The 71009-nt window shown below is 45.7% G+C and overlaps 5 protein-coding genes across 7 annotated transcripts; all 5 read right to left on the minus strand.

Annotated features, from left to right (window-relative positions):
• LOC8059844 (glutathione reductase, chloroplastic) lies at positions 11700-16480 on the minus strand. Its single transcript, XM_002468412.2, has 11 exons — positions 16007-16480; positions 14765-14990; positions 14378-14656; positions 14105-14281; positions 13961-14014; positions 13729-13877; positions 13141-13204; positions 12898-13068; positions 12684-12821; positions 12461-12516; positions 11700-12047 (listed from the first exon to the last, which is right to left on the minus strand). The coding sequence occupies exons 1-10, from the start codon at positions 16363-16365 to the stop codon at positions 12481-12483; spliced, it is 1653 nt and encodes a 550-aa protein (XP_002468457.1). The 5' UTR covers positions 16366-16480; the 3' UTR covers positions 11700-12047; positions 12461-12480.
• On the minus strand, positions 18226-27413 carry LOC8059845 (putative ion channel POLLUX-like 2). 2 transcript variants are annotated; one of them, XM_021450889.1, is made up of 24 exons: positions 26996-27413; positions 26790-26890; positions 26570-26691; positions 25726-25991; positions 25508-25579; positions 25308-25383; positions 25064-25162; positions 24820-24974; positions 24589-24693; positions 24318-24404; positions 23740-23824; positions 23515-23662; positions 21981-22057; positions 21815-21895; positions 20722-20916; positions 20526-20639; positions 20304-20396; positions 20094-20217; positions 19901-19980; positions 19335-19382; positions 19178-19247; positions 19039-19112; positions 18839-18949; positions 18226-18649 (listed from the first exon to the last, which is right to left on the minus strand). In XM_021450889.1, the coding sequence occupies exons 1-24, from the start codon at positions 27103-27105 to the stop codon at positions 18509-18511; spliced, it is 2634 nt and encodes an 877-aa protein (XP_021306564.1). In that variant the 5' UTR covers positions 27106-27413; the 3' UTR covers positions 18226-18508. The 2 variants fall into 2 exon arrangements, with proteins under 2 accessions (XP_021306564.1, XP_021306565.1); XM_021450890.1 differs by having other exon boundaries at positions 19901-19977; positions 26996-27408.
• Positions 27581-39247, minus strand: LOC8059846 (pentatricopeptide repeat-containing protein At3g23020). Of its 2 annotated transcripts, none has more exons than XM_021450891.1 (4): positions 38776-39247; positions 36907-38378; positions 31240-33351; positions 27581-28159 (listed from the first exon to the last, which is right to left on the minus strand). In XM_021450891.1, exons 2-3 carry the CDS (start codon positions 38355-38357, stop codon positions 33201-33203), a joined length of 1602 nt encoding a protein of 533 aa, XP_021306566.1. In that variant the 5' UTR covers positions 38358-38378; positions 38776-39247; the 3' UTR covers positions 27581-28159; positions 31240-33200. The 2 variants fall into 2 exon arrangements, with proteins under 2 accessions (XP_021306566.1, XP_002468459.1); XM_002468414.2 differs by having other exon boundaries at positions 35720-38378.
• LOC8059847 (3-ketoacyl-CoA synthase 20) lies at positions 39533-44412 on the minus strand. Its single transcript, XM_002468415.2, has 2 exons — positions 43299-44412; positions 39533-40593 (listed from the first exon to the last, which is right to left on the minus strand). The coding sequence occupies exons 1-2, from the start codon at positions 44055-44057 to the stop codon at positions 39763-39765; spliced, it is 1590 nt and encodes a 529-aa protein (XP_002468460.1). The 5' UTR covers positions 44058-44412; the 3' UTR covers positions 39533-39762.
• LOC8059848 lies at positions 66874-68524 on the minus strand. The gene is made up of 2 exons (XM_002468416.2): positions 67948-68524; positions 66874-67834 (listed from the first exon to the last, which is right to left on the minus strand). Exons 1-2 carry the CDS (start codon positions 68278-68280, stop codon positions 67268-67270), a joined length of 900 nt encoding a protein of 299 aa, XP_002468461.1. The 5' UTR covers positions 68281-68524; the 3' UTR covers positions 66874-67267.

The following is a 71009-nucleotide window of genomic DNA, read 5'->3' on the forward strand; positions in this document are numbered from 1 at the left end:
TCCGAAGGATTGCAGACCTCGCCTTGGCCGACAACCTACAAACCTATCACGCTCCCTAAATTCAGCGGAAAGGCCGATCCGCGCCAATTCCTGATGAGTTTCGAGGCAGCCGTGGCCTCAGCTGGAGGGAACGAGACTGTGATGGCAAAATCCTTCGTGATCGCAGCCGAGGGAGATGCCTTGGCATGGTATTCGATGCTGAGACCCGGGTCGATCTATTCATGGGAGAACCTTCGAGACAAGATTTTAGCGAATTTCCAGGGATTCGCAGTTGAATCACTAACCTCCACGGACCTGTTCCAGTGTCGCCAGAGTCAGGGAGAGGCACTGCGGGAGTACTTCCAAAGGTTCGTGCAGATTAAGGCGAGAGCACCCGGTGTGTCGGAGGAGGTTGCCATTGAAGCGGCCATCAAGGGTCTTCGCATAGGGCCCTTCGCGGCTCATTTGGCCAGAGAAAAGCCAGCATCCATGCACGAGCTGTACCACGAGTTTGAGAAGTATTGCAGGTCAGACAACGACTACCGCAAAAGGTTGGAAGACCAAAACTCTCAGAAGAGGCAGAGCAATGATAGAAACTCACAGAAGAAGAACCTCAGCCAGGATGGACGCCGGCCACAGCAAGAGGCTGGTGGACAGATGATGAATATCGAGCAACCGAAAAATGACAGGCCGGAAAATAACCGTCCACCAGCGGAAGCGCGAAGCTCGGAACGCATACCCAATCAAGCCGGAAGAGGGGGTCGAAATGCGGGATGGCGAAAAAATCAAAGTCAGCGACCACGGAAACAGTATTGTTTCTTCCATGGAGAGGAGAAGGGTCACTCCACCAGAGATTGCCCAGATGTAAAAGAAACCCAGGAGAGGATCAAGAGCAGGTCAGCTCCGCAACCTCCGATACCAGTTGCTCAACCTCGGGAAGTAAATCACACATTCCCTCAAACCTTCTACCATTCATATGTCGGAGGTTCAAGCCAGCAGCACCCAGCTCCACTTCAGCCCAGCGCGCTAGCCTCCGCTTACTATCCCAGCTTCCTACCAGCTTGGCGCCCAGCCCAGCAAACCGCGGACCACAACCTTCCACCAAACTATGTTCCTCCACGACCTCCACATATCACGTACATCGAAACCCCGCAACCCCACCAGCAGTCACTACCTCCTCCCCCAAACCAGCTACAGCTACTCCAAGCCCCACCACCACCAAAAACCGAACCCCACCCTGATAATCAGATCGGCCCTCATACACCCCTGCCCACGATTGGAATGATCTTACCAATAGCTGGGGGGTCCTCAATGGAGTTCCAGACAAAGAAAGAGAAGAAGGATCACCTCCGGCTCGTCAACAACGTTGCAGTTCAAGGGCCAGTGAGATGCACTGATTGGTCCAGAACCCCAATAACCTTCACCGAGGAAGATCTAAGATTGGAAAGCTACCCTCACACAGACGCCTTGGTCATAACAACAAATGTTGCGGGTTGGGGAGTAAGCAGGATCTTAGTGGATTCAGGGAGTTCCGCAGACATAATATTTGCTGGAACCTTTGACCAAATGAAGCTCAGTAGAAGCCAACTCCAACCTTCGGAGTCACCTTTGATCGGGTTCGGAGGAAAGCAGATACATGCTCTGGGGAAGGTCGCCTTGCCCGTATCCTTCGGCACAACGGAGAACGCAAGAACAGAGTACGTGGGTCCGGAACAATCAGAGGCCTTCAGGCAGCTCAAGAATTACATTGCAACCAACCTGGTGGTAACAGTGCCCGAGCCAGACACTCCACTACTACTGTATGTGGCTGCCTCCGAGCACGCTGTCAGTGGTGTTCTAGTGCACGAGACAAGCGACACTAAGGGAACGGTGCAAAGACCCGTTTACTACGTATCCGAAGCTCTGTCAGGAGCAAAGTTGAACTACACAGAGATAGAAAAAATCACGTACGCGGTCTTATGTGCATCGAGGAAGCTCAAGCATTACTTCCAAAGCCATGAGATCAAAGTACCCACTTCACAGCCATTGGGTGATATCCTCAGGAACAAAGAGGCTTCCGGACGCATAGGAAAGTGGGCGGCCGAACTGTCACAATTTGACATCTCCTATGTCCCCAGAACCTCCATCAAATCTCAAGCCCTGGCTGACTTCATGGCAGATTGGACACCTTCGAACAAAGAAGAGGAGAAGGTAGTCGATCAGCCGTGGACGCTTTATACAGATGGCGCCTGGGGTCAAGCGGGAGCAGGAGCAGCAGCCGTTCTAATCGCACCATCTGGACTCAAACTAAAGTTTGCTGTACGACTCGAATTCAAAGCAACAAACAACATAGCTGAGTATGAAGGTCTCATCCTCGGGCTGAACAAAGCTAAGGCTTCGGGAGCAAAAACCCTACTCATCAAAACAGACTCCCAGGTGGTGGCAGGGCAAGTGGAGAAGGAATACCTAGCACACAACCCGGAGCTGGCAAGATATCTGGCCGTCGTAAGAGGCCTGGAGAGAAGGTTCAAGGGATTCACTCTGCAGTACATTCCAAGAGCCGAAAACTACGAGGCAGACGAGCTAGCGAAAGCGGCAGCCAACAACACCCCCTTGCCAGAAGGAACCTTCCACCAGATTGTTGCAACACCCGCAACCGAATCGTTGCCAAAAGCCTTTCGCTCAGTCCTGCTGACAGAAAGCGAAGATTGGAGGCAGGCAATAGCTGATTGCCTCAAAGGCGAGACAGCTGTAGATGACGAAGCTACAGCCAAGAGGATGGAGGCAAGAGCAAGGAATTACACCTCCATTGACGGGATCCTGTACAAGAAAGGCGTAGTCCAACCTTTGCTGAGATGCATATCGCAAAACGAGGGCAGAGAACTCCTGCAAGAGATACACTCTGGGATGTGCGGGTCTCACATTGGACCTCGCGCGTTGTCTGCTAAAGCATTAAGACAAGGCTTCTACTGGCCAACTCACATTAAAGATGCTGAAGAAATAGTGAAGACATGCAAAGCCTGCCAAACCTTCTCACCAATTCAGTCAGGACCTTCAGCACTAACTCAGCTCATACCAGCATCATGGCCGTTGCAGAGATGGGGAATGGACCTGGTAGGACCAATGCCAACTGCCCAGGGGGGAAACAAATTCGCCGTCGTGGCCATCGAATACTTCACAAGATGGATCGAAGCTAAGCCACTGGCAACCATAACCTCTGAAACAATCAGGAAATTTTTCTGGCAGAACATAGTCTGCAGATTCGGAGTTCCACGCTTGCTCACAGTTGACAACGGGAAGCAGTTTGATTCAGACAGTTTCAAGGAATTCTGCCATCACATAGGAACCAAAATTGCTTTCGCGTCTGTTTATCACCCAGAGTCAAACGGGGCCGTGGAGAGAGCAAACAGAACAATATTCTCCGCAATCTCCAAGACCTTACTCAACCTACGTAAGGGGAAATGGGTTGAAGAACTACCAAGAGTTGTATGGTCACATAACACAACAGTTTCCAGAACAACTGGGTTCACTCCATTCAAGCTCTTGTACGGGGAAGAGGCAATGTTGCCCGAAGAAATCAAACACCAAAGCCTGCGTTCCATGAAGCAGCAGTTGGCTGAAGATGAAGAGTACTGCAAAGAAACCTTAGAATCAATAAGACTTGAGGCAGTGGAGAACATTACCAGGTATCAACAAGAAACCAAAAATTGGAGAGACCGCAAGGTAGTACGAAAAGACATACAAAATGGGGACCTGGTGCTCAGGAAAAAAGGAGATCACCCAAACGCTGGTAAATTGCAACCCAAGTGGGAAGGACCTTATACAACAATACAAGCGGGAAGGTCGGGATCCTTCTACCTAAAAGACCTCGAAGGTAGAACCTCCACCCACACGTGGAACGTCGACAATCTACGTAGATTTTACATTTGAATGTAAGGATGACCCCTGCAAAATAAGCGGCGGCATCCACATCCCTAAATACGCTTGTTTTCTTTTTCTCTACTTTTTCGCATTCCAAGGTCTGCACTCTTTTCCTCACAGGGGTACTCCTACCAGGAGGTGAGGTTTTTAACGAGGCAGAACCTATGTAAAAACCTCTGAAATATAAAGAGGAATCCACCCCAGAACCAAAGCCCAAAAAGTCGAAAAACAGCCAGCAACGAGGCTGTAGCATTCGACAAAACATCACGTGATCACAAGGACCCTCCGCAGCTTTCATCCAAAAGCTAAGAAAGCTCGGAACGTCCTCAAAGGTGAAAAAACACCAAATCCTTAGCAAAAGACCTAGCCAAGAGCCGGGCAGCAAGGATAACATGGCCAAAAAGTGAAAAAGTCCTGTCCTCCTCAGGCATCACAACATGGCCAGAAGGAACAAAACCTTCAAACCTGACAAAGACCTGAGGAGAATCAGGCATCAGGAACTATATTATTTTTGCCAAAAGGCAGCGGAGGTTTAACATTCACAAGACAGACCTCAACAAAATTCACATAACCTTCACCAAAATAAGGTCGAAGGTATCCTGCTACTCTAAGCAGACCCCCAACAAACAAAGTGTGAAATTAAAACGAAACTACAATAACCCTCAGTCAGGTACAGCAAAACCAACTACCACAACAACCATCAATAACCCGACAATAAATTTTAACCTAACTAAGTACATAAAATAAATGCATGAAAGCCTATAAAACCAGGCTCACCCTGCCCCCACCCTCAATCAGGATCAGTATACAAAGACCCGAGCATCGAGTGCAAACCTAGCAGTCAAAAAGCAAAAATCCTAGGCCACCATGGAAGCAGGAGTTAGCCTCACAACAGCAACAAAAGTTTGTATCGCACGAAGCTTCGTAATACGAGAACTGCGGTGTTGTGATGAACATCGACCACAAAGTCGTGTTCAGCCACAACAGAAACAATGGAAGTCAGACTCAGAGGTCTCTGAAGGGTATCGCACGAAGTCTCGTAACGTCCCTTCAGAACCTCCGACTCAGATACCCGAAGGTTATCCTCGACAACACTCCACGGGAGTCGAGCAAAGGAAAAAATAGCACAATTCAGCGGAGGCTCCTTCGCACCAATAAAGTCGAAGGTTCTAAGGCCAAGAAGCGGCGATCCTCCGCACAAGGAAAAATCAACAACACCTTCGCAACATCGAGCATCAAGCACAAGCAGGCCACAGCAACACAAAGATCCTTAGGATCAACACCACCGTGACGTTGCAATGTATAAATGCTGTAGCGCGAAGGTTGTAATAAAAATGAGATCGAAGGTTGCAGCAAACTTAAAAACTTTATTATTGATGAAGAAATCATTACAAAAGAAAAGTTACAAGGAAAGAATAAAATTATCCTTCGACCCATAAAAAGTCGAAGGTTATAGGTAGCTTGTACAAATCCAACATACAAATCCTCCGTCGACTAAACAACCGAAGGATCTATGAGTCACGTACAAATCTCACGCACGAGTCACCAAAAACCCTAAAATCACTACAATAATCCCGTGCGAGATAATCAACCAAATCGTCAACATTAAGCGAAGGACGCGCAGCTCTCCACCAGTCTATCAACCAACCACTTGCATACAAGTCGCCACGCTTGAACGTCAATGGCGTCGCATAGCTTCCTTCGACAAAACGCGGAGAAAGAACACATCCAGGAGTGGAACGAACAACCTGCGCAGAAAATCCAAGTCAAAAAACACTGAACCAAGCGAAGGACGCAAACTTGTCAAAAAACCAAAGTCTCGAACCTCCACACGCCCAGGCAGGTAACGCTCATACACATCAGGCCCCTCCAGCCAAAAAGATTCCTCAATCTCCTCTCCAAATATGCGAAGGATAGGATACTTCAACTGCATAAACACATCAAACCAAGTCATAAAAAAAAAGAGAAAAACACAAATAGCCTACGGCAAGATAGAAACAAAACAAAAACCACCACCTAAGCCGGAGGCCATAAACCTCGGCGCGCAAGCGACTGGATAAATCCAGATCCTTCGCCATCAATATCATATCCAACAAACTCGAACATATCCACCAATCTCATGTTAGGAAAGGCAACTCGCCAGTACTCCCACAATTCGCCAGAAACATAAATCCCTTTGTAAAAAATCGAAAGGGGAGTAATGTAATGATCCTGCGCAGGTCCTCCGCCAGAGACCTGCGCAGGATCAAAGTGTAAAACAAAGGCTTATCTGAAAACAACTTAATATATTACATCCTCAACAGTCTGTACAAAATAGGCAAAACCTCCGGCCTTATTTACAAAAAGCGTCACATGCTTGGACGCAAAAAAGACTAAGAAAAACCTAAAAACTAAAAAGCCTCACACCTGAGGCGGAGGAGGAGCAGAAGTCTCGGGCAGCTCTGAAACCTTGGCACCAGATCCCTCCGGAGCTTTGGCACCAGCATCACGAGCCTCCGCTCCAGCCTGGGTCGGAGGACGCGCCTCGCTTGGTGGACGCGAAGGACCGGCCTTGTCAACCTTAGCCTTCTTCTTCGCAATCTCCTACAAAATACCCATCTTAAGTAACATTGCAAAGCAGCAAAGCAAAATACAAAAAGAAAAAACCAAATCAAGAATACCTCAGCGCGACGAGCCTCCGCCATCTTCTTCGCCTCAGCCCGCCCAAACCTAATCCAGAACGAACTGATAAAGTTCCGGACAGATTTGCGCAGGCCGGGGGTGCCCTCGCCAACGTCCTCCGCCGCGGCAAACTCCACCTTGTCAACCCCCTCGGCGTGGGAGCAACCTCCGCGCCGCAAAAGCCGAGCGAAGGAGCTAACCGCGGCCAAAGCCCCAAAATCAACAGCCCCCCCGACAAAGTCAGGGAGCATGCGGATATGGGACTTCATCCACGCTAGGCAAGCCCCAACGTCGCCGCTGGGCGGAAGAGCAGAGGTACTTCCCCCAAACTTCGCAAGCGATTCAGCATAGAGCTCAACAATAGCTGCAGCCTTCGCTTCCGCCTTCTGCATGCGCGTCTGCAACTCAGCCGCAGACAACCGCTCAGCATCAAGCTCCTTGCGAAGGCGTTCAGCAATGTCCTCCGCCTTCTCGACTCGCTGCATGGCCAAATCCCTAGCCACCTCCGCCTCAGCGACACTCGTGCGAAGGACAGCCGCTGAAGCTTCAGCATCTTCTTTTTCCTTCTTCAGAACCTCTGACCCAGTCTTGTAGTCATCCCTCTCCTTTCTTAGGGAATCAATCTCCCTCCTGACGGAGGAAAGCTCCTTAACCTCCTCCGACAGGCGAGCCTTCTCAGCTTCCAAGGTCTCGTTCTCCTTCTTCAGAGCACCAATCGCCTCATCACGGCAGATAACCTCCCGGGAGCAACGCTCCTCCAAGGCGGCAGCCATGTGATGACCCTGCTCAAAATTAAATAGTTACAACAAACCTCCGAGCGAAAAACCGTGAAGAAAGATATAACACATCGCAAACGTACAAGGCTATGGTGCTCATATTGCACGCGAAGGAGCGTGTCAAAGTCCATGCCGCGGAGCTTCTGACGAAAACGATCTGTAAAGCAAAAACAAGTAAGAAAAAACATCGTAAGAAACAAAAAACCTTTGGCGGAGGCCAGACAACGAACCTCCGACCAAGGAATGAACCTCGCGCAAGGCATCAGTCCAACCTGTGATCGAAGGATCAGAAGCACCTGCGCAAAACAAAAACAAACCTTAGAATAAAATGCCAAAAAACCAAACCAATTTGTTGAACAAAAAAGAAGAAACTCACCGGGACCAAGAACATCAGCAGGCGAAGGCCTACTTGCCAACGCAGAAGGCGCAGGCTCACGCCGCGGAGGAACAGCAAGTCCTTCCTGCGCAACGCTGGCGCCTTTGGCCAATTCCTCCGCAGTAGCCAACCCAGCAAAAACATCCTCTGAAAGAAATATAAACAACATGAGACCAAGTCAATAAAAAAAATTATATAAAGAAAAACAAGAATCAACAAAAACTTTACCCATGTACAACGAGTTTATACCATCTCCAGCCGGACGCGGGAGATCCTCCGCCCTCTTAATCCTCCGAACAGAGACAGACTCTGCCTCATCACTGGATTCCTCTTGCCCATCCTTCGGCGGAGATCCTCCTCCAGCCAAAGCCTCCCGCGCAGGACTCTCAGCCACCGCAGGATTTGCCTCACGCGCAGGACTCGCCTCAGGGGCCTCCGCGTCGGAAGACTCCTCCCCAAGAAGGGACGCGAAAGGCGCTCGTACAGAAGAAACCGCGCGTGAGTCTTCAACCTCAGGAACTCCACCAGCAGGAGCAGCCTCCGCAGGAACAGAAGCCACCGAGTTAGACTCGGCAGCAGAAGAGCGGGCAGAGGAAGACTCCAAAGGAGTCTCCCGCACAACCTCCGCCTTGCGCTTCTTCGCAAGTTGCTTAACAGCACCACAACCCTTTCTTTTCTTAGCCTCAGCCGCGGCAACGGCTTTGGATGAATCCTTCTTCTTCTCCAGGCCAAGCAGAACCTCCGGAGGAACGACATAATCCTCATACTCGACCCCCAACTCTTCAAAAACGCGATTGAAACGCGGCATAGTCCCAAGTGCGGACTTGCGCTGGAGGTATTCCTTCTCTGAGATCTTTCCAACGATCCTTCGAGCAGAAACTTCCACGCGGTCAAGGAAAGATTCCCGCGTCTCATCCTCAGGCAAACCCGCGCCAAAACGAGGAAACGGCAACCCCTCCGGAGGACCAAAGACTGGTACTTGCACCATTTCAATGGTGAACTCGTCAGTCCTACGGCCAAGGGGCCAGTAGTCGGCTGCAACCATCTCCTCAACTAGGTCCCGACCTCCGGAGTATCGGCAAGCCTGCGCAAATGCCTTGTCGCAAGCCAATCGCGCCTCAAGCTGTTCCTCCGACACCGGCTTCGAAGGATCAACCTTCGAAATAGGCTTCAACTCCTTCATCAACGATGCGTAAGGATAAACCTTATCAACGCTACCGTCATCCAAAGTCCTCGACGCAGCGGGGGTCCTCACGTAGAACCAGGCTCTCATCCAATCCTTCTCCCACTTGCCCTTTTGGCAGTAGGAGATCTCGCACCTTGGCCCAGGCATTGAGCGGCGCGGCATGAACGCGCAGCTTCCAAACTGCGCAATGCACTCAACACCTTCGGCGTCCTTCACCTTCTTAGGCTGGCGCTGAAGTTCGAAATATGAGCAAAAAGTGTCGATGTGGGGCATTGCTCCGTAGGATTCACACGCCCATGAAAACTTGCTAAGGGTCAGTATCCCATTGGGGCTGAAATGCTGTAGCTCAACGTTGAAGCTCTCCATCACCTCGCGAAGGAAATGATACGGAGGCATCCGAAGTCCGCAGGTAAAAAAGTCCCTGAATACAACAGCATAACCTTCTTCAGGCTCAGGCACCGTCTGACCCGCAGGCGGAGCCTTCGCGCGGCCATCCTTGAAAAACCGCGCTTCAACCATGTCAGCGATATCCTCCGTCCTCACTGTTGACTCCCCAAACTCAAAGGTAATTGCAGCCATCTCCTCAAACTCCTTCGCGCTGATCAGATCACCAACAGAAGCTTCGACGTCGGACAACGTCTCCTCCAGGTCTTGAGCTGCTGCCACCTCAAGCATCCAATCCTCAAACCTCCGCAACCAACCACCGGACCTCACACTAAGAAAATTACGCAAAGGACCAGAAAAATCTGACCTTGAAGGACGATGCGAAGGAAAATGAGCCACTTTATATCCTCCGCAAACACTTAAGAGCTATACGCAACTAGAGCGAATGCGAGTGGGCGAAGGAAGAAGCGCAAACAACAGGCAGCAAGGGTGAGACCCAAGAGCCTCCCCAATGCCCTTTTATAGGGGGGGGGGCTGCGGCAACGTGACCGTTGCGATTCCCCGCGCCCAACGGCTATAAGCGGAGGAATCAGCCTGACCGTTGCGCTTCGTCAATGCCAACGGCTAACTCCAACGGCTATAATATCCTCCGCAACCCTCCGCAATCTAACGCGCGTAGGATATCAGACTAACATAGCAACAATGATCGGAGGATCCCGGCAAAATAAAGAAACCAAGAAAATTTATGACTAAGTAAAAGAATCAATTATCCAACATTTGCTAACAAACACATCCTGCGCACCAGGGGGGAAGGCGGCAACCATGCTCATAGTCTCCGCAGCGTAGCATGTTTTTGAGCACATGGACCGCAGGAGTGCCATTAGCCCAAAAAAGGGGGGAACTGTTGGGGAACAGCTTCATCCTTCCCCCTGGTAGCGTCGGAGGTTATCCTTCACCTAAGGAACCTCCGACGCCTGAAGCGTCGGAGGATATCCTTCATCGGGAAATGCTAATGTTGACGACTCGTCTGGTCGTGCTAAGTGTGTGCAGGGACTGAGACACCGGCGGAGGTCCACGAGCGAAGAAAGGTGGGAACCTCCGACCCTCCCGGGTCCGAGGATGGCGGGAGGACGCGGCCAGGCCGAGGAACCTCCGACTGGACCGGGCTAAGGAGGAACTCCCGGGGTGGCCGGGTCGAGCAACCTCCGGCCCAGCCGGGCTGAGAAACCTCCGACACCAAAGCGTCGGAGGATCCGCAACTAGGCGGAGGATCCAAGCCTCCGACCAGCTGAGGCCCCAGACAGAGGATGAACGAAGGGCTTGCAATGTGAAATTACGCAGGTGTATTAGGGTCAGTAGACTGCGATGAAAGAATATGCTGGAATATTCCCCCACCGTCACGGGGCATTTATGTAAATGTCATTAGGTCGGTTTCCAGGCCCTATATAAGGGGCGCGATGCCGCCATTAAGAGAGAGAGCATTCACTGTATTCACCTACTGTTGAGCCTACTGCCCGTTGGAGCTCAGACCTCTCACGGCACCGAGTGAGAAGGTTCACTATTCACCGTACTGCTGGGGAGTGCGGAGAGCATCTTCCCAACATTCCATTACTCCAAATCCTATTCAAGGAACACTTAACCCTGGAAACTCTACGTACTGTTGCACAAGGAAAACTCTATGTAGTATTGCACAAGGAATAATAATTAGCCCTATTAATTACAAACATGTGCTTAGGTATGTATTCACGCCTCAAGAACACAAGACCTGATCGACCAGAACTTAAGCCACGAACCGTGTGGTATAACGTTACCTATGTCCGAGGGAACGTGAGTCAATTGTACAAACAAGACCCTGCGACTGCGACCGATTCAAGTTGACACTCCAAGCAGCGAAGACACGGACTTCAACGTCCAAAACTGTATGCATGTTTTTGTTTACGCGTAGTACTGAAATGCATGTCACGGTCACACTCACATAGTACTTGATTTTCACTGCATATAAGCCCATTTATAACACGAGAAACACGTTGTAAAGAAGCTACAATATTCGCACACTTAATACATGCTCCTTCTATCCTAAATTATAAGTTATTCTATTTTTTAAAAATCAAAACATCTCAAGTTAAACTAAATTTATATGATAAAATGATAACTTTATGATACTAAATAAATATCAATAGATTTTTCATTAATTATATTTTTATAATATACCTGGATTCTTTATTAATTATATTTTTATAATATACCTATCTGGTATCATAAATAAATCTTTATAATTCTCTATAATTTTGATCACACTCGAAATATTTTGAGTTTCAAGAAAGTTAGAATGACTTACAGTTTGGAACGGAGGGAGTACTTGTTACAGTACCAAGAATTTCAGAACATCAAAAGTGCAAGATGAAGCAATCTGTATTTTTAGTGTACAAGAAAAAAATATTCAAACGCAGAGATCATTAGCTCAATTCTTGAAAAGAAAAACAGGCAATTTTGTTTGTCAAATATCATAGCAAATGCTTAGGAAGGCGCATTTCCTTGTACTTATTACAAAATTTCCTGACCGTAAGGCAAGCATTTGCTGCATTTTATTCCAACGTACAAGACAAAGGAATAGGATAATAGCTCAGCGGACAGGTATGTACAGCCATACTACGATACAGAATCGCTGGTTCCCTAACATGAATTTCCAGAAATTCCTAGCAGTTATTTCTGCTACTCTGCACGTGTAATTCCAAAATTCCGTCCAGCTGTTGTCCTGCAACAGGAATAGTTCCCCCGAGAACACCTGCAGCATAAACTATATATAAAGACAATGCTGGCAAAATATTTCCTTGGTAGCCATGAAAGATATGTCAAAAAACCAATGGATGACAGGGGTTTTCTTCAGAAGGAAAACAATAGGAAGTTACGAATTTATGTTAATTACACTTTCACAAATCCACCATTCAAAGAAAAAAGAATGGAAGAAACCACCTATAATTGGGTGTCACTCAGGATGGTTTTCAAGTGGGTTTTGCTACTCAAACTAGTGGTGCAAAATATCAAAGAGCTCATAGCATTAGTCCATAAAGACTTGAAATCCCCATCACTTAAATAAAATTCAACAATCGATGTGATAAATTGTTTTAATAGAAACAAGTTTTAAGACAATGTACACTGCCTAAACATAAATGTGCAAGCCAAGAAGAAATTGCTTACCTCCTAGGAAAAATTGGTATCTACTGCTTACTTACAACCTCATCTTTAGATTCTACCTGAAATTGAAGGGGATAAAAGTGTAATCAAACACATAAAAGACAAGAAATAATAATTCTACAGTTCAAAGCAAATTATTCTCAGAACTTATATTTCCTAGTACTAGTAAATATGCCAGTAAGCCAAGGAAAGATGTCATTTCAGGAATCAGGATAGCATTGTGGACCTGATCTGCAGATTTTTTCCGAATTTTTCTAGTTGCACTCCTCATTGTGACGAATTCCTCAGCAGATGTTGGGTGAATGCCAATGGTGGCATCAAAATCTTGTTTTGTCAACCCAGCTTTAACAGCAATCGCAATTCCCTGAGAGAAAACACGTAAATTCAGGAACCAGTTAAGAATGAAACAGAAATGGGAGTAAAAATGAAGTCATGCAAACCTGAATTATCTCAGGTGCATCATCACCACACATGTGCACTCCTACAACTTTGTTTGATGTAGCGCACACAAGAATCTTCATTAGTACACGATCAGGTAGTCCAGACAGAGTGGCCTTGAGAGGCCTGAAGTTGGCAACAAAGACATCAACATCTCCATACTCTTCGATTGCCTGCAAAAATAAGCATCTATGAATTTCTGTCTGTTGCAAGTTATGACACTGATGCAGGCTATGTATCATCACCTGCTCCTCAGTAAGACCAACTTGTCCAATTGGTGGTTGGGAGAACACAGCAGAAGGTATAGTTCTGTCAAAAATTGAAATTCACAGTGAAAGAGTAGCCAGTTGATATCCATAAATATCATGGCCTCATGGCCAGCGTCCATGACGGGATAGACACCACCAGATGGAATCGGCTTGTTGGGGATGAGAACTAGATCATAGATTAGAGGGAGGAACACAAGAGGGGGATTATATTGATTTCTTGCTTGTCTATGTTTGGTGCATCTCTCCTTTCATAGAAAGGTTTATTTGACTCCTAACGAATAGATCTAATCTACTACTAACAAACCTAACATTATCTCTAACTAACCGTAAGCCTGAGGGAGAGGGTGCTACAGTAAGGGCCATGCTACTGTGCCAAACCAACCTAGGGAGCCCAGCTGGCTGCCCATAACAATAAAGTAGTGAGATTAATTATGGTTTTCAGTAGAAAGCTCAAGTCTGTTCTAGCTGGATAGGTAAGCCAAACGAACCATCAGGACAACCACCATGAATATGTGGTGCTCAAGATTGCTGGTGATGAACTGATGATATGATAAATATACATACCTGTAATCTGGTTTGGTAGGTTCATTGCCAAAGACAGTTTTCGCAAATGCCCCACCCTCCATCAGTGCAACTGGTGTCAGGTTGACCCTATTGGTAACATCTCCCACAGCCCAAATGGAATCAACTGAGGTACGAGAATACTCATCAACCTAGCACGAAATTGTTGCAAAAGCTCCAAAGATTACAGAGCGATAAACAAATAAACTTGGCACCAGTTATTGTAATAACCTACCACTATCGCACCATTCTTATCCATTTCGACCCCCACCTCTTCCAGTCCAAGGTTCTACAAGGATTGCAACTATGTCAGGAATTAGAATGAATGAATCAATATATGTGTAAAATCTCAAGAACTGCAAGTGCTCTTTGTTACTACCTTTGTATTTGGTCTGCGACCTGTTGCGAACATTACATGTGAGAACCCACCAAAAGTTTCTTTATTTGTCTTCAGAGATAACAGACCATCATTTGATTTAGTTATAGCTTGAGGGCTCTCTTCTGTATGAAATGTGATGCCCCTTAAAGACATTTGTTCAGCGACGAAATCTCTAACCTGTGCATCCAAAACAGAAGGACAAAAAATAAACAAAGAAGCAATACATTTTATCTGTTAGTAACGCTATCTTTGCTTTTCTAAATATACGCTCACCTCTTCATCAAATCCTCTTAAAACTTTCTTCTGCCGAATAAACACATGGACTTCACTTTTTAAGCCATTGAAAATGCCAGCAAACTCCAAAGCAATATACCCACCTCCCACTATTGCAATTTTCTCAGGTTTTGAAGGCAAATCCAGTGCTGCATCTGAATCTATAACATGCTCTATACCAGGGATATCTGGCATCGATGGTCGGCCACCAACACCAACTAGTATGTGCTTAGCAGTGTAGAGCTTACCATTCACACTGACAGTATGAGCATCAACTATCTGCACTAAGAAAAAGAATATATATAAGCAAACACACCTTTTTACGCAGTATTCATCTCAGAGACAGTCTTATCCAAAATATAACCTGATATACAAACATCACCCAACCTTTCCACGGCCTTCAATCAGAGTGACTCCTGCATTGTTTAAAATATTCCTGTAAATGCCAACTAGGCGCTGCAGCTCAGTATTTTTATTGGCTATGAGAGTGTTCCAATCATGCTTCGGGTCAGTCTCATATGTCCATCCAAAGCCACGAGACTCTTCAAACTCGTGAGAGTACTTGGATCCATACACCAGCAGTTTCTTTGGAACACATCCACGAAGCACACATCTGTGGTGTGAAAAAAAAGGTATTGTGTTATACATCAAAAGTCAACAAATAAAGCATTTTTTAAGGCTAAATATAGAACTGACTTCTAAGTACTAAGCAGATTTCATGAATACCAGTTTGGAATATAAATCAATCGCAAACACAGGATACACAGGCTAAAAGATATTCATAGAAAAATGCCTTATCCTAAAAGGTTTTTTTAACAACCTACCAGGAATAGACAGATAGATATTAGACAGAAAAAGGAATGTCGTAGTGACGTGGTAAATTCTGCAACTACAATTCCAGATTCATTTTGACTGTATCGCATAAGCATTTTGCATCTCCTCAACTAGTATTTAGTAATAAGCAGAGGGTCATTAAACATGAGGTCCAGTTCTGTCCAAAATTATTAAACTGCAAATGTTGGAGCAATGCTAAAACAGGTTACAGTGGCACAGGCGCAATGCAAAAGGGTTTGCAATTTCTGCAGGTGAGCCTAATGTATATCCAATGAAATTCATCAATTAACACTCTAGTAGAAACAGCAAAGCTTCAAGCATGTATCAAAAGTTGCACACTTCAATTAACACTCTAGTTAGAGTCAGAGTTTGATGAGCATATATTTGCCACTGGACAAAAGTTGGAATGACAACAAATAGTGCAAGTGGAAATCATGTGGCTCAAACACTGATGTAACATCAGGCCAACATCTCCATCACAAGAACAGACATCGTCAGTCAATAATCATAGACTGACACTCATTCCAACAAATCATTAATAAACATGGTAGCACTGCAGTGTGTGTAGTCCCAATAAACAACACTAACAATTAAATGAAATGAATGATAGTACAGACAGCAGTTTACTAGCAATCACTCTCCAGTTAGAATCACTCCATGAGAAGTTCAGCCCAACCATGCGAACGGCAGATGCAAAACCGAGACAAACTTTGTGGCAAGGGCACGATCAGGACAAGCAAAGATACACGGAGTGTAGAGTAATACAATACATGAACAGGAGAGGCATCCACTTACGTGCCGCCGAGGCCACCGAGCTCGTCTGAGGCGATCGTGGCGAAGGGCATCTCGCAGATGGCGACGCGCGCGCCGTGGAGCGTGGAAGCAAAGCGCGACGCACGGACGCCGCCGCTCCCGGCTCCGATGGTGAAGAGGTCGTAGTCGTACTCCCCCTCGGCGGAGGCGCCGTTGGGAGCCGCAGCCGCGGACGCCGAGACGTGGCGGCGGCAGGGGCGGGCGAGCCTCGGGAGCGCGGCGAGTGAGGGGAGGCGGAGGAAGCCGCGGCGGAGCTGGTGGGTCCCGCGCGGGGAGAGGGTGCGGGTCAGGGTTTGCAGCGTGGAGGAGCAGGAGAAGGGGAGCGTCGCGTGCGCTGCCATGGCTGGCTCCTCGCCGCTGCGGCGGCGGCGGCGCCGCTTCCGAGAGACCGAGAGTGTGGGGGAGGGGAGGGAGCGGGGAGGCGAGGCGAGGCGAGGCCTGGCCAGATAGATGATTCGTCTAGTGTGTGTGTGGAGAGAAAGAGAATACGTCTTCCTCCGGTCCCAAGGCAAGGCGTATAATTTGGGAACCCTGCTAATCAATTATGAAGGCGTAATTAGGAGAGTACGTAAACGAATTTGCGAGACAGACACTGCCAGGTTTGTCTTCCTAACCTCACTCTCGATTCACGACTTCGAAATGGTCTAATTAACTCAAGTTTGATCAAGTTTATAGTAAATAATATTAGCACTTATATCTTTAATATATTAAGTATAAAAATATATTCTATAACTAATCTAATAATACTTATTTTGTGTCATCAATGTTATTTTTATATAAATTTAGTTATAACTTAAATTATTTGACTCCCAAAAAACAAAAATTATATTTTCTTATGGATGGAGGGAGTCCTTGATTATGGGGATGGTTCGCATGTTAAATTCTGGTGTAAGTTCGACACTTTGACTCCGTAGTCCTTCCTATTCTGTTTTGAGATCCACCAGATTTTTCTCTTGTGCATACAAACAATGGAGTAATTCCTGTGTTACCGGAGTTCTGATTGGGCAGAGCACCTGGACAGTGGATAGGATAGTGATAGTCACTCCGTGTCCTGGTTCGGGTTGAAGATCTCCAGCCGATGGATTTTTACCACGGCGCGGCTGAAAATGATGTCCACTTGTCCAGTAATCAAAACAGCTCCTTAACGAGTCCAGATTCTGATACTGAATGAATAATACTGAAATACCATGGCTCCATCCATCAGTCTAGGTCCGGAATTCAGACAGCGTGCATTGCTGCAGACTGCAGTGGAGGCTTGTGCGCATTCCAGCCTTTTTACTTACCCCTTCTTTTCTTTTTTTTATTAAATTAAGAAAAAGGTGTGCATTCCAGCTCGGAGGTACTTCTTCAACATGCTCTCTGCGCATGCTGTGGGGTAAGTCGTGCTTTATATAAAGGAGGAAATGTCGAACGAGATCATGACAGGAGTGAAAGAAATCTGGCTCTCATTAGGAGAATGTCAATGGCCACCACCAAGCTTCACTCCAAGGGCATCTCCCACTGGAGTTCCATGTTCCTCAACCAGACATCTAGCATCTAACTTTACTCTCTGCCATTATTCCAATCATGCCACAATAAACTGTTGATAACAAAGCATCCATCAAGCAGAAGCATCAAAATGATGTCCTCGTGTGTCAGTAACTGGCTCAGAGAAGAGCAGCCTGAATGTCATTCTGTCGATCGCCTGAATGTCCTCGTGTTTGTAAGCACCTCATGAATGGTAACAAGAACCGGATTTCCTTTGGCATACAAATAAGTTTTTATATGCCCCTAGTGATTTTGTCAAAAAAAAAAAATGCCCCTAGTGATAAGGTTCTGAGCTGTCGGACCTGAACTTTCATCACTCCCATCCTTGTGTTATGCCTGAATTCGGGCAAGTATATATGTGGAGATCAAGTCAGATACAGCCTGTAGGTAAAACAAATGGACAAGCAAGAGAACAAGAATGTTTAACAGACCTCCCCTACTCTTAGTTGCTCTGCCAAAGATAGATCCCCCAAAAGCTGAAGCAGTTGAAAGGTTTGGATGGTTTGGTGAGAAGCTAAGGGTAAAACAGCCTTTTCTTATGTCAAATGCTAGAGGGGACGAATTTATCTCACAAAAGAAAACAGTCAGGCAATACCTAGCTGATTTTGTCTATCCCCAGGATTAAAAAAAACAAAACATTGTATTCATTAGTCAGAAGAAAACAACAAGGCGCATACTCAATCAACCAACTTTCCTTTATCCTTTCTTTATTCAGACATCTGGACCATGTCCGTGTTATTCACTATGTTTACAGTCAGTTGAACTCTGTAGTTGAACTGTGCAGTAAAATATTTGCACCAAATAAGTTCTATAGCTATGGAAGGAACAAAACTTAATTTGTCTATATTTTGCTTTCCCTTTGTACAAAAAGAAAAGGATTATAAACAGGGTATATGTTATCTCTTCATTGTAGCAACAGCTGTTAAAGTTTATGTGAAGAGATATAAGATGAAAATTCTATCCTGAAGTTCCTTCGTCCATCATAATTGGCTGTTCGTCCATCACAATTGGCTGTTCACCTTCAAACTCCGATATCACAATGAGTGAATCGTTCATTTCAAGAAACAGTGGCTCCGATTTGTTGATAGGATTAATATGCTGCCATGGGATAAAGTAAATATTCGTTATTAGGACTGACGTTCAAAATGACAAAGAACCTCATGTCTAAGCAAATCAGGTCAATAGAATTTTAATGGCATCTGAACAAAAAGATGATCTTAACAAAACCTTATGTACTCAGAAATTCATTTACACATAAACTGACAAATAACAAAGAAAACAAATTACCTGCTTGCCATCCTTGACATAACCAATCGCAACTTCACGACGTAAAACTGCTCTTTCAGAAAGCTCCGAGAATGATATCTTCTCTCCTTCCTTCATGTACAGCCCAATTTCCTAAAATGAGATAAACGCAGCAGGGTAAATGCTTTAAAGACCACAGGCAGCCTATAATGTTTTGGGAACACCAACTATGGCAATAGTACCTTAATGTAGATCTCGTCGCCTTCAGCGTTCAGGATATCCTTCCATACTTCATTCAACTCACTACTCTCCGCAACTACATTTCATTGTTAGCGTTAGAAAAAGAACTTCAAAGAAAATGGAACAAAACAGACAACCAACCTTGTGCTGTTACACGGCTCATTATTTCCTCTGCTCCAATAAATGAAAGGGATGGTCTTATTTTAGATATCTATATAAAATGCAGAAGTCAAGAATTCTTTTCCAAATCAAATAGTTTTCATGACTTGATCAATTTAATATATTAGCAAAGTCTTACTTGTTTTCCCAGTCCCATGTCAACAATTTCTGATACAAGATTCTCAACCTAAAAGGCATTTCAAGTGAAAAATCAGATAACACAAACAAATAGGTGTCTTTTTGGATTTTAGATTAGGAATATTTATATTTATAAGAAAAAAAACACTGGATAATGGCCAATCGAACCACATCAGGATCCAATTTAAGTCCCGTTATCAAAAAACTCAACCTGCAGGGGAAAGACCAGCCCTGCAGCATTGCATTTAGAAGAAACTTCTCGCATGCAAGCCAAGAAACGCCCCAAAGGCTGGCTGCCTTGGACGTGCCACCTAGCGCCATGACACATGCCTGTGGCCATGTGCATCTCGCTGAAAGTGACTCAAGTGTTTAAATGTATAACTCAAGAACACAGCTCAAGGGAGAACAAAGAATAAAGTAGCATCATGGAACCAATTGTATCTTACTAAACAATGATTTGTACATTCTGGGTCACATTTGAGATTAATAGATACTTTGATGCAAACATGCTGGTTCACTTATTGCATTATAAACATTATCAGTTAAGTATTGGTGAGCAGAGCTGACCATAACGCCATGTTTCTGGCAAATGTTTTCAGCAAGAAGAAGGGTATATGCCAACTGTTTATCAGCCTGTGCAGCATCTGCTGGAACCAGAGTCACAAATAAAAATTCACTTATAATAATTATCATAATGATAACAAAAAACAACAACAGCAATGATGATGATAGATAAACATCATAGTTCTTTTACTGGTACCTCCAACAAACCAGTCTCTGTCAGATATCACAACTATTGAAAGTGGAACCTCTTTATCAGGGGCAGATTTCTGTATGTTAAGTATCGTTTCCTTCAGAGTATCATAGTTCAAAGGACACCCCACCTGTATTAGTATGTTTTGAGATAAAATTGAGAGAGCAACTTTTTGTCTGTTCATGCACACTAACAAAGTTAGAGACTGAGAGATACCCGATGAGTAACTTCAACATTTTTAAGCTGGCTCTGCAAAAGGGGATTGATGATACTGCTCCTCTCTTTAATAGGGGTTTCTGACAAAATTTCCTGCACATTTAACTAAATTTGTTAGTAAAATTATACCCTAACTTTTGTATAGTATAGGTATAACCGTATGAGCCATGATTACAATGTGACTAGCACGATTTGTTTATTTTTGTCACTGCCTATACATACCACTGTACTACCAGGTCCAAGGTAACTATCATACTCCCGTATCATTTCAGTAACTTTTGGTCGCCAGCCAATAATAAGCACACGTTCCTTCGGTCCCAGCATATAATCACTACTCTGCATAAAATTAACCACAGATGAACCCCATAATTTGGAAAGCGATGAATTACCATAGATACATCATTATATCAAACTTTACCTTAGAAAGAGATTTTGAGGGGCGCTTTACAATGTTCTTTAGCCGTGTTTCATTGTCCATGGTAGTAGCCGTATTAAATGATCCTTGATCCTCTCTTGATTCTGGGTAATGGCTCGATGTTTGTGTTTCTTTTGGTACACTTAACACTCTATATTTTGTTCTTCTCATCCCATGAACAGGAGCAATAAGAAGCAACTGTGAAGCAAAAAAAGAAAAAGAAAACCAAGTGTGCATTAAGTCAACATTCTGAATATAAAATGTCAGCCATTGTGATGGTGCAGCTACTGTAGATGGTGCAGGGAGGGAGGGAGGGAGGCAGCTGCTAGGGCAGAGGGCAGGCGCAGGGAGAGAGGAGGAGGCAAAGGGAGAGGGAGAGGGATAAAAGGGAGAGCAACTGCTCAAGTCTTTCTTAAGATTCAAACATTTACATGATCCCTATTCTTATAGTCCCTAAGGGACTTGACTCCCAAGCAAACTAGAAGAGGATTCTCATCTCCTAACAAACTAATCTTATTTCCTAAACAAACTCTACTTCTATTTATTCCAAACTTATCCAAATCTATTCTAATTCTCATCTAAACTGAACTCTTCCGGGTGGGAGGGGCCCGCGGGGAGGGGGGTGCCCTGTGTCGCCCAGGGTGAGGCCATGGCTGACCAGGGCGCGACATTGGACCTTGCTCAGCCTGCTTGGCCCATTACGGCGGCCTGTATTTAGGCCCATGACAGGCATCTACACATGACTAATGCTATGTTTTTCAAACGGCACAGGAGAGCTGTGTATCATTTAAATAAGAAAGAAAAGGTACAAAGGAGAAGCAAAGCCTACTCCCAGACACACCCTTAGCTCACTTTGATGAGCAAGCTGGATATAATATACCCTTGGTTGGATATTAACAGCTGAGCCAGCTGCTGCTTTAGGACCATGACATTATTTCATTAGCTCACTTTGATGGATGATTCATCCATTCAGGATAACTAGACAAGGGCTTGAAGCTTTCAACAATTACACTGTTATCATGAATTCCTATGTCAAGGGACATAATTTTCTCCTAGCTGATGTCAAACGATAACCAGCATCCAGAAAGATACTTACTTTGTCTGTTTCTTTCAGCAGTTCTTCTTCGCTTGGGTGAAAATAAATTTTTCCAGACCGGAAGATACCGCAAACGACTGCCTGACCATGAACATAAAGGGAAAATGTAATAGCAAAAGGCGGAGAATACAGCAGGGTTTGAATTGATGGTTTGGAAAGAACATACATCATGGATTTTACGTCTGACATCCATATACTTCATGCCCCCTAGTTCAGGCCGGCTGAAAAGGTTGAAAACATTTTCTGCAGGACACAACAAATGTAACATACCATGTAGCATAACTACCTATATACCTAGAACCTAAAGTAATCACAATGCTGCTGAATAGATTTAACAGCGCAGGTAAAGCAGAAATGTTGAATGACAAAATTACAGAAACATGGCAATATCAGAACAATTTGCACACATAGGAAATACATTTTATGGTGTTATCACGAGCCTAAATATAGACTGCAGCATCAGGCCAAGCAGGCAAGCAAGGCCCAACACCGGGCCCTGGCCAGGGGGTGCGCGGACTAGGGGGCCGCCGCCACAGCCCACGGCCCCCTCCCATCCAGGAGAATCCAAAGTAGAAATTAGAGATAGATTTGAATAAGTTTGGAATAAATAGAAATAGAGTTTGTTTAGGAAATAAGAGTGGTTTGTTAGGAAAGGAGAGTCCAAATCTATAAGGACTCCTCCTCTAGTTTGCTTGGGAGTCAAGTCCCCTAGGGACTATAAATATAGGGGTCATGTAACCATTTGGATCTTAAACAAGAATTGAGCAGTTGCTCTCACCTCTATCCCTATCCCTGCACCAACCACCCCCTTCCTCCTCTGCCCTAGCCGTCGCCACCTCCCTCTCCCCCTGCACCAACACCAGCCACCACCACCCCCTAGCAAGGCTGTGGCAGGTATATTGGTATGATATTCCCTAAGTGAATGCTGATTCATAGGACCTAACCTGGACTCTCGCTTGGCCGACTGGTGGCAGCAAACGAGAGCCGAGATCCCAGGGAGCTTAAGGCACGGCTTCGACTCGCTCGCCCTCCTTGTCTCTTGGGTGGTTTGGAAAGAGCAAAACAGGCGGACGTTTGATAACCTTGCCAAGTCGCCGGCCTATGCAACGAGGCTGACTCATGGATCGCTGCTGGGTATTGGTGTCTTGCGGCGCTCTTTGCCGCGGCGAGTTAGTCTGGCATCGGCGTTGCTTAAGCTTTGTCACAACACTTGTTTACTTAGTACGCCTGTTTTGCTGCACCGTTTGAGCCAGTGAACTGTGTCAGTGTGTAACCGTGCAGCGACCTCGATATCTCGCCGTCGTTCACTGCCGGTTTGTGTTGTACGATCTCTAACCTCTCTTAATGAAGCACGTGCAAAGCACGCTTTCGAAAAAAGTGAATGCTGATTCAGAAGTTCTGAAGAATGACAAACAAGGTCATGTTTGGCATGTAGATTTAACAAAACTGGCAACACAAAGATTTCTGAAACAAGAGAAAGACAGTGTGATATAATGCATGGCAGTACATTCAACTTCTATGTATGAGTATGGGTCTTTAGGTGATTGCAGTAGAAATTATGTGCTAAGACACTGGTTGAAAGAAGGATAGCAAAAAAAAAAGTGAAGCGTGAAAGACCTGGGTAACAGAGTTTGACTTGGAAGTGCACCAATATAAAAGTTGTTATCCACAGACATATGACAGTAAGATAAGAACATTACTGTGCTGATTAAGCAAGTGCTTGTAGATTTTCAGAAGGCCCTTTTGCCTAGAGCACTGCACAAACAACTTAGACGCAACCATCTCCACAGGTTGCACATTTAAGCCAGTGATTGATTTCAGAAGTTCGCATGTGGTTGAGTTAGAAGCCTACATTGATATAAACTGTAAGAAGAAATGCTTAAATTTGATAAAATCCATAGTATAGATTGTCTACGTGCATATACCTCAACAATGATAGGGATAGGCGCGATTTGTTTACAGGGTTGCAGAGCCAATAGAGAGACAAATGCATCCGTATCCACTTCATATCTGATCAGGTTCATGGGGGTAGATAGAAAAATAAATATCAACAATCAACTATCACACCAGGTTTGTAAAGTAACCGACAATACAGAACATAATGCAAACATGGATAGGTGGTGCTAAAGTTTGCAAAATGTAAAGAACTTGTCTCACTATATTTTTTGGCAATTAGAAACGAGCTGATTGTTTCAAGCCATTCATTCAAAAAAAAATCAAGTTAACGGTTACTGTCTTCCAATGTTTAATTAAATGAATATAAACCATATTTCACAAAAACCAGATGACCTGCTGTTACAATTCTTGCTAGCTCGCAGCAAAATCTTGATTCACCAATATAAAGGAACTTTATGAGAAATTGGACAAGCTGCCCCTTTCTCAAATGACTCGGTACAGGACATCATATAATACATGCTAGCCTGAGCCTGTGAGGAACTCGGCAGTTATTCATCAAAAAACATTCTAACGTGAGCAAAGTCGAAGGTTCATGATACATACTTACCTTTCATGCTTTGCTGGCAAGATAATTATAGACTTTGCTTTGTGTGCTGCTGCTCTCTCAAATGATTTTGACATGCTAAGACTAGCACTGCAAGTTAAAATGAGAAGCCACAACCAGTTTTCAGTATTCACATATCAAAGAAAGTATTTGCGTTCATGGGATGTGCTTGTGTTCTCCACAAAAGTGAAATTGGGATAAAGATACGTAGATAGATTAAATAAACTTGCCACATATTGAGACAAGAAACACTATGACTAGTAAATCCCTTTACCTCTTGGTGAATACATCAATATGGTTTAAATCTTTCGCCACGCTATCTGCAAGCTTGTCAATCTGCTTCCTTGGAATATCCGAGAGAAGGAGGATTTTCTGCTTCCTTGACATTGTTCATAAGAAAACAATCAGCTGCACTAGATGACTAGACAGTGTACATAGACCTTACCAATCCTTAAAAGTAAAAAGGTGAATGAACCCAACCAAAATGGCACGCCATCTTCATTACCTTGCAGTAGCTAAACCTAAGCGAATTGATGATTCATGGTACTTATCCAATTGGATCAGTATGGATGTCAGATGACTATTGACTCCACAAATAATGATATGATCATCCTCAATAACCTGCACCTGTGCCCCTTCCCTTACTTTATGCATCTGGTTCTGTAGACAACCAGGTGAGTATATGTCAAAAAAGTGCATCAACATAGAAAAAATTCATCTCAGTTTCAGATAATTTTGAAATAACTCACTCTAAATTGTTCTGTCATTGCACTTAATAAACGAGAATAGAATAATATACCCCAGATAGCAAGAAAGAACCCAATGACACGCTCAACACGTGTCTTTTGCTGTTCAAGCAAGCAAAACAACATATTAGAAAAGGATCATTAAAGGAAAAGAATTTAAAGAAACGGGTAGGAAAACAGCTGCGAAAAACATATCAGTTCTTAAGCCTTACAGAAACTGGCAGTACTCTCCCTAGTCCCTACTTACCCTTAGATGGGTAGATGATGAACAAAGACATGCCCAAGCTTCCCAAAAGCAGTCCTCCAGGGATTGTTGTTGCTTCCTGAATTTTAAACCAAGGTACTTCCTCATTTTCACATCAAAATTAACTGTCAAGGCTATAGTATGTCCTCTCATAAAACAGGGAAGAAGAAAATGCATGCATATTTAAATAATAACTAACAGACCTGAACTTATGAAACAGTAATCCTCCAATAATGACAAATGAAAAGCATGTGATGAGCAAGGTAACAATAGACCTGTAAATATAATCAGGATAAAATGTGAATTTAATAAATTTTCATAAACTTCAGTTGTTAGGTGTAACTAAAAAGTTGACAAAAGAAGCATGAAATGATAGCATACAGAAAGTACAAAATTATATACATCACAGAATCACACTTACAAGGCAATGTTCCGATCAAGCTGAGAGTTGAACAGATAGTACAATCGCGAAAAACTCCATCCGAAATTAGGCAGTGGTGGAAGAGTCAAATCTAGCTTAAGAGGCATGGGTCTTTTGGTAGGATCAGATATGCAAGCAAATGGCAAACTTGTAATGCCACTTGACATCGACGGGAACAAATTCATCAGCGACTGCATCCGACCAGAAATAATTCTGTGTAGAAAGCAGAATGCTATGCTAACAATGGCAGCCACGTTGAAGTTTCCCTGGGAAAATAGAACAAAAAAAAAACATGAAGCAAACATAATGGGAATTAAATGGACAATTCACTGTAGAGTGCTCTGACTAGACAGAGGGCCTTGCATATGAGTATCCTTCAGTATCCTCTCACACTACGACACTAAGCATAGCATCCAATCTGAAGCATGGTATCAAACATGTCCAATGGAAACACATTCAGAGGGTTGACCACAATCAAACCATCACCGCAAAAGTCATAGACGGACTGCAGTTATTTGGTGACCAGTTTGGTAGAGAACGTTCCACAGAATTTAAAATGCACTGATTCATTTCCCCATCTATGCAGCTCGGAGATCAGAAGTAGGGTATCCTCACCGCACATGAAGCACCACTTATATACTCTGACAAAAGACTCTAGTTGGCAAACATAAACATTGTCATAGAAAACATGGCATTTGGCATACATCTCGAATCATGCTGCCATGTGCCTTGTACTTGCAGTTTATATATACGATACGATTCCTTCAGATCACATGGCAGCCAGCCAGTGGCACATATTTCAATACATAGTAGTTGGCTCACAACAGGAGCGAAGAAAGATCACCTGTGTGGGAAAGCGCAAGGAATTTGCAGTGGCCGTTGAAGTGCTAGGCGCCTCTGCATTCTTCATCACAGTAGTAGTGTCCCCATCATCTGGCCTCCTCTCGGAGGCGAGCACTCCAACTCCTGATGATTAATATACAAGACAAAGCTTATAAATAACAAGGAGCGGACGAGGTAAACTGACAAAACCAGACCGCGACAGAGCAACCGTTTCACCGTACCTTGGCTGCCGGGCGCGGGCAGATTGGTAGCGCGGCGAGCTCCAGCACCGCGGCCGTGGTGACGAGGAGTAGCGCGGAACCGCCACGGGAACGCGTGCAACCTGGAATCAGGGAGTGCTCTGTGCTCAGGCTCCGTCCAGAAACTCACAGCGTATATCGAAGCAGAAGCAGGCGACGTGCGGTGGGCGGTGGTGCGTGTGGCGTACCTGAGGGCGCGGGGCGTGGCGGAGGGGAGAGCTCGCCGGAGCGAGGACGGCGGCGGCGGCGGCGGCAGCAGCAGCGACGGCGAGACGGACGCGTTGAGCTGCGACCTCATGGCCTTCCACCCTCTCGCTGGCTCCGCCCGCACTCTCGGGCGTATCGGCAGTTGCTACTACGAGGCCAGTGCCCGCAAAGGAGTGACGACTAACTAGACTATCGCAGTAGGAGGGGCAGGAGCAGGAGGCGAAGAGGTGCTTTTCAGTTGGACTGGACTGACGGAATGCGGGCGATAAACAGGATGAGGGCGCCGGACATGGGGTGGCTGTGGTGTGGGCAACTCTTGTCTCTCGATTTCGTCACGCTGGAATCGATCCGGTGGGACATCAGTCACGCACTCGCGCTAGTCTTTTTCGGAAAGGGCAATGGAGGTCAAGCCAAGGCATCGTAATCTCGGACTTGTTTTATGTGCGCTGTCCTTATCGACACACCCAGCTGTTGAAATGCCTACATTGCCCTGTAGAAAAAGGAAATCCTGTGGCGGAAATTGAGTTTCCTTTTAAGATAACCACATCAGAATTGTATAGCACGGGTGACACGATGATTCAGGATCAGTATAGGAGTACATTACATTACAAATTTAGTAATATATAAGCATTCAGTCCACCAGTCTCCATTCTAGTAATTGGTCTAACGGGGGCTCAGTAGCAAGGCACAACCCCCATTCTCCAGTCTACGATACACTCACGCCAAAAGCACACGGCACGATCTTCAGCACGCAGCATAAACATGGGACAGTAGCTCACCTTAGGGGGTCGAGCAGAACAAAATAAACCTCGCTGTCAAGCTTTGCAGAAATGAGGAGAAACTAAGGGTGGTAGTAGCATACTATATATAGTTAGCTATCACTAGACCTCAACTTGATGGAGAACCACCCGGATGAGCTCATCAGTGTTGTGGAGAATAGTTGCAGGAGTAGTTGATGGGCACGTGCAGACGAATAACTCCTCTTGCGAGAGGGGTCGGCTGCGCTGGGGCTTGACCTGAGGGAGTCCTCAGGTTATCTTCTCCAAGACCAAGTAGAGAGCAGTATGTACAACGAATCCCTCCGGGGTCTGAAGCTGCCATTCCCTACCATCACCAGCGCTCGCTCCATTCCCCATGGCCTCACCCTGCGAACCAGAACCATTATTATCTTGTTATTGACCAAGTGTTTTTGTGAAAGACTGCACCAATCCTTGTAGTTGAGAAACACAACCAATGAGGATATTTGCAGCCATTACATGTTATGCAGTCAGCATACAGGATCAATGCGGGCAAACAAGAAACCTTCAGCAAATCACAAATGATTCACAGGAAATGACTTTGCTCAGAGCTCAATTCTGGATAGGCCACTTCTGCAGACAGAGGGGCCCAACTAATCAATTATACACACAAAAGCACCAGGCAGCTCGCTGCCAAAAATAAATTTTCCTACAGTAGATGAGTACCGAAATTCTAAGGCTGTTTAGTTCCCCACCTAAAAAATTTTTATCCATCCCATCGAATCTTTGGACACATGCATGGAACATTAAATGTAGATAAAAAAATAAACTAATTACACAGTTTGGTTGAAAATCGCGAGACGAATCTTTTAAGCCTAGTTAGTCCATGATTAGCCTTAAGTACTACAGTAACCCGCATGTGCTAATGACAGATTAATTATGCTTAACAAATTTGTCTTGCAGTTTGCAGACGAGCTATGTAATTTATTTTTTTATTAGTTTCTAAAAACCCCTCCCGACATCCTTCCGACACATCAAAAAAATTTCATCTGCAATCTAAACAGGGCCTGAGAAAATGGGCCCATGATATTATGATAGTCTGCACATACTGGCTGGCTACATAACTTCATGCTGGTCCTTTCAACCGGGAACTTAGCAATCATTGTCCTAGGACATATAAGCATCTCATCTACATTTTGGAAGGGCAACCACTATTACAACTCATTTTGGAAGGTAGACCACCAATGCAGTTCTTCATAACTTATCACATTTTAACCCTTTCCTCACTCAAATTTAAAATTAGCAGAATACTCATCACACAGTTTAAATGGGCAGAATACTCATATTCATACCTATATGAATTTAAAATGTTGATGTATCACTATCTGACTTTACTATCGAAATCACATAAAAATACAGATATGAGATACTCCTATGATAAATATAATCAAAGGGAATTGATCCAAACATTTTGGCTGACAAAAAACAGTAACACCTCAATAGGCATCGGCTGACTCATCTGGCAGTCCCATAAGTAAAGAAACATGTCCCAGGCAATTCAAGCACAATTACTTACCCACGCTTGAGTTGTCCTTTTTTCCTTCTGCATTCATTATTTGTGAGGTTTGTTTATTTAATTTGCCAAATGTTCAGTAAAGAGGCAGACGGGGAAGGGGGTGGAGTGGGGGGCAAGGGCAGAGGGAGAACAGTGTCGAGATGAAACAGAGAGCTGGGTGATACTACTCCTACACAAGTGCCACCCAGGGGGGGAGGGCAGGAGGGTAACTTCCAGCCACTGTCTCAGCAGCGGGAAACCTTGCTTCTGTTTGCTCCCCGCCCAGAAACCTCTGCAGCACCATCGTTTGCTCAAACACTACCTTTTCATAGGTGTATTGATGCAAAACAATCTCGACCAGAATCATTATGATTGATGAGCACCACAGAAGGGCACAAACAAATAAAATGCCAAAATATAAGTTCATGAGAAGAATTTTTTTAGAAGTAAAACCAGTTGCCTAAAGGGGCAGCAGGTGATAATATGTTTTGAGATACCTTCAGCAGTCCAAGAGGGACACTGTAAAAGGTCCAGGATGCGGCAAAAAAAAATGTATGGCCCTAATTCTAAGAACATACAAGAGATGAAATTCATAATATTAAATCGAATGTAGCACAGTACACCAAGAGTGGGAATAAATCGAACACCACAAACATCCTAACCCGCTCTGAATGCATAAGTTAGATACAATCTATTTTCAGGAGTCCAAGATTCACGAACTTGATAAAAGTTAAACTGGACATTAGTAGAAATCAGTGTAATAGAAAAGCAGCAGTTATAAAATGGCATACGTTCAACTACATGACTAAAACAAGATTGGCATATCCAATATAAACCCTTGAGATATTGTTTCATTTAATTTAAGAGACAACAGTGAGCACCTAAAATCACCGTGACATAGAAATAGCCTAGAATCGTCTACGTGTCATGCTGGACTTTATAAACATCCATGCTATAACACTAAATTCGCATCTATTCTGATGTTGACTAATGAAGCTAGCTGAAAAGCAGGCCCACAAAAGGTGACATTTCAACATCAATTCTCCAGAGCCTCCTAGTGTAAATTGACATCTACAAGACTACAACGACTCATCTGTTGGTAAAACAGCCACTCAGCTTACCCATCAGCTAAATAATCACTGGACACCAGGCTTGTACCCACAATGCACCCTGATCTGATTTTGATAGGCAATTACTGTATCTCCTACAATTCAAAGATGTGGACTTCTTACTAGATTATGACCATCAGTAAATTGACTAGAAAGCATCTACCAAACCATCCTGAGAGCTGTTTATTCAGACATCCTTTCGAGAGACCAAAACTGTTAATGACCACAATGTGCTCTCAAAGAAGTATAAAATCCAATAGCCACTTGAATCACCAGGTGGCTTTTCATAAAAGAATATATATATTTTGTGGTAATAACACAGGCTACTCAAAGCTTATCACATTTTTTCCACATTCATTAGCCAGTATCCGGAAAACAACACCCACAAACCAGAAAACTCAATCTGAGCAGCAAAATCTGAGGGCGCCAGCATTCTATCAAGTTTGGTGGCCTCGCTCCACACCCTAAAAAAATGTAACAATAATCCAATACCCCAACCCGCCACACCATCTTCGCATCAAACAACACAAGGGGAAAAAATCCCTTAGAACAAGGTGACAGGGAGGGGAAACATCGACACAGAAACACTGGCTACCGAGCCAAGTAGCCGATACCCCTACAATGACAGCCCGCAGCACATTCCGATCTACGCAACCCAAACCACCAAACTCAGATCAACTTGGCTGCAGCAGCAGCAACACTAGACAGTAGATAGGAACCCCCTCCCCAAACAAAAAAAAAATGCAAGAATAATACAGAAGCATTCGATCACGAGGCGACCACGAGACGTGCTAGAGTGAATGAGGAGTGACGGATGCGCGCACCTTCAAATCGATGGAGTCCGGTGAGAGCACGATCGAGCCGAGCAGGCCGGCGACGACGAGGCTCGGCGGAGCCGCGGCAGGGGCGTGGTCCGATCGATCCCGGACGACGCCGCGGTAAGCGATGGCGTCCCCGAAGCTAGGCGAGGCGAGCACGAACCCAAACCCTAACCCCGCAGGGGTGGCCACAGGCCCGCCCCGTGCCCGCGGGGGAGAAGGGGGGAAAGGGCAGAGGCAGAGCAGTGTCGAGACGAAACAGAGAGCTGGGTGATACTACTACCCCTCCACAGGTACCACCCTCCCCTCCGGATTTCCCGCGCGAGCGCGGCGCGATGGTTTTACCTCCCTGCCCCGGCGCAAGGCGACAAGGGCGCCCCGGGCGGGGGAGGGCAGGAAGGTAACTTCCAGGCGCCGTCTCGGCAGGCGGCAGCCGGTGACCTTGCTTCTGTTTTACACTTGTGCCCCCCGCGCCAGAAACCGATGGGGCCCCGAGCCCGAGGGGCGCTCTGCTCTGCTGGGCTGGGCTGGGCTGCTGCTACTGCTAGTGCTGGCCCAGTGGCCAGAGGAGGGGATTGGGCAGAGCAGGACACGGCAACGGGCGCGAGCCGGAGAGCCGGAGACGGCGAGAGGGCGCCGGCGAGGGGCGCGGGTGTCCGGGTGGGTGAGCGACACCGACACGGATGCGGAGGAAGCGCTGGGATCGAGGCGGCGGGGTGTCTTGTCAGCGACTGGAGACTCGTGGGCGTCCCCGGGTGAGGCTGTGCCTGTGCTGTCCGTGCCGCGGCCTGCGATGGTTTGTTTGCGTGGACCGTGGAGGAGGAGCTCTGGGCTCAGCAGGTTGACGTGGGCTAGAAGAGCAAGCTGGCGCTGCCATGCCAGCGACAGCCGGCAGGCGGGGCAGCAGAGAAGGCGTAGTAGCGAGCATGCGGCAGCCGGATTGTGGGGGAGGGGGATGGATGGTGAGCCAGTGCATGCGCCTGACGGGATCGCGAGGCCCAGGACTAGCCATGATGCGCTTTCGATCTCTCATCTGCATCCCGGCTGCTTTTTCTGAAGCAGCAGCAAGTGGAGCCTCGCTGGTAGGCTCGGCGCGTACAACATCAGTCATCAAGCTATCAGAGGATGCAGCTTCTGCCTTCTGGGCCCCCTCCAGAAACGTGTGTCCAGTTGCCCAGTTCAGTGAAGAGTCATTAGCAAATCATCAAGGCAGGAGATGATGATCCATCGAACCAGCAATGGCAGTTGTATAGAAGAAAAAGGAGTACTCTAGCGGCCGTTAGTTCCATGGTGTGGCTGGCACTAATTAGAGGAAACAAGAACAGGCCAACTGGCCATTGGCTCAATGACAGCACAGGACATGCGTCCGTCCTTTTCTCTTGAGCAGAGGAACGTGTATAGAGATTTTTTTTTTTTTACAGATACTCTCTCTGTCTGCAAGATTGCAAGAAAAGGCCGCAACACGGTAAGGTGCAGCAGCGCAGGCGGCCATGATTACAATTTCAGGATCTCAGCGTTCAGCATCAGCAGGGCCCATGCTGCATTGGGGGTTTGGCGCCCTATCACAATCCGTGGTCTCTGTAAAAGGCGCAACCAAATGATCTGCAGCTAGTCTGGACCCGCTCCTTAGTCCAGTTCCCATCCATTGCATGTGTCATCTCTTTTCACAAGAGAAAAAACTCAAATTACACTCTATAAAATGCTGCTAAGATCAAAGCATGTGACACAAAAAAAAAATACAGTTCCTTTATCCATCACCAGCCCTCACCATAATGAGGCTCCTTTACGGCAAGGATTTTGATATCTTATGGCGAAGCACACGACAGAACTTGATACCTTATGGAAATCTCTCTCGCCAGTTCATCGGCAGCTGATCAGATGTATCATTTGCCTACATGCATTTCTTGGCCATAATATATACTGCTGATCTCTCTAAATTGCCACTCGTGCAAACAACTTCCACTTTGTCAGTCCCCGAGTGGTCCAAAATTGCTTGGCACCAAGCTCATCCAGTATTTGTATTTACATTCCCCAAGGTGTTGTTGCGCCCACTTCCATTCCATTGCACCATAAATCAGGTTGTTGCTGAATCTGAATGGTGGCCAATGTGTGCCAAAACTGCAAAAAAACAAGAAACATGCCACTAGTTAGAAATCTGTTGGTGCTGCCTAGCCTATATAGATTTTGCATCCATCAGGTTGTGAGCTGCAGAGAGTAAACTTGAGGAGCTAATCTTGATTGTTCCGATCACTGGAAGCCACAGGTGGTACAGAATTTGAACTATGAATCATGCTCATATATGTAGGGAAACATCACCATATGGGAAGTAAATGCCCTAAATGCAGAACAAAATATCAGAAAAAAAATTCCTGGTTCCAATAACAAGAGTTTTAATTTAAATAAAAAGCAGGTGGTAATTGAATACAAAATTGTTTCTTCTTAAGCTCTCCTGCGTGTTTCCAGGAACAAAACATACAAAAGTGAATCTTCACACCGTGCGCAACAGTCAACACCAATACACAATGGATGCTGTTATGTATAGCAACTGACAATAGGATATTTAGCAGCAGAACTCTGAACCAAATAAGATAATTCCACAGGAAAGAAGATTTACAGTGTAAAGCAGAAAAATATTAGATAAATAAGGCAGGGCGTATGAATTACTGCTAGCAACCAAAAACAGAAAAGCATCAAAGCCCACCAACTCTCCAGATTGCTCACCTACATCAGATATCAGCTTTCGCCACATTGGCCAACCAGAAAAATTAAGTATATGGTCATGGTACCTTGCCACTTAGAGTAGAACGACATGCTAAAATCATTGGTGATTTAAAGACTTGAAAACAATGCTCAACCTCTGATTGATCAGATTGATAATACTAACTCAGTAACTCCTTAAATATGACAAGTGAAAGTGTGTTTTTCTGAAAGATAGAATGCAGATGTCATTTTCATTTTACTTCATTAACTTCTGACTTTACAATTTATTGAATATAAGTAAGCCATAAAAAGGGACGGATTACAACCTCATAGTCAGCTAATTTTGTTTTGGATTTCACTCAGATTTTGGGCCAATAGATAACTGACATGTCATTATGTACATAAAAAATGACTACTTCCTAAATGCATTTCAGTCAGGTTTTCAGATCCCACCAACAATCTCAAAAGTGACTGCAATTTGGTCCTAGAGCACAGATGCTACTAAAAAATTAACCCAGGCCGTGAATCAGCATGCAATCTGACCATTATACCTATTAATATAATAACTTACAGTTCTCCTGCATATTGGAGAGAAACAAAAATGGTATGGGCACAGTAAATCTTACATAGCATGCAAAATTGTAGCAAAAAAAAAAGAAATTATATTTTCTATGTCCATCGATTACTTTTACCAATTAGAGAAAAGACACAAGTCTTGTCTTCAACATACTACATCCGTTTTCAAATATATGACAAAACAGGAGGGAGTACTATCGAATTCTGCGGTTATTTGTTTTGGTAACTATTTGCAAGAACCCGACTGAATAAGACATCAATTCAAAAGCATGTCGTCTAAAATGGCTCAAAGAGAAAGCAATAGTGAATCCTACAATTTAACTAATAACTATATAGAATCCTGAAGAATAGAAACACACTTACAACCAGCATGATTCTCCTACTGGTTAGCCATGATATTAGAGCACTATTTACAAAGGCGTGGAACTTGACAAAGTACTCCAATACAAACTCAACACACCATGAAATGAAAATACCACATCTGAAACCAAATAACCATGGTATCTCTAAGAATACCACATTACCACTGTGCTTGAAAAGCAAATATACAAAAACATATTTCCTGAAAAGACAGACAAATATCGCAAGAGGAAAAAAGACACTGAGGGCACTGCTCAAAAGAGAGTTTGGGTGCTTGCTGGCCTTCCTAAACCAGATCACCCACGGGCCATGGCAGAAAAGCCAGAATACTGCTGAAAAAAGAGGAAAAAGACAACGACCTGAACTGAAAGAAAAAGAACAAAAGACCCACAAACAACAAAGCCATGGAAGAATCATCCCAACAACAAAAAATAAAGACTGGGGGGAGAAATGAGTGCATGGGAGCAACAATAGTGAAAATCATGGAATAGATCGTTAGGACATAAAATCAACTGAAATGACAAAGTTAATAAGCCAACTAATGTTTAGCAATTCCGCACAGCATATTTTTTAGGACGAAATCATAAATAACAGAATAAGACACTGCAGAAAGGTGGGTGCCATCATAGAAAATTTATGTTGCCAAGTAAGATGTAATGCAAAAATTAAATGAAGTCACTACAGGCACAACTTATAAAGACACTGCAAAGTTGGGCATTATCATCAGTACTGAATCTTTTGTTGAGCTCAGATAAGGCAGTTCAATTTTTAGTAAAAGTATGGGTTGCGAAAGCATATACCTTATATTCTGGTATGAGACCCAGAGAACCAAAAAAGTAACAAAACTCACCTGCAGAAATTTCAGCAGGGTCCACACCCATGTGAAAATGATTCCTATGAATTCACCGTGCATCAGCCAATCAACTATCAACATTCTTTTTCTCAAAGATGGTTCACCCCATTCTGTGTACAGTTCAGTAGATGGATTATCTACATCTAAGATTTCAACCATTTGAAATCAGTTCGGAAGTTACTTGCTTTCTTGTACTCCCTTTTCTACTCCTACAATTGTTAATTTCAAAAGGATGTATCTTGTAGCAGATTGACCAATAATACTATGTTTGAAAAGAATTTGCACTTGATCTTACAGCTGAAGATAGCGCCCTGTACCACTGACGCAAGCAATCATGAGTGTTATTTCTTCTTAACAATTCTAACTTTCTTGTCTCATTTTTCGTGACTCCACTTCTTACTAGAATAACCTTTAGTGCCTGGAATGTTGCATCATTTGGTGCTGTGTTCGATGCCAACATCTTCTTGAATATTTTAAGAGCCTCCTCCATTCTTCCACCAGATGCATACATTTGGATTACAGAATTGTAGCTTAGTAACTGAGTTAGAAGTCCTAAAGCTTGCATTTCCTTGCAAATCCTGTGAGCCACATCATAGCGACCAACTTTCTTGTACATACACACCATCATTGCATGTGAGAATTCATTGGCAATTCCCCTAACCTTCAAACCTTCAAAAACCTCACATGCTTCCTTCACCATACAATGATCACTATAGAGATCAATCATGCAATTAGATGCATAAAGGATGGCATTGGCATCCAATGATTTGAGTAACTTATATGTTTCTCGGGCCTCTGCCACATACCCTACTTTTGTGTAGAGCTTTATCAAAGAATTGTAGATCGTAACGTTCTCACATAAACCATCCTTTTTCATTAAACCAAAATATGCTGAAGCTTGTTGGACATTTCCAACTTCAGCGTATGCATCAATTAAGATAGAGTAGACAAAAACATCAGGGCGGACCCCTGACATGACCATTTCTCTAAATAGGTATTCAGCCATTCGTAGATCACCAATCTTAGCAAAGCTACTAATTACCACAGAGTACGGGATACAGTCTGACAGCAATTTCACAACTTTCATTTTTTCCAAGTAGTAAATAGCCTTCTTTGGCAGTTTAGCAGTTGACAGAAGTTGAATGAGAGAAGCATATGTAACATAATCAGGCAAAATGCCATACCTCTCCATGCCATCAGCTATCTCACATGCCTCATCAAGCTTCTCTACCAACCCATATGCTTTGATCATAACATTGCACGCAGAAACACTGAGCATCTTCTTCTTTATGCAATATATAAAAGCCTTCTCTGCAAGAACTATGTATCCTTTCTCTCCAAATGCATCAATATTTGCAGAAAAGCATTCAGAATTCATATGGTGATGGAACCTGTCAAACCAACGCCAAGCTTGCTCAAGCATCCCAACATTTACATACATCCTTGTCAAAGCTGATTGTGTGTATTCATCTACCACAAAGCCCCTCTCATCCATTTCCTTTAGAAGGGCTTCCGCTTTAGTGACCATACCCCTGATAGAGTATCCGTATAAGAGTGTGCGGCAGCTCACAACATCTGGTACCAAGTTTTCTCCTTTCATCTTACAGTAGTAGTACTCTGCAATATCAATATCATTGCTTTCTCTATACAATGCGATCAGTATATTGTAAGTCCTGGTGTCAGGAAAGCACTGGAATTCCTCCATCATTCGAACCAAAGAAGCAACTTGCTCCATTCTGTGGTGCTTGCCCCAAACGTGAATCATTGAGTTAAATGTAACAACGCTTGGTGCAACACCTTCTCTCAGCATTTGGTTGAATGTATCTGATACTTTCTCAAGATGACCAGCCTTTCCATAAGTATCAATCAAGGTGTTGTAAGTATACAAGCTGTAGTGAGAACTTCCCTCCATCCTTCTGATTGAATCCGAGGACCACCTTTCGAAGAAAAGCCCAGCCGTTTCATACTCTCCAGCCTTCTTGTGCGCCTGCATCACAATATTCATAGTGACCTCATCAGGCATCAAACCACGCTTGCACATGTCCCCAAGCCAAAGCAAAGCCACCGATTCTCTTCCCCCTTGACAACAGACATTAATCAGCGTACCATATGTTGAGTTGTCCGGCGCCACACCAAAGGAATGCATCTCATGCCACAACCTCAGAACGAGGTCCCACCTCCTTGCCTTCCCAACTGTATAGAGCATGACATTGTAGTGAATCACATTGAGCTCATGGCCCTGCTCCCAGCGAAACCAGTCAAAGATCTCGACTGCCCGTCGCCAGTCTTTCTGCTCCTTGAGGATGATCGTCCTCTCCCTGTTGCTCAGGGTGTCCTTCCATGCCCAGAGCGCTTCCCCAACATCCCGGACATGCTCAAGTGCCTCCAGCATTGCCGGAAGTGACCCACCGTAATGGACCCAGCTGCCTTTCTTCTTCCCTCTGACAGTATGTTTGGGAACCATGCATGGAACTACCAACTCCGGGCAAATTTCAGCAGTCCTAGCTGGTGCAGAGACTGCTTTAATCTGGAAGTTGAGAACATTCTCTCTCCAGGGCGCCGGAGCTGTAAGATCTGGCAACGGAGTCCGTGGCTGAGCGGGAACATGGAGAAAGCAATCGCACGGGGTCAGCATCTCGCCCTGCTGTTATTCACCCTGAAAAAAAAGAGTATAGTCACAGTGTCGCGTCGTCAAGCATTTGGGAACAAATACAGTAAATTCCATTCGAAATGGAAATCTACGGGCGTGAAATCTCCTACACCGAACCTAAAATTTTGGCTCAAGAAAATCGATTCTTATTCTAAACTTTGAAAAACTCAGCGTGGTCGGCGCCACGCAGGGGCGGACCCAGTAAAGGACATGGGTGTACACATGTACACCCAATAATTTTTGCAGAGCAATCGAAGTTAGTAGGCTATACACCTGTAATTAGATTCAGATCGGATTACAGATAGTATGTCAGGGTTTGGGCGCACGATTTTTTTTACCTATGAATTACGTTAAGGTTTGGGCGCACGGTTTCGCATAGCAGTAAGGGAAGGGGAGGGAATACCTAGTGTTGTGGTGGTGCTCGTCGCCTGGCAAAGTGGCCAGTGGCGAAGTAGGACAGCAGCGACGGTCGCAGGGACACCGGGGCTGCAGAGGGCGGACGCCGTGCCGGAGATGGTCTCGAGGATGCTGGGCTCCAGGTAGTGCTCGACTGAGCGCAGTCTCCTCCGGCCTCCGGGTTGCGGCGCGGCGAGCGGATGCAGGAGATCGGCCGCGGACGAGACGAGTCCAGGCGGTGGGCCAAGGGGCGTGCGGGCAAGGGCAATGGTAGGAGCCGGGTTGAATGAGGGAAGGTGGGCAGGCCCGGCTGGAGCTGGAGCAGGAGCAGGCGCGGAGCAAACACCACGCGTCGGCTGAAGCCACCAAAGGAGAGCCCCCGCGCTCGTAGGCTAGAATGCGTACGCCAAGGGCGGCGGCAGCGGCCAGCCCGCCATTGCTGGGGTCGGGGAGAGAAGGCAGTACCGGGTGAGGAGGAAGATAAACAATCCAAGCATGTTGCTCGTGGGCTAACAATGGTAAAGGCTTGATAAACGGGCTGGGCTCGTGGTCACTTCTTGGCAACTAATCCCATAATGACAGCCCACTAGAAACCCAGCGATGCGGCCCATTAAGCTACCGACTAGGAGTCCAGCTCGAGAGCCTGACTATTAAATGCGGAATGCCTGATGGTACCTTGGCACCTTGCTTAACTTAACCTATGCCATATAACTAGATCTCCTTGATGCCCATACCTGATTTCCATCCGCCAACACACACAACAATGCTCTCAAGTCCATTTACCCATGTCCCATGACGATTTACACACTACTAATAATTGTAATTCGTAGGAGTACAATGCCCTGTGTATAATAAGGCGGCCAATAAGCCGGGGCAGACCGCACTAGCTAGTACAAGTGCACGCGCCCAGGTAAATGTGTAGTATACATAAAAATACAGAAGCAAGATTAATTGGCGTAGCAGGTAGTACGTAACAACGAGCAACGTTGGCTAGCTAGGCATGCTGCCCGTTGGTGGACGCTGGCTGCTGGTCGGAAGAATCGAAGGGCGACACCTTGGGCACGTGCACCGGCAGGTCGTCGATTTCGTCGGCCCATGGGTTATTGGTCTCCCGGGCGGCGTCGTCCACCGTCCGGAGCGCCTTCCAGACGGCGCTGTTGCACTTGAACCCTGACCCGAACGCGATCTGCCAGACGCGGTCGCCCTTCTTGATCCGTCCCTTGGCCTCGCAGTAGGCGAGCTCGTACCAGAGCGAGCTGCTGGAGGTGTTGCCGAAGCGGTAGAGCGTCATCCGGGACGGCTCCATGTGCCAGGCGCTGAGCCCGAGGCTGCGCTCCAGCTCGTCCAGCACGCCGCGGCCGCCGGCGTGGATGCAGAAGTGCTCCAGCGCCAGCTTGAAGTCCGGCACGTAGGGCTTCACCTTGACGGCGGCGCGGCGGAGCAGCGCGGCGCGCAGGAACCGGAGCTGCTCCGACAGCGGGAGCACGAGCGGGCCCAGCGTCGTGATGTTGCACCGCAGCGCGTCCCCGGCCACGGACATGAGGTTCTTGGAGAGCGAGACGCCGACGTTGCCCTCGCCGTCCTCCTCCTGCGTCACGCACGCGTAGCTGTCGTCGCTGGCGGCGCCGCCCCGGTGCGTCCGCACCGTGTGCACCAGACGGTACTTGGCGCGGCCGCGGTCGGACCGGCGGTTGGAGAGCAGCACGGCGGCGCCGCCCATCCGGAACAGCGTGTTGGTCACCAGCATCGGGCGGTGGTTGCCCAGGTAGGCGTTCAGCGTGATGTTCTCCGTGCTCACCACCAGCGCGTACGTGTTCGGGTGCACCTGAAAGGCAACAACGACGACATCGTTATTATCTTGTCAGCCCAGAGCCCCATGCAAGGGAGGACGGAGCACACAGGCGCACGGCCGGCGACACCACGTGCCTACCCTAACTAACTGCCAACCAACCACAATTATTACTACATTTTCCAAAAATGAAACACGCACAATTACTACGGCTGGGGTTAGATTAAGAGTGGGCACTGGAGGAGGACTGGGGTTAGCCGCGTCGCGATCAGGTGCCTTTGCCCGGCGGTGACCCTGGTTTGGTCCCTGCTGGACGCAAACGCAACACAAACAGTGCACTGGGACGGCCGGCTGACAATTGGAATGGACAGCGCAGTGGAGCATGCGTTTGTTTCCTATGGGGCCAGGCCATGGCCATGCATGGTCCTCCTAGTAGCTTTATCATCTGTGTCTTGTTTAGTTCGCAAAAATTTTTAAGATTTTCCGTCACATCAAATTTTTGGTTGGAGCATTACATATAGACGAAAATAAAAACTAACTACACAGTTTACCTGTAATTTGTGAGATGAATCTTTTGAGCCTAGTTACTCCGTGATTGGACAATGTTTGTCAAATAAAAACGAAATGCTACAGTATCCAAAAACAAAAAGTTTTGCGAACTAAACAAGGCCTGTGTATGGAGTCGAACACGCATGGTCCTCCTGTGTGTTCGGCGGTAGATGCATCTCGCTTTGGATGATTGGCTTGCTTTTTATGTCAGACGCGTCAGGACGTACTCTCTCCGTCCCAAAATAAGTATCGTTTGCGCTTCCAAGAAATAAATTTAACTAAATATATAGTAAAAAATATTAATATTTATAGTATATAATTAGTATCATTGAAAAGATCTTTAAGTCTAGTTTTTTAACAAATTTATTTAGAGATACAAATATTGTACATATTTTCTACAAATCGAGTCAAACTTGTGGCACGAAAACCTAAAACGACACTCTTTTTGTGACGGAGGGAGGAGTATGTCTACGGACGGTTCCGGACAGGTATAATGTAGTAGGAGTATATGTCCTTGGGCCTTCTTGGCATGCATATGGTAACGCCCATGAATGCACGTATCTACCTTAACACGACCGGCCTCAGTACATATAATAACAAAATTAATGATGAATCAATAAGCTTGCTTCTATATATCCCTTTTGTTGTTGGTTGTTGTCAGTGTCTATATATATGAGGGTTGGTTGTTGGCACAATGGATGTAGTAAAATACAACTCCGGCCGGCTATATATACCTCGGTCGATCTATCTCAGCTCTAGTAACATTTTGTCTTTAATTTGTGTCAAACTTCTCCGGCCTGCTTTCATTGTGTCCACCGAGAAATATGTAAACAAATGGACGTGCTACGAAGACAAATTTTATGGTGGGTCTAATTAAACTAAGGCCCCCAGTTGGGTGGAGCTCTAGCCAACTCTAGCTTCGGCGTGTACTGTGCTAAGGAGCTTTTTTTAATCTTTTCTCTTAAAATAAACCAGAATTTGATGTAGATACTATGGCCTTATTTAGTTGCTGCCTGAAAAAATTTCGGAATACTGTAGCATTTTGTTTGTATTTGACAAATATTGTTCAATCATAGATTAACTACACTAAAAAGATTTAGTGTCGTAAATTACAGTGCAATTAGTTTTTATTTTTATTTATATTTAATGCTCCATGTATACGTCTAAAAATTCGATGTGATGGGAAATTTTGAAAAAAAAAATTGTTTTTGGAAGGAAGTAAACAAGGCCTATTTTTAGCTTCATCGATCTTGGTTCTTTTATGCACCGTATGAAGGGCTAGAGACGTTGGGGGCATCTTCCTAATTACTACGAGCTTCGTTAAAGTTAGAGAAACATATTTCTACTTACTATAAACTTAGCTAAATTAAGTTAGAGAAAGATCGACTGACTTGATACAAAGCGTCTCTGCCTTCTAGAATGTGGGTATGTACAGGTAATCGTCTAGTGAGATCGAAATCAAAGGTTGTCTTGAAAGTACTGTATATTGAAGGTTTTAAGAGCATGATGCAAATGATAAGTGCTGGTTGAGGCCAGAGGTTGCCAAACACTGTAGACCCTCCCCAAAGAATGGCCCATATATGCATGGCGTCGGCGCTAGCTAGCTTTTATATTAAATTGCTCACATGTGCTCATAACTTGACACTAGGATTAGCCTGTTACTTGTTACTCCAATATAGTCCTAGTGTATATATGTAAATAAACTATCACAATAAAACCAAATCTGTCACCGGCCTGCTACAGTGTAAATGCCACGATCCGCCTTCAGTCGAGCTGTCCGATCACTAGCTATATATGAACTATATATATGTCACCCCAAATAATGATTCGTTGTGTGCGACACAGCTCGGTCACTAAACATGCTCAATCCGTGTAGCTAAATAGTTTTGGCAGAAATTTAAAAGACCAAGAAGAAGAAAGGGACCTTGATGGTGTACTGGCGGCTGGGACATGATGCATGCATGTAATCCTACCTAATTGAGGATCTATTCTATTGCGATATATATAACACTGTCATGCATGGTGATGGACTGATGGTGGTGTTCATCTTAATTGGCGGCAAGCATGCCAAGTGCTCGACCAATGGCATTCCTCTCATCATGCATTTAGTAATCCCCATGCTAAGCGACACGTACTAGAGCTAGAGGTCAGCAGGTCAGTCAGTCTGTAGCCACTACTAGGTTAGTTGGTACCTGAAGCAGGTGTTTGGCGAGGTCAATGGCGATGATGCCTGCGCTGCACCCCATGCCACTGAGGTTGTGTGTGACGACGTCGTGCCGGAGGCCGTAGCGGTTGACGAGCAGCGACGTGAAGGACGGCGTGGGGCTGAAGAGGCTGGAGTTGACGATGACGACGCCGACGTCCGCCGCGCGCACGGCCGTGGTGCGCAGCAGGTCGTCGACGACGCCGAAGACGACGGCCTCGGACTCCTCCCTGGCGGCGCGGAGGCTCATGTCGACGGGGTTGGCGAGGATGGATGCCGGGAAGTGGGTGGCGTCCCCGACGCCCGCGCGCTCCAGCATCCGCGTCTGGAACGCGACGCTCTCGTCCGTGAACCGCCCCGCCAGCGCGAAGTGGCGGACGGACTCGGCGCGGGTGGCCCGGTGCGCGGGGCCGGGACGGTACGCCGCCAGGTCCACCAGGTACACGGGCCGCGGGCGCAGCGCGGCGTACGCGCACGCGCACGCGCACGCCGCCAGCGCCGCGGCCACGAGCCCCGCGTCGGCGCGCGCCGCCGCCTCGCGCAGGAGCGTCCGGGCGGCGTGCGCGGACGACGGTGGCGGCACGAGCTGGGCCGCGGCCACGACGAGCGTGACGGCCAGGAGGTGCGGAAGGCGGCTGACGAGGCGGTGGTACAGCAGCCTCGCGTGGTTCAGCGCCGCCTGACGTACCGTCCGGAACAGCTCCCGGTCCATGCCGGCGATGGAGGACCGATGCTGCTGGTTCGCCATGGGAGAATCAATGCTAGCGTAGCTAGCTAGCTAGCTAGCTAGGAGTAGCTCTGAAGCTCAGATGTGTACGTGTTGCTGCTTAGGGTGCTCTCGTCTCGCTGATGGATGGGAGACCACAACGTCCGTGCTCGAGCTGTTTACCTTGAGACTTGAGACGTGCTCGTGCTAGTAAGCATGAGCTGAACACTGACCAAGCTTTAAGGGTGTGGGGAGTCGCGGCGCGCAGCACGGCGGATTTATAGGCGCGGGATGGAGAAGACGTGAGGGAGGGGGAGGGCCGGGGCCGAGGAGAGTAATGGCGCGAAGAAGAAGCTGCTGCTGCTGCTACACAGCTAGCTGTTGCGGAGGTAGCGGTTAATGGCGCCCCATGGCATGTCGTTCTTCTTGTTGACGACCTGACCTGTGGTCGGGCCGGCGGGTTCACCGAATTGGCAGGCGCCAGGCGGGCCGGACGGCCGGACCTCTGCGGCGGACCGTGCAGGCGTGCAGGTGCAGCTAGAGCCTAGAGTAGACTACCAGAGCTAGTCTATAGTCTTACGGGTGGGTGAAGGACTGAAGGAATTATTGTACGCGCTCCTTGCAGTTGATGGTTGGTGCACTACATGCTGTGCATGTGAGGCCGCCTGACGCTGCATGGTTTGGTTTCATCGGTCAGATCAACCGTTTACCGGCGACTTCATCAACTATCTTAAATTTAAATTTAAAATTGATTGACTTTATGAAAATAGTATTAATATTCAATACTCCAATCAAATAGACATATTATGAAAATTGTATTTGATGACAAACCTAGTAATTTATATAGTGCGATATATATTAGTATATTTTTTTATAATTTTATATAGTTAACTTATTTATATCATTTAACTTTGTGTTGTTCTAAAATAAGTAACGTACTGGCGGTTCTCAAACTTATTCACTTGTATTATTTCGGTCTCTAAACTAGTGGATCTAAATATGTGATTTTCATGTTTAGATACTAGAATGATAATTTGAACAAAGTTTGTTGATCACTAATAAACTTTATTAGTTTTGTAATAAAATTGTACCTTTTGTGAAGACGGAAGTGCACTGTGCAGCCAGCTGCTAGTAGCCAAGGTGTATCTCTGGCAAGTACTGGTACCATACGTTGCATGTGCAGTGCACGGTGGCATATCACCGAATTGGAGATCGGCAAAAGTACCAAAACCATCTATTTCAGGCAGAGAGGAAACTGGTTCGGACTGTGTGCGTAGGTCTTGTGCAAGTGCAGAGTTACAGTCGCAGACCGAATAGAGCGTCTAGCTATGCAACCACCCAACCATCATCATCCTGATACTAGGAGAATCTAATTAAGACGTTTGCTAACAGCAACAGCTAACAAATTCGATCGTTTGGTCTCATACAGTTGACGCAGTTTCTTCCACAACTCACAACTGAACTAAGCACTCTTAAAAACTAAACCATCATTCCGTCCATTCAAACATTGTTCAAACGCTACTCGGCGAAACACTTTTTTATCCACCAACCATTTAATTCATCTCTTTTAATTAAACAGCCATTTAACCTATGCGTTTTTGACTGTTTACTTCAAATGGTAGCTACCGACTATTTAGTATTTACCGCCTGACACATCATTGGTTCATATGACTGGAAACTACAGATGTCCAACGGCCGACCCGGTTCGGCACGGCACGGGCCCGAGCCAGGCACGGCCCGATGAGGATTGGGTCGGCACGGCACGTCAGGCCGTGCTAAGTCGGGCACTATGCCTGACCTATGGTCTAGGCACGGCCTGCTGGGCCATTTTTTGGGCCGGGCCGGGCCAGGCTGAGAAGCACGACCAATCCAGTGTGTCGGGCCAGCCTGAAGCCCACAAGGAAGCGCAAGTAAGGAGAGGGGGAACAGGAGAGAAGGAAAATGGGGAAGGAGAGCACGAGCAGCCAGAGCAGTTGTCGTTGCCCGTGTGAGCTTGCCCTTGCGCCGCTGCTCGCGCGAGCTTGCCCTTGCACTAGTTTGGCGTCGGGGTGGAGCTGAAGGCGGGCGCACTCGCTCCTGCGGAGGCCTTGGTTGGTTCCGCAGCGGCGTCGCTTGAGAGGGAAGGGCAGGGGTCGTCGGCACAGCGAGAAGAAAGGACACGCGAGGAGCCAAGGACGCTAGGGAGAGGAAGGAGGCGTTTCGATCCCGTGTCTGCGCTTGCCCGCCCAACATGAGGGACATCCGCAGCGCCAGCGCAGACATGAGAGGAGGAGGAGCAACAAAGCGTGGTGTCGTGGTGGGAGGGAAAGGAAAAGGGAGTTAGAATTCGGCTCAGGGGGTGGTCCCGTAAGGGCATGAGGTACTAGGGTCGGGGGAGTTGGGGTGGGGGCTTGCGGCTGGGGCTCTTAGCCGGCCGGCTAGTCGGGCCGCTACCGGACCACGCTCTGTGGACCGGGCCATGTCATGTCAGCCCATGCGCCTGAGTAGTGGCCCAAGCACGATCTGCTATATCGGGCTAGGCTAGCCTAGGCCCGCTGACTATCGGGTCGTGTCGTGCTTAGGCCAGGCCAAAATATCGTGCTTCGTGGCGAGTTGTCGTGCCTCAGGCTACATAGACATTTATACTGAAAATAAGACCACTGTCGTGACCATGAGCACTAGCTGTTCTTTTGTGTCCTTGATTGTTTAGTAGTATTTATTTACCAAATGGGTTTGATCTGTCATACAATGCCATCTTTTGACTATTTAGTACTTCATCCATCCTAAATTATAAGACGTTTGACTTTTTTGATCTCAAGTTTGACCACTCGTCTTATTCAAAAAAATTTGTGCCAACATAGTAAAATTTAAGTCATTCTTATATAACTTTTATTAATAAATCAAGCCACGACAAAAAGAAATAATAGTTTGTATAAATTTTTGAATAAGACGAATGATCAAAGTTGGTGTCAAAAAAGTCAAACGTCTTATAATTTGGAATGTATTAGTTGTATTTATTTACCAAATGGAAATGGGTTTGACCTGTCATACAATGCCATCTCCTCCCTGACTATTTTATTTCTCTTTTTATTTCTTGCGTTATTATCATCTTCACACACAAGGGAAGCATCGCAGCTCGTCAGAGTCGTGCCTTCCAACATGTGGCCCCCGCACCTCCTCAAGTGATGATCGCAGATCAGCCACACTCCTTGATCCCCTGGCCCTGAGCCCTGGGCCTTCTTTAGTTCTAAATTTTTTGGAAAGTCGGCACTGTAGAACTTTTTTTTTGTATTTGATAAAGATTGTCCAATTATAGACTAACTAGGCTCAAAAGATCTATCTCGTCAATTTCGATCAAATTGTACAATTAGTTTTTATTTTCGTCTATATTTAATACTTTATGCATATGTCTAAAGATTTGATGTGATGTAGAATCTGAAAAAATTTGTAAATTTTTTTTTTAAACTAAACAAGGCCCCCACCTTGTGCCTGTGGTGAGAGCTCGCTTGCGCCAGTGGTGCCCAGTGCCATAGGGTGGACCTCAGCGGGACCAAGAGGAGGGCTCGCCCGAGGTCAACCTAGCTTATAGCTTTGACCTCACTAAATTTCCTAATCTTCATCTCTGAATTACCTGTGCCCTTATGAAAAAAATTATCTAATAAAAAACTCACTGAATTTCCATCAAATTATCCAACTCCCCTATTATTAGAAATAGCCACAATATGCATCTCAATTTCCTACAACTACCGTGGATCCACAATAGACAGTTTTTTTTTTTTTTTTGCGCTTAAGGATATGCACATGAACCGTTGGATTTGCATTGAAAAGTGTACATGAGAAATGTGTACGCACATATCTCAATGTGAATTCAACGGTCCATGTGCTAAGAGCATATGCCCTTAAAGGAAGATTTTACTTTCCCACTAACATATAGAGAAATACTTCCTCTATCCCTGAAAGCTTAAACTTTTAGAGTTGCCTTAAGTCAAACTTTTAAAACTTTGAGCAAATCTATAGAAAAAAACACTAAGATTTGTAGTACCAATTAATACTACTCCCTCTGTCCCTGAAAGCTTCAACTCCTAGAATCTGTGGCAGTCAAACTTGTTTAACTTTGACCAAATTTATAGAAAAGAGCATCAATATCTATGACATAAAATGAGTATCTTATGAAAATATATTCAATGGTAAATCTAATAGTATTAATTTGGTACTATAAATCTTAGTGTTTTTTCTATAAATTTGGTCAAAGTTTTAAAAGTTTGACTTAAGACAACTCTAGAAGTTGCAGCTTTCACGGACAGAGGGAGTATTAAATTTATCATAGGATATATTTTCATAAAATACTCATTTTATGTTATAGATATTGAGCTCTTTTCTATAAAGTTGGTTAAAATTAAAAAAGTTTGACTGACACAAATTCTAAAAGTTGAAACTTTCAGAGACAGAGTGGCTCAAAGTACTCGGATACAGTGATCCTACCCATCCACTTCTGCGATTGTTGATATAGAAAAGACTAATCCAAAGAATAATCGCGATATGTGTGCAAATCATGTCATATGCATGCAAAAAGCGAGCAGCAAGCTACTAGAGTTTCAACTAAACATATGTAAAGCACATGGGAGCATGATTTAAATAAAAACATATAAATAGGATAAAGAATATAAAAGTAACCATAACAAAAGTTTATCATAATCAAATAAATTCATAAAGATAAGAAAGTATATATAAGACTATTATGTTAGAATATGAACCAATGCAATATAATTTTAACTAAACATATATTAAACACACATGAGATATTATGTAAATGAGAAAAACTACGAATTAGAATGAGAATATTTAAATTAATTGTTTCTCGAAACTTAATGCTACGATAAAGAAAAGAAAGCATCTACACAAGTTTTCAATATAAAAAGAATTTTTTGTTAGTTGTGGACTGTAAATCCATGTCCATCCATAAGTTTTCAACATCTACTTTTACCTCAGTCCCAAAATAAGTGGGTGTTTAATTGGGGGTGTTAAAGGTTAACAGACACTGTAGCATTTTTGTTTTATTTGGCAATTAGTGTCCAATCATAAACTAACCAGGCTTAAAAGTTTCGTCCCGCAAATTACTCTGTAGCTGTGTTTTTAGTTTTATAAATAGTTTATATTTAATACTTCATGCATGTGTCAATTATTCGATACGACATGAATTAAACTTTATCGGAGAAAAACAAACGAGGCCTAAACGTAGTTCTTCTCAGCGTTCAGTTTTTTTTTTTTTTGCCGTAGTTCGTGATTTTTGGTGTTTCTAGAGATGAGTCAAAATGTGTTTATCATTTAAAATAACAATATTTTAAGGTTTAATAGAATTTTTGTTAACTAAAGTACACAAGTTAGCATATTTTTTACAAGTACACAATTATATTAAAAATGTTAAAGTTCATTGCAAGGATAATAAATCCCAAGAAACACATATATATGCAGCTCCATAGCTACGAGTGAAAAGTCAGCGTAGCGACTCAAACAAGTGTGCGAATCGTCAACGAGGAGCTAGTGCGGGCGCGTGCTTTTGACAGCGGCAAGTGTGTGAATCCTGCTGTCGGTCTAATCGGCGGCTGTGTAGCGACTCTTTGACGTCGGCTTTGTTTAGTTCCGAAAAATTTTGGAAAATGGACACCGTAGCATTTGACAAATATTGTCCAATTATGGATTAACTAGACTCAAAAGATTCGTCTAGTCAATTTCGACTAAACTGTGCAATTAGTTTTTATTTTCGTCTATATTTAATACTCCATGCATGTGTCTAAAGATTCGATGTGACGGGGAATGTAAAAAATTTTGCAAAATTTTGGCCGTACATCACGTTTCACAGGCGCGCGCGATGGCGGTGGTGACCAGATGCGGAGGCTGCTCGTGCGCACCCCATGCTTTCCGCGATTTTTTTTTCCTTTCCCGCGTGGGTTGTGTTCGAGGCAAGATCCGAAAAGATTTTAGATTTCGCTATTGTATCACTTTCGTTTATTTGTGGTAAATATTGGTCAATTATAGACTAACTAGGATCAAAAGATTCGTCTCACGATTTACAGATAAACTATACAGTTAATTTTTTTTCGTTTATATTTAATGCTTCGTGTATGTGTCAAAAGATTCGATGTGACGATGAATCTTGAAATTTTTTTGATTTTTGGATGAAGACCCAGATGTCAACTATCGAGAAATCTGCAGAAGCCGAAGCATCTGTCGTCCTGCTCATGCAGCAGATTGGCGGCCATGCCCCCATGCTGGAGTGGAGATGATCACACGCCGATTCTCACTCCATGTTCTTGCAAGATCGCCGTAATCTCGTCTGTCCTTTCAGCATGGCTATTGTACCTCAGTAGCTTGATTATAGGAGTAAGAGCTAGCGTTGACGATGCCCAGGGTTGTATTCTAGCTGCAATCTGCCACAACCGTCACCGTCCATTCCAGAGCCCATGCTGGTAGTATTTCCTCTTCAGCACGTAGTACGCGCAGCGATCGATGGGCAGACCCGCCATGCTGGAGCTGGATTACACTTGGGACGACGACGGACGGCGCCGGCAGGTGCATGCACACGCATCGATCTCGCCACAGCCACAGCCACGTACATAAATGCAACCGACAGCTACCTCTTCTCTGAGCCTCTTCCTCCGATCATCATGCCATCATGGAACGAAAGAAACAAAGGAATTACGCGCGCCTCAGCTCCGATCGATCGGTGCCGGCCCATATAATGCGCGCGCGGGCACGCCGCCGCACGACGCGTGCCCCCGGCCCCCGGCGCGCGCCCCCCGCGTCGATCGCTCCCGAGCTCAGCCTCCAAGCACGCACTGGCCAGTCTCCTGCAGGCAGGTCCCTCCGGAGTTATGCCGGCCGGGCGGGCGGTAGCTTTGCTGGTACCCCACACGGAGACGCCATGCCGACTTGCCGAGCATGTTCGGTGTCTGCTGCCGCGACGCGCCAGGCGCCCGCCCGGCCGCACGCGGCGTGTCCGCGCGCTGACTGTTTCCGGGTGCATGCACGGTAAATGGCGAGTTCCCTGGAGTACATGGTCGTCAGCGTGGGTGTGGTGCCATGCCGGCATGCCGCTGGCCTGGCCGGTGCGCCGACCGTGTGGATATATAACGGGAGCATGGTTTTTTTGCCACTCTTGACCGGATGGGCGCTCATGGGCACCCGGCCGGCGCTCTGAAAATGGACTGTCGAAGCATGGTGCGTTGCTGATGATCTGAGAGAAAAACACACACACACACAGGCATGACGAGGAGGAGGTTGCTGACGGGTGTGTCTCGCTCTGTTCTCCAGAGAATCTTTAGTCTGCATATTTTGTCTACGGACTGTTGTTTGGCCTGAAAATACCAAAACCTTAACTCCGGACGTCCAATTCGGGTGCTAGCATCTGGACGTCGAGCGAGCGCCGAATCACGGTCTTCTCACCTACCAAGCATAGAAGAAAATAAAACAGAGATTAAAAACCATCCTTGCCTTTCCGAACTGAATCGTGACCCTGCTTGCCCCGCACAGAGAAGAAAGTAGAGATTACCACTCGCTCGCACGAAGAAAAAAGTAGAGATTGGAACGACCCTTCCTCCGCTCCCCGCGCACGAAACCCGCCGGCGACCACCCATGTGCACGGGATCCGCCCATCCCCAACCTCGCCGCCCCCCATCACCTCCTCCCACCGCCAGCTCGCCCCCACAACCTGTCCCCTAGATCGCCCCTCCCCTATTGTCGCTTCAACAGAAGATGAAGCAGCTCTGAAACACCATGAACATGTTATTGCAGCAACACCAAAAAAACTACTACAACAATAGGTTGAAGTAGTTGAAACACCACGAACATATGTCTTGCAACAAAACAAAAAAGGACAACAGCTGCAACATTGGGATGGAGATGTTGAAACACCTTGAATATATTATTACAACAACAAAAGAAAAATAGCTAACACATCATGCTGAAACACCATGAATATATTGTTATAACAACACCGAACAACTGCTGCAACAATTACTGCAAACATCCAGATTGAATCAACTGAAAACATGCTGCAATCTGAAAAGCAGTACTACTGCAACATCAAGTGAAACACTTTTGCAACATTCAGTGGAAACCACAGCAATACGGCGAGATCCGAACCCCAAGATCTCACCGGAACCCTAGCCACCGTCATATACCTTAGATCCAGATGGAGAGAGGAGAAGGAGGACGAGTAGTAGGAGGAGAAGGGCCAGATCTAGAGGAGAATGAGGGGGGAGAACTCAAATCTAGATTCAGAGGAGAAAGAGGAAACCTCAGATCTAGATTCCTTCGTAACCTACCTCGTTGGAGCCGGGTCGCAGGGACAATGGGGGTGCGTGGAGGGCACGGTGGTGCAAGGGAAGGAGGAGGGATGACAGGTGGTGCAGGGGTGCGAGCCCGCGGACGTGTGGCCACGATGCCCCTTAGTCTCAGCGACGACGCGACTAACGAGCAGGAGGGCGACATAGAGAAGAAAGCGAGTGCAACAAGGGATGCGAGTAGAGCGATTGAAGGGAGCGCTCGGCGGATGGAGTGATGCAGATGGCAATGAGCGAAGAAAGCAAAGCATTGCGCGCACGTGTGTGCTCGGTCGAGTCTCTGGTCCGTCCGACGCGGACGGACGCTCTAGTAGTATCATTACCGAAACCCTAACCCGTTGCGTTGTTTGGACAATGCTGAGAGAATGTTGTCCAATCGTGCCACTGCCATGTTGGGCCTAGGGGCTTAACTGCACAGTCCTTGCACTGGGACATCTGTGTTGCTTTCAGGTCACAATAGTAAGGTCTTTGTTTAGTTGTGAAACTTTTGAATTTTGACACTGTAGCATTTTCGTTTGTTTCTGGCAAATATTGTCTAATCATGAACTAATTAAGATCAAAAGATTCGTCTCACGATTTACAGCCAAACTGTTCAATTAGTTTTTTGTTTTTGTCTATATTTAGTGCTTCATGCATGTGCCGCAAGATTCGATGTGACGGGAAATCTTGAAATTTTTTTGGTTTTTTGGGTGAACCAAACAAGGCCTTAAGTAGCTTTGTCCATTGTCATGGTGATAATTTGGCATCATCCGTGGTGCAATTAAATAGATGATCTGTCTAGATAGTACGAGTATGTTGCCCTTTAATGATATTACATGCAGCTGTCAGTTCAGAAGAATGTGTGAGCAGACAGATCGACTAGCTAATCGATGCATGCGGCCCTAGCTCGTTCTTCATCAGATCCTGACGAGCTGGGTGCTGCTGGTAATGTGACACCCCGTTTACATTGATTGGGTTTGTTAAGCTATACCACCTCAGAAACACAATGCCATTGTCATCTTGTACTAAATGTTTGTCGGACGCCAACCTAATGTCTCGAGTTCCTTGAAATATACGCATGGATTCTTTCTAAGAGGAAAAAAAAGCATTTGTTTTGTTTTCTTAAACGAACACTGACAGAGAATCCAATCCCTGTCTGTTTGTTCTTCACTAGCTGCAACCTCAGCCAAAGCAATGTCAAACAAGGCCGTCATTCATCTAATTAGAAAAATCTCTCTATGTTTTAAAAAACTGAGATCTAGCTTTCATAGTATAATCTTTTCCCTAGATCGAGCATGGCATTACATCAGTGGGGTCGTCTGCAGCCGTTATTGTTGATTCAGAATTATTTATGACCAAAAACTTTATTGCTCTGATTTTGACACGATCTGCATACTCCGAGCTGTCCACGCATTAACTCCTAGCAATTTGCCGTTGATTTATTTGGGGTTGTTTAGTTCTCTAAAAATTTTGCAAAGTTTTTAAGATTCTTCGTCACATCGAATTTTGTGACATATAATCATTAAATATAAATAAAAATAACTAATTGCATAGTTTTTCTATAATTTACAAGACGAATCTTTTAACTTTGGTTAGTCTATGATTGAATAATAATTGTCAAATATAAACGAAAGTATTACAATAGCTAAAACCAAAAAATTTCACCAACTAAACAGCTGTGGTCGATTTTTTCTTTGGATGCAGAGTAAGTCTAGCTTGATGTGTGGACACCGACAGGTAGCACACGGATTTTGCAAAAGGGTTTCAGTTTCAGCATTTTTTTAAAATCTCCAGCGGCCTTACTCCAACTTGTTAATTAGCAACAAATTAGTATGCACATGAAATGTGCTGCTGCAAGGTCCTCAGGATAAATGTGCATTGCCCTATGCATCTAACCTTCTTCGAGAATTAATCACCAGGAGATCAGTGGCAATATATGAACAGTGTTCCTAGATGCAATAAGCTATATAGCTGCTTATGAGGGTGTTCCTAGATGCAACCAAGAAATTTTTGAGACATGTCCGAGCTAGGTTCTTGAGTGCTCGCTAGCGTGATAATTTTGCTTATTATCTCTCCTTCCGATTGAACAGGCACTCTTTGTTTCGAAGCTAGCGACTTTAACCCCGTTGAGAACGCCAGTGCCATAACAAGTCCGATCTTGCTTGTCTGCAGATGGAATAGCTCCTGAACCACACAATAGTAAGCTTATTATGATGAGACCACGCGCACGCACGTATTGGATCCATCGATCAGGCGGCATCACAGGACAAGATTAGGTTGCCGTCCGTCCGTTGGAACCGCGCCATTATACTGAATACTGACCTCTCGCAACAGGAACAGTAGTGAGCCGTGGGCGTTCGATCCACGACCCAAACCCAAAGCGCTTGCATTGGTGCCGTGAAACACTTGCAAATCGCACACGCCACACTGCTCGAGCCGCCGCCGCCGCCGCCGCCGGTTTCTGACTGCTGATCGATCGGTGGTGCAAACGTATAAATGCAACAGGGAACGCAAACCTGCAGCAGCCGAAACTGAAAGCACATGGTATTCGGCAATCAGCACCGCGCCGGCGCCCCGCCATCTCCTAGCTCCACATGCTGCGTTTGACGTCGAGGTACACTAGCTGCTCTCCATGCACTGACTAGCTAGTCGATCCTCGATCGTTTGACATTGAGCTGCGCCATTTATTTCCTGAGCTCACGTCACATGCTTAGATGCATGGGGCAGGGTCCTGAGAGCTTGTCTCTTGCTGGCGAGAGAATTTGGAATGAAAATAAATTGCTGAGAGCTTGTCTCTTGCTGGCTAGAGAATTTGGAATGAAAATGAATGCCCTTACGCCTTGCATGTCTATTGCTCGCGAGCGAATGGAATGAAAATGAATGGTCCATTGCACTTTGCAGACGCGTCCTGAGCTGGACGCATTTCTCTCTCTCGTTTTGTGTAGCAGCATTCAGAGCTGCGTGTAGCCATTTGCCGTAAGCTAGTGAGGGCGATTGATCTTCAGGGTTCGAGAGGCTTGGAGCTGGGTGCATTAGTGCATAGCTTTTCAGTGTCTCCGTTCACCAAGGTCATGTTGCTTTCCTCTTCACGCATGCAGTCATGGCTGTACGTAGACCGATTGTTGTGACTTGTGAGGAAAATAGGAGATGCTACTACTGCACATGCACACGAACTGCCCATGTCGTCAGGGAAGAGATCGAGTGACCCCATGTGATTCCTGGGAGGCAGCTATGCCCACCGCTGTAGCTGCATCAGCATGGAAGAATGCTCTTTGCTCACAAGTGCACTCACCATTTTATTTGGTGATGAGTAATAGTGGGCAGTATCCTATAAGTACCCTTGTAGCAGCAAGGAGTGAATGATTGAGGGACTGTTTGCTTTGAACTCACGCAGATTTCTATGGCCATTCATGGTCTATGAGCCTGGAGCAGAGATTGACGTCTAATTGTCACGAACCTTGATTTTTGGTAGTGCTACAAACAAAAGATTTAATACCCATTTTTAGTCTTGTCCAAAAATAAGATCTAAAAGACAACCCTTTCTGCAAATGAGAGGATACTCATATTTGAGTTGTCTCTCCTAACACTTAAAATAGGTCTTCCATATAGACAGTTTGTTTGAGGTTATAGATATTATATCGAAGACCCAATTTGGATTTAGATACCGTTTGCTTTCAACACAGGCATATTTATTTGGCTATTATATTCATGCATTCCCTTGGCGTTGGATTTTGTGAGCATAGAGCGGACATTGATCTGTAACCGTCACGAACCTTGATTACCAAAACACAAGATAATAAGAACTATTTCTTTCAAAAAAAAAGATAGGAAACTAGGATGTGGTTTTGTCAAGATAGGGAAGTGAACGCTCGCATAAGAGGGGCCTCGTAGGGCCAGGCGCACTTTTGGTTTGTCCAAACTCCAAGTGTTCTCGTCTAGACTCTAAATTAGACGTTTCATCAAAAGTTTGAGTTAGCATTTTTTTCATGAGCTTTACACATTTTTGACAAAAGGGGTAACATTTAAGAAAAGGCAAAAATTGCTATTAGACATGCCCAGGGGTGGATCTAGAGTATGTGCACGGGGGTACACCAATCTCCCCAAAAAATCTAGAAAAACACCAAGTATATATACTCTTTAATATCTCATGTACAATATATACAATTATTTGTCTGCTCAGCTTATATAACAGCCCCAACACACTACATCCGTTACTATTTTATCAACGTTTAGTGATCTAATTATATCATGTGGATATTAATAAACTATATCGTTTTTGTTCGTAACCCCATGATTGAAATCTTAGATCCGCCACGGGACATGCCAAGTGATAGCTCTTTGCTGGCGGACACCTATTTTTGAGCGATTTTGAAAGACACTCTAGTTCTTGATAAATTGGTTGGTAGACACCGTGCCTAACAAAATAGTTTTATAAAATAGATATAAAATCATATAAGTGCCCAAAATTATACTATAAAATCTTTTGGACTCTACATGATAAGAACCATATAGTAAAATATTGTTTTGCACTGAAAATGATTTTTTTTGTCTCTCTTCCTAAATAAACAAAGTTAACCATGGTTAATTTGTTCATGTATTTGTAGGACACTAAAAATCTTGAAAAATTCATAGAATATGTATATCACCAAATCATGACTATGCTAAAAATACCAGCTCAATAATAAAGTTTCATATATCAATTAATTTTGATAGGATATAAATCTATAATTCAGTTATGCTAAATATATCATTATGAACTTTATAATAAAGTTTCTCTCGTGTCGGCTGCCAGCTCTGGACGGTCGCCGCGCCGGCCCCGGGCCGGGAACGACCAGAACGCGCGTGCAAGACGGCCACGGGTGCATTCGGCCCCAATCGTGCGATTCTCGGATAGGATGGGCTCGGCCCAAGTCGACCTAACCATGGGTCAAACAGGCACATTCTTTAATGGGTGATGGGCTGGCCGCTGGCGCTGGGTCATATTTTTGGTGGTGGATAAAAGGACCACAGGAAGGAAGGAACCTTCGAAAGGATTTGAACCAGCGTATTGGATGGAATGGAAAATACCCCCTCTCCTTAAAAGCTTCAACTTCTACAGTTATTTTGAATCAAACTTTTAAAACTTTACTCATTTTTTTAAAAAAATGCTAAAATTTATAGTATTAAAATAATAACATTAGATTTATTATATAATATATTTTTATAAAATACTTATTTTATATTATAGATATTGATGCTCTTGTCTTAAAGTTGATCAAATTTAAAAAAATTGACTGACACATATTCTAAGAATTAAAGCTTTCAAGGACATAGGGAGTACTTAATCACACCAAGGTTTAGATAGATAGATAGATAGATAGATAGATAGATAGATAGATAGATAGATAGATAGATAGATAGATAGATAGATAGAAACAAAATATGCCACAGGAACAGGATACACATGACGGGAGCAAGCGAATCCGACGGATACAGACAGTGGCGGAGTTAGAACAAATTTGAGAGGGTGCATTATGTCTGTGGGTGCATATGATTTTATTGCAGGGGTGCATATATGGTGAAAATTTGATCATAATCACTGTTTTTTCATATTTTCGTGGATACGGCCGCACCCAATGCCAACTACATAGCTCCGCCCCTGGATACAGAGTCCGTTGCGCGCAGCACAGGGGAACTTCTCATGTGTTCACTTGAGCTTACTTAGCGAATCTAGCAACCATCTAGCTGTGTTTTTCTCTTACAATAAATCAACAAATAATACTTGATTTTTCAGCCAAATGAAATGGGTGTCGTCTTGAACGCATGCCTCCACCCAATCGTCATTAACATAGTCCATATGACAACTACGTACTGTAGATTAGTAGTAGAAAGCGAAAAAGGAGCAAAGCTTGGCATGATATGATGCCGTCTCTCTCGAGCCACGCAAGGATGGAACTGTGAGCATGAACAACTCTACGTACGGTCCCCTCTTCTGGCCAATATATATGGCACGGAAAACCCTACTATCCATTGCTGCTACAAGCAACCTATAGTAGGAGTATAGAAGCTGGAGTAGTTGTACATGCAGATCCGGAGGGAGGGACGAGCCAAACAAAATCAAGCGGCCGGGAATTAAGGGAAAGGACGTCGTTAACCTCTGTGGTGCAGTGCAGACATCATCGTCCTGACTGGACCACCTGCCTCTGGCTGACATGAGATGTGATTCCCCCCTCCCATCAAAAAAAAAAAACAAGAAGATTAATTGACAGATGATTAGCACATGCGTTGAGCATGGGACTAGGAGTAGTTTACAATTGCATGCTGGGTCTAAAATCTAAACCTAATCAAAGGTACTACTGGAGTGTACACGTACTCTAGCTAGCTAGCTAGCAGGCAGGCAGGCAGGCAGGCATATGCGCGTGTGAACTGTGATGATGATGTAGTAGCTGCAAGTCTCGAGGCAGGCAACGGATGCGTGCCCGCGCCTCCACTTGCATTGCATTGCTGTGAGTGTGACCTCGCCTACGCAAGCGGATTGGTTTGGTCAGGCAAGTTGGCTCAAATGGTCATTGGAGACGAACAATTGGAAGTGTGCATGCCACAGCCCACTGGACCCTAAATTATTTGGACACCTTGCCGGCCGGGCTCGCAAGTGATTCCTTCTTATCTAGTACTCCTACGCCGTTGATGCTTGTTTTACTCTCTGCCGACCCATCAATCGTTTCATTCATTCATTCATCTGTGCAGAGTACTACATACCCACCGGCCACCGTACGTAACCTATCTCATATCCCCTCTCGTACCTGGAAGATGCATGCTTCTCACGATCGAGGACGAGGAGGCACAGAGGCCAGAGGTCGTTACGGAACGTGTTCGTACCCAGTCCCACCCCTAGGGGCCGCACAAGTCTGCAGATCGACTTTCTCTCGCGGTCCGGGGCGGCGCAGCGCATCAGGTCGATCGATCTGATTGAGTAGAAGAACCACTGCACGTACGCACGAGAGGGCGGTATCTCGAGAGATCGAGACAGTGAGTCGACTGAGACGATCATCCACATGGCGGCGGCGTTACGATTACGACAGCTGCTAGCTGCTAGCTGCGGCTCCCGCGCCCCAGCAGCATGCTGCTGCCTCTGCTCCTCCTGCAGCCCTCACCGCCGGCTCCCGGCGGACCTTGCTCACCGGTGGCGGCATCGACTGGGCGGCATAGCAGCCGCCGCCGACGCTGCCCCCGCTCGTCACCAGCAGGTGCCTCTATCGCCGATCTATGGGATGTACCACTATCGTCATTCGTCAAGATAAGTTTAGTACACGTACGAGTATTTATTTGTAGTATATAATAGGGCTCTCTTTGCCACCTACACAATTACTTTAATTTAAGTGCACAGCATCTCCAATAATTCCCAAGATATTATAGTTGGTAAACTATTTCTAAAAATTATCCCAACCAACATTTATAATTTATTTCTCTCTTATACATTTGGATCATGAACTCTGCATTACTATTTATTCTTTCCTCATTCTTGCACCTCCATGTTAGCACCTCCATACGTGTGCACATATTTTCACACTATTGGATCAATTTTTTTTTTAATTGCACGGAGATGGAGAGTTATAGGAAGTTGTTGGAGAGCAATTTTCTTTCAATCTTACTAGAAAATCTAGAGTGGAAGTGGGTTTTGAAAACTCTTAGAGATATGCAACTTGAAACATTTTAGCGCGTAAATATATTACTATTCTTTTGTATAGAATATAAAAGTAGTCAAATTTTAGAGAGTTTGATTTAGCGTAGAAACAACGTCTCTGTCCGTGCTTTGTCGTTTACAGCTTGATGAATGACCGGAAATGGCTCATCCGAGACCTGTTTATTGACGTAATCAGCATCGGGGTCACATGCTCAGGTATGCATGCTATACCTGCTCTCATTACAGTCAAAAAGGTTCCAAGAAGAAGATAAAGCAGGTGCTGCAGCCTTATCGCCCTAGATCATATTTCATTAGTTCGCTGAAAACAGACTTTATTTCGGGCAGTTTCCTATTGCCTTTATTTTGTTCATGGCGACGACTTCTTTTTTGTTAGTTTCTTTGTTTTATTATCACAAGGATGTCTTTGCAGTGTCACATTGATCATGATCTCACTTTGTAATCATTATTATAAATACATTGTGCAAGTCACCGGCCAGTCTCACTGTTCTTCGCTCGCTTCTCGCGTACTCACTTCTCGGTAAGCACAATCATATTTTAAACGTCAACAATTTTGGATACAGAGGGAGTATGAGTTTGTGATTACACTTGCCAATGAAGATTTAAATTAAATATAGCCCTATATATGTGGGCATGTGTCGTAATAAGAGCATTTCAACAAACAGACTTGGCAACGAGTTTTGTGCTCACACATTTACAAATATAGCAACATAAGGTGCTCTTAGAAAGAAATTACAGACGCTGAATTTTTATAGATGCTACCTCTGCTGCAAAAGAGCACTACTTTTATTATAATTGTTGGTATCATTTTCTTTAAATTTGGTCAAGTTTTAGCCTATTTGACACAAACACAAAAATAGAATACGTAATGTCCTTTTAGACAAAGGTAGTAGTAGTAGTAGTACTATATGGTTTTACAAAGCAGAATTCTAGCAAATTATACAAGCATGAGAGTGGGTTTCGCTGATAGCTTTGTGTGCATGTCGACTGAGCTCAATCGAGATTCGCGTCAGGACTCAGGACACTAGACTCGCTTTAGAGCAAGTCTTATAAGGCCAGTCTCAATGCATATTTCATGAGAGTGTCATGCACATTAAATAGGGTGCCACATAAGCAAAATTGCTGACTTGGCAGGGTCATTAAATGAAGGAGTTTAATCAGATGAGAGAAGAGTTTCATCCCCATGAAACTCATATGACACGGTTACCTAGTTTATAGTCTTAGTAACTGTGTTATGAAACTATGCATTGAGACTGGCCTAATGGGCTGTAAGCCTTAGCCAGCTAAATGTTGAGGTGGAGGAGAGTAGCTTACAGCCAGCTTAGGCACAGGAACCAAGAAACTTTGTGAGAGACATAAGTGGGTTATATGTTAATACTGAATAACTAACTATTGTATAGATAGGTTAGAAGAATGCTGTAAGAAACCTTACAGCCAGTAAATGAGATGTATTATTAAACTTGCTCTTACTGACCCTAGACCATAACCACACCGGTGCTCATACACATTGCCTAATCAAGAACCAATTCATGGTGGTGGCACCATGCAAGTACTACTGCTGTCTAGCAGAGGATGGATTAAACTTGAGGTGTGGCGAATCAAAGCATTCTCATGGCCTAATCAAGAACCAATTCATGGAGTATACCGATGGTTGTAATTAGAGGTAGAGAGACGCTTTACGTCGTATGCATGATTAGACCTTGTATTGTATTGTGTTGATAATCTAGAGACCTTTTCTATAAGTAGAAAAATAGAAATCGAAAGAAAAATAAGTAGTAAACGATATATGTAGTAGACACATGGTATGGCATGCCATGCCATGTTGGTCCTCGCCGTGTGCGTACAGCACAGAGCTGCTCCAAATGCTTGATACCGAGGCCTTGTTTAGTTCACACTAAAACCAAAAAATTTTCAAGATTCCTTATCACATCGAATTTTGCGGCACATACATATAGAGCATTAAATTTAGATAAAAATAAAAACTAATAGTATAGTTTGTCTGTAAATCGCGAAACGAATCTTTTAAGTCTAATTACTTTATAATTAAATAATATTTATTAAATAAAAATGAAAGCGCTACAGTTTTAAAATTTAAAATCTTTTTATCTAAACCAGGCCCGAGAGCAGCAGCAGAACTACTGCACAGAGTCGATTTTTTAATTTACCCCACAACAATATAACGACGGCCGTAACAAGCAAAAACTGGGTTACAGCGTGGCCATGTGCACAGTACACTCTTCTGAAATGAATTTCTACACTACTCAGCTCAGGCTTGTTTAGTTCCTCCCAAAAGCCAAAAAAAATCAAGAATTTCGTAACATCAAATCTTGCGATAAACATTAAATATAAATAAAAAATAATTAATTATATAATTTATTTATAATTTAGGAGACGAATCTTTTAAATTTAGTTAATCTTTTTTTTAGAAAGGCGGCAAGAGCTTTGCCGTATTTTTATTAGACGAGGAAAAAGAAAAACAGAAAATATTTACAATAACTTACATAGCAACTCGACTTTAAATTACTATGGCACACATGCCAAAAACCAAAAGACTACTGAAAAAAAGAGACAAAAGGAAAAAAGTAACTGGTTCCAAACCACTGTATTGCACTAGCATAAACACCTACTCAACAATAGTGCTAGGTCTTGTTGTCATTTGGTATTGTTGAATTTCATCCTTGCACAGCTGGGCTACTTGGATCGGTTGTAGATGTTTTTGTTGGAAAGTTCTTCTATTGCGTTCCTTCCAGACGTTCCGCCAAAAATAGATCATGACACCACCTATCTTTCTACGTTCACTTCTATCAAACTTTGCTCGACATTTGCGCCAGTAACCATGTAAGGATCCATTCATTCCAACCGAGTTTAGCGCGTATAGATTGAGACATTGTTTCAAATAAGACCAGACTTGCTTTGCGTAGGTGGAGTCTTTGCAAAGATGAGTTGGCATTGCTGGGTGCATTCCACATAGTTTGCAAATGGGATCATTTGCCCAATTACATTTTATCAAGTTGTTGGCAGTTAGAATTTTCTTGTGCAGAAGTGTGCATGCAAAGAATCGACATTTAGGTTCAGCTTGTGCTTTCCAAATTGGTGTCAATTTTAGCTTGCTGAAAGATCCTTCAAATTGGATGTTGTATGCGCTTTTGGTTGTGTATTCCCCGTCTGCTATCCATCTCCAACGAATTGTGTCCTCACTATTTTCCTCAAGTGTAGTTTCTTGTACTCGTTCCCATAGTGCGGCGTACTCATGCAGCTCTTGAACTGTTTGCAGCGGTAGGATATGTGCCACCCACCGGTTATCTTGAAGCGCCTTCCACACCGTAATATTTTTTCTCTTAGCTTTTCGGAATAGGTTCGGCACAATGTTCTTTGGCGATGTTCCCTCAATCCAGGACGACGTCCAAAAGTTCACAGTTTTACGATCTCCTATTGTTACCACTGTGGACGCCGCAAAGAGATCACAATCACGCCAATCGCATGGCAAATCTAGGCAATTCCAAGCACGCTCCTTGTGTTTACACTTGAACCAAAGCCATCGTAGTCTTAGCCCACGGAAAAAACGTTCTAGGTCCAGCACCCCAAGCCCTCCTTTTTCTTTCGGTCGACATGTCGTTGACCAATTTACTAGGGAGTGACCACCATACACTTTATCCGGGGTGTCACCCCTCCATAGAAAACTCCTCCTATAAGTTTAGTTAATTTTAGATAATAATTACCATGTCCAAACCAAAGTGGTAGGATAGCCCAAAAATTTTTGACAAGGCCTCAAGCAAAATCTTCGGATAAGCGTACCATCACTTGCTGTCCCCATTTCGCGCACATTGTGATCCATCAGCATCAGCATCGTTCAACCAAAAGCTGGCAGGTCTGCGTGACTGCGTCCAAGGAAAAGGACAGGCAACGAATATTTAAACCCTGCCAATTGAAGCCCGGAGGCGACTTCTACTTCTAGTGCAGAGTAGAGTAGTTATTTTATTATTGGAACAAAGAAATTAAAAGTAGTTTTGTAATTTTGTATTGGAGAGGGAGTTCAGAGAATAGGCTCTTCTCTTCCTCTTTTTCAGCTGTAAGGAACAACGGGGGATCCTCTGTGGCAGCGACCCTGGTTGCCCCTCCCGTGGCCACCCTCGTCCCACACCTAGGTTGAGGTTATATTTTATTTTTATTATTTTTTTAAGAAAAAAAAAACACTAATCACGAACTTGGGCGTGAGACAGCCAGACAGGCTAACGGCGCGTGCTCGCGATGAGTCCTGATCGTACTCACTCGACGCAGGAGTACTCCTACAGCAGTAGTATGGTAAGCACTTTTCTGTCCACATCGTCCGGCCGCGGCCGGTCATCGACTTTTTTTTACCCCTTGTTCGTCGCCCTGGACGGACGCGCACAGTGGCACGTACAGACGCATCCTGTACAAGCAGCATCGATCCCCCGGGGCCGGCCGGGGCATCTCAAAAAGGGCTTTGCTTTGCTTTTGCCACGGACCATGGTGCTCGACTGCTCGTGCATGCATGCATCACAGCATCAAGCGTACTGTACTGGACTGACTAGCCTTCATCTGCGTTTCGATGTACTTACTGATCGGCCTCTGCAAGTACCGATGGAGATCCAGCCATACCCCGTTCCATGATTCCACTCGTCACTCACCGATCACACATTAAGAAGGCGCCCATTGTTATGTTTGGCTGATAAGTTACGATAAAAAATAATATTTAATAACCGGTAGATTTGGCTGACAATAGCAAGCAACCATCGCACAACATCACACTTCTGCTGCTGAAAAAAAACGCGGCCTGCAGCTCATGACGCGACGCAACCCCTGTATGTAGACTGTACTAGTAGTGGCCCGTACGTGTGGGCGGCAGGCAGGACGGAGTAGGACACTCCTCCGTCAATAGATGCATATGCACGGCACAGCACGGCCCGCCTGCGCGGCGCGGCGTAGTTACTCCTACTGTTACCGCGGGTGTCGAGGTCCGGAGAGGGAGGGGGGGCAGCACGCATTTACTGGGCGAGTGTGACTGTGAAGTGTCCGTCCCGGCCGGCGTCGCTGCCGTTGCGGCCCTTGCATGGAGTGATTGCAGCGATGGATGCATGTACCCCCGTGTGCCACTCGGATCGGTATGCAGGCATGGGCGAGGGAAAGCCATCATCGGGTCGGCTGGGCGGCGTTCGCGGAGTCTGCCGCTCCAATCCGTCCGTAGCCAGTTCCGGGCTCAGAGAAAGAGAGAGAGAGAAGGCGCACCCGCTCTGCGGTTTCAAAAGCCGCGGCCCCGTGTAACAGAGGATACGGCATGGCAATAATTGACTTCGGCGCGGCGCGGCGCGGCGCGCGTGAACTCCCCCCGCTCGTAGCCTCGTACTACTACGCACGGCACCACGGCAACACCAGCGACGCGCCGTTCCGGGGCCGGTGGGGACTGGAGAGCAGAGGGCACTTCAGTGCGGTGCAGACAGGCGCAGAGGATCCGTGGGTCGGCTGGCCCGGCGCGGGGGAGCAGCTCGGCGGCACCGGGGAATGGCGCCGGCCGGGTATGGGGTCATGTCCTCATCCTCATGGATCAGCGCCTTGCCTTCGTGACGATTTGATGATGATAGAGCCGCCGGGTGGGTGCCGGGTTGCCCGGTGCGGGGTCGACACCACACGAGACGCCTTGCTTGCTTTCGACCCCGCGCGGGCGCGGAGCACGGGCCACGGGCACGGGATGATGATTCCTTTGTCCTGGCCACCGCAGCCAAACAGTGTCAAATCTCGCAAAAAAAAAAAAAAAAAGAGGTGAGCACGGCAACGGGTCCTGCGCTGCGTACGGAGTAAAAGTAGAGCCTACTGTACTCCTACTCCCCCGAAACCAGTCGGGGCGATCAGGCTCGAGTGACGTCAGAGGCCACATAAAAAATGACGGTTTACTACGTTTTGTTAACACAAGCAGTTAACCTAACACCCACATAAGAAAATGGGAATGGCAGATCACGACAAAGTTTCAGACTATCTCCAACAATCCTCACCCAAAATGCAAGACCCATTTGTCCTTTAGGTAGCGCTACAGATAAAAGGTTCCATACCTATTTTTAGTCTTCTCTAACAACAAGACCTAAAACACAACACTCTCTGCAAATGGCTCTCGAGGAGAGAGGATACCCAAATTTGGGTTATGCCTCTCTTGTTGGAGGCTATAGGTATTGTGTTGGAGACCCATTTTAAGTTTGGGTTTCCAAATGGGTCTCCTGTTGGAGATAATCAGAACATTAAAAATGGGTACCGGCCTACCGGGATTATTGCTGTACTCCAGCTAGGATATCGATTTGTTCTCTCCCCAATCATGCATTGCCCTTGCCTAATGCTTATCCCCGTCGATCAAGCCCATGGGAAAGCGTATGATAGCACGCACAGATCGCACGAAATCCAGAGGCGCTGAATACATTTAATCTAATCTAATCTAATCTATACTCGCCCATACGACCTGGTGCACCAGATAATCATACGATCCAGATTCCGATTAGCTTATTTGTTTACTATACGCGCCGCAGACAGGTATAAACAACTGCAAAGAGGCGACGCGTCGATCGATGCAGGTATAGTACTCCTACTCCTGCAATCCTATCCTCTTGGTCTGTGCTTCCTGCTTCCCAAATCCCCACCTGGATTAGCTTGTAGAGTACAGCAAACTCACCATAAACAACTCCAAAATGGCGTTTCCATTCCGCAAGCCCAGCTGCTGCAATTCCGATGCCTCCACTCGACTCATCAGCAGATCCGAAACAAAAGTTCTGGATCAAAGGATGCAACACTCCAAAATCCAAATCAAGGATGGGAAGCGAGAGCACACTTCCCGCGTCGCTTCTGCGAAATGAAGCCAAAATGGAGCCTCAAATTATACAGGATTCACAGCAACAAATCATGGTTTCCTTTGTTCGTTGTCAGGTTCCGCTGCCTGGAACAACGATTGAGACCAAAAGAATCAGACAGGTCTCTGTCCGGAATCTCCTTTTTCTTTTATCTCTTCATCATCAAACTAAAGCTACAATTTTTTTGTGCCTTTTCTCTCCTCCATAATTACCGGCACTACTTACTACAACTACTACGCCGCGGGGAATAGACACCCATCAAAAGGGTGAAAAGGAAAGAAAGAATAAAAGAAAGCGTGGAAAAAAAAACAAAGCAGGACATTTGCGTCCAGTCCCTGTACACGCAAGGACCACACTGCAAATTCCCGAAGAACAAAGAGCAAAAAAGAAAGAAAATTATTCCAAAAACGACCTCGGTGATGATTAAGCACTGGGCCCACCTCCCTCGCCGTTGCCGGCGAGTTCACCGGTGGTGGCCTCAGGCGGAGGTGGAGCCTCGCGATCGTACGGGGACAGCCACTTGGCGCGCATGTACTCGAGCTTGCGCCACGGCGGCAGGTGGAGGCCGCGCTTCTTCAGGCTGGCGCGCGCCGCGTCGGCGGCGGCCGCCACCAGGAGGCGCAGGCGATCGTCCCGCCCGACGAACACCGACGGCAGACGCTGCAGCACGGCGCGGTACGCCTTGGTGGGCCGCGCCACCTCGAACGCGGACCGGAAGTCGACGTCCACCAGCACGCGCTCGCGCTCGCCGCGCTCCGACGCGGCCGGGAGGAGCACGTCCAGGTACGCGTGCTCCCCGGCGGGGTGGGACGCCGACTTGTCCCAGCGGGAGAGGCACACCGCGGCGTCGTGGCCGGCTGCGCGGAGGGACTCGGCAAGCAGGCGGAGGAGGTCGCGCTTGCGGGCTCCTGACGCGCGGTGGCGCTCCACCAGGGTGGAGACGTCGGCTAGGAGGTTCCGCTCCCGGAGGCTGGCGCAGTGGACGAGCCCCTGCACGCGCAGCTCAGAAATGGTGAGTTCGTCGCCGGCAACCGCCAATCCAGGAGGACGACTCCAAACAATTCAGAAGCAGCCACCAGTACTACAAGACTGTACTGCACTACCTTGATGGTCTCCGCGATGTCAGCGGCTGCGGCGTCGGCTGCAGCGGGGCCGTCCTCGTCGTCGGACGTGTCGCCGGCGTGGAAGCAGTTGCAGCACCGCGCAGCAGCTCCCCGCTCGGCGGCGCCGCCTCCGTCCTCCAGGAAGCTCCGCACCATGCCGTCCAGGCACAGCGAGCTGGGCTCCGACACCTCATCCTGCTTCTCCCCGCCACCGGGAGGCGCCGACGGGAGGCGCTCGGCCGGCGAGACCCGCAGCACCTGGCGCTCGAAGAGGCGCTTGAGCCGCGACTTGGGCGGCGCGGCGAGGGACGGATCGATCTGCGCGGCCCTCATATCAGCAGTCAGCACAGTACAGAAGCGGATCGGGCTCGGCGGCAGTAGGAGTGGCAGCGGCAGCGTCACTCGAGGAGGCGTCGGTCTTGGCCTTCTCTGGGGATCGCCGCAGGCATACACGTACCCGTCGCCGGCGATGCACTCCTCTTCGATCGGTGCGCCTAGGGTTTTCTCCTCTCTCTCTTTTTTTTTTGACAGATTTATTTTCTGGTGGGGTTGATCTCTTCGGAAGAACACGAGGATGGGGACCGGGTTTTAAAGGAGCCGCGGGCGAGGCGATGACATGGCGGACGGAAACGAGGCTGCGCCTGCCGGTCTGTGCCGAACGTTATCCTACGTGTCCCACCGCCGTGTGGTCTCCAATGCGAAATGGCCGTGCTACCCTCTCGTGGCCTGTAGTGCCGTGGCGTGGCGTGCTGCGTTCAGTGGCAAAGCCGCTGATGACTGAAGACGGTATGGGTGGTTTGGGTATTTAGCAGGTGACAGGGGAGACGGCGGCCGCGGCCGCGGCCGGCGTGACCATCTCGCATGCCTGATGCCTGTGCTGTGCAGATCTTTTGCAGACTGCAGACTACTTGGGCCTTGTTTAGTTCACCCAAAAAAATCAAAATCGTTTCAAGATTTCCCGTCACATCAAATCTTACGCCATATGCATGGAGTATTAAATATAGACGAAAATAAAAACTAATTGCACAGTTTACCTGTAAATTACGAGATGAATCTTTTAAGCCTAGTTACTCTATATTTAGATAATGTTTGTCAAATAAAAACGAAATTGCTACACTTCGGAAAACTTTTCGGTTTTCGGAACTAAACAAGACCTTGGATTGGAGGAGGTTGCCGCGTTTCCTGCGGGTGATCAATACTGATAGTACTTTTTTTTCATTAAAAAATACAGATATTTTTTAAAGGCTATTGTGGTGCTCCAGTTATTGCTCTTGTTAGAGATAATGATGAAAGAAAGGTGTCATTAGCTTGATGTGTTTCTGTACCGCCTTACTTTACTTATTACTAGTAGTACATTTCAAATGCACGATCATTAACTACGAAACTTTTTTTATTAGAGTAATATAAAGGTTTATCAGTCGATTTGTCCAAACGAAACGGTGGCCCTTCTCCTCAACATCTATGGTAATTTCCTCGTCGAAATTATTCGAAGGTTGCATCGATTCTGAAAGAGCTTTCATTTTTTGATGACTTCGTCCGACTTGCAGGAAAAGAAAGACCTCCCACGAGTTCGTCACTCCCCACTTTGGCAGTTGCAGGCGAAGAAAGTAAGCGCTGCTGTCCCGCGTTAATCATTGCCCGTAATAATAATACTTGCTGCTTCTGAAACCAATCCAATCCAATCCAATCCAGGCATCCACTATGGACCGTGGAACCGCGAGGCAAGCGCGGAGAGACGCGGCGGCCATGCTTGGCGTCCAAGCTTCGACGCGACGGCCGTCCCCCGCCGGCCCCGTCCGTCTCTCGTCCGCGTGCAAGTGGCCGGCCGGGTTGGGGGCGAGGCCCTACTAGGCATGTTGGCCGCGCACAGGAACCGCGCCGGGTGGCGGGGGCCTCGTCGTGCATCTCTGCGCCCAAACCAAACCAATCCGTTGCGGAAGCTTGTGGCCCGGCGCTTGCTTGCCACGGATCCTGCAGCGAATCGTGCAGCAGCAACCAGCAGCAAGGGGATAGAAGATAGGGCCAGTACGGCGGCGCCCGGGCCGACCGCTGGCTGGCTGCTCGCTGCACGCACAAGGAATGGATGATCCATGCCGCTAGCGAGCACTTTGGTGTGCCCCGGTGGGTTTTGTTTTGTCTCTGGTTATCCAGTTGCAGACACGATGTGAGCGGGCACAAGCGACGCGTGAGCCGTGGGGAAGGGTAGCACCGCGCGCGTTTTCCCCGGTCGAACAACCTCGTATCGCACGTCAGCAGGCCTGCTAGGATACATGTGGCACAAAGAGGGCGGGAAAAAGAAAATTCTCATTACCGATGATTCTAACTTTATAAAAATATAATAACATGTAATACAAAATAAGTATCAACAGATTAGTAACGAAATATATTTTCATAATAAATCTTGTTTGAGACATAGATGTTAATATTAATCACTATGAACTTTGTCAAACTTTGGACAAGTTGGTTCGCACGAATCTCATAGTTGCATTCTTTTCTAGGACGGAGGTAGTATCAATCGCTAAGAGATAGTACTTTTCGCTTCGTTTGAAAGCTAGCCATATATACTATTCTACCCCGACATCAATATGTCATTCATCCTGCCAGCAGTTCAGCATTGTGTCCGTATTTGAACTGCTTTTATGGAAGAAAAAAAATAAGCTCGTTTAAAGTTATCACTCCTTACTGTGGTAATTAAGATTATTTATATGTCGTGGATCAACGAATCTAGTGAGACCAATATTTAGTCGAGTGAAAACTTATGGCTACCTTTTGCTACCAATGCAATATGTCATATTCCGTGGTAGGATTGCAATTCATGTCAAGTGCATATGGTTTCTAAAAGTTCATCTTCAACCTCCATGGCCCTCTCCTTCTCAAATCAGTGTGGCAAAAAAAATTCTTAGAGAGACTCTAGAGGCTCCATGGATAAGTGGTGGTAGCCTGGTAGGGGGCATGAGCCCCCTCCCTGCCTCACCCCTAGATTTGTTCCTTGCTGAGCATTCAACTATCATATCACGTAAACTTGGCAATAAATAAGGCCAAGATGTTATAGGAGGAAATAT

Source organism: Sorghum bicolor, chromosome 1, assembly GCF_000003195.3.
Source record: "Sorghum bicolor cultivar BTx623 chromosome 1, Sorghum_bicolor_NCBIv3, whole genome shotgun sequence".
In the NCBI taxonomy this organism is placed as follows: domain Eukaryota; kingdom Viridiplantae; phylum Streptophyta; class Magnoliopsida; order Poales; family Poaceae; genus Sorghum; species Sorghum bicolor.

Coding starts and splice junctions, on each gene's coding strand:
- LOC8059844 (XM_002468412.2), bottom strand. CDS start 16,365: ATGGCAGCGCACGCGACGCTCCCCTTCTCCTGCTCCTCCACGCTGCAA. Junction 14,991..16,006: donor CTCGGTGGCCTCGGCGGCAC/GTAAGTGGATGC, acceptor TTCACACCACAG/ATGTGTGCTTCGTGGATGTG. Junction 13,878..13,960: donor ATAAGAATGGTGCGATAGTG/GTAGGTTATTAC, acceptor ATTTCGTGCTAG/GTTGATGAGTATTCTCGTAC.
- LOC8059845 (XM_021450889.1), bottom strand. CDS start 27,105: ATGAGGTCGCAGCTCAACGCGTCCGTCTCGCCGTCGCTGCTGCTGCCG. Junction 24,975..25,063: donor CAATGACAGAACAATTTAGA/GTGAGTTATTTC, acceptor GGTTGTCTACAG/AACCAGATGCATAAAGTAAG. Junction 19,113..19,177: donor GAGCCGTGTAACAGCACAAG/GTTGGTTGTCTG, acceptor AATGAAATGTAG/TTGCGGAGAGTAGTGAGTTG.
- LOC8059846 (XM_002468414.2), bottom strand. CDS start 38,357: ATGCTGACCCCGTGCGATTGCTTTCTCCATGTTCCCGCTCAGCCACGG.
- LOC8059847 (XM_002468415.2), bottom strand. CDS start 44,057: ATGGCGAACCAGCAGCATCGGTCCTCCATCGCCGGCATGGACCGGGAG. Junction 40,594..43,298: donor TCGCCAAACACCTGCTTCAG/GTACCAACTAAC, acceptor GTTGCCTTTCAG/GTGCACCCGAACACGTACGC.
- LOC8059848 (XM_002468416.2), bottom strand. CDS start 68,280: ATGAGGGCCGCGCAGATCGATCCGTCCCTCGCCGCGCCGCCCAAGTCG. Junction 67,835..67,947: donor ACATCGCGGAGACCATCAAG/GTAGTGCAGTAC, acceptor CTGCGCGTGCAG/GGGCTCGTCCACTGCGCCAG.